This window comes from Ranitomeya imitator, chromosome 4 (genome assembly GCF_032444005.1).
Source record: "Ranitomeya imitator isolate aRanImi1 chromosome 4, aRanImi1.pri, whole genome shotgun sequence".
NCBI classification, from domain to species: domain Eukaryota; kingdom Metazoa; phylum Chordata; class Amphibia; order Anura; family Dendrobatidae; genus Ranitomeya; species Ranitomeya imitator.
The window spans coordinates 413535514-413600830 of record NC_091285.1 but is presented as its reverse complement, the minus strand read 5'-3'; the positions used below and the strand labels follow the sequence as shown (position 1 = coordinate 413600830).

Below are 65317 nucleotides of genomic sequence, written 5' to 3'. Positions count from 1 at the left end.
GATGGAGATAATTTTTCATTCAAAAAGTCAAATGGCGCTCCTTCCCTTCCGAGCCTTACCATGTGCCCAAACAGTGGTTTACCCCCACATGTGAGGTATCGGTGTACTCAGGAGAAATTGCCCAACAAATTTTAGGATCCATTTTATCCTGTTGCCCATGTGAAAATGAAAAAATTGAGGCTAAAAGAATTTTTTTGTGAAAGAAAAAGTACTTTTTCATTTTTACGGATCAATTTGTGAAGCACCTGGGGGTTTAAAGTGCTCACTATGCATCTAGATAAGTTCCTTGGGGCGTCTAGTTTCCAAAATGGGGTCACTTGTGGGGGAGCTCCAATTTTTAGGCACACGGGGGCTCTCCAAATGTGACATGGTGTCCGCTAAAGAGTGCAGCCAATTTTTCATTCAAAAAGTCAAATGGCGCTCCTTCCCTTCCAAGCCCTGCCGTGCGCCCAAACAGTGGTTTACCCCAGAGGCGTAGCTAGAGCTTTTGCCGCCCGGGGCTGTTCCCGAGCTTGGCGCCCCCCCCCCAGCAGGAATAAGACCTCAGATGTAGAACTTTAATTGTTTCGCCGGTGAATGTTACCATCACATGATCGGGACTGCAAAAAAAAAACAAGTTCTGCTTACCTGACCGCGCTCCTGCTCTCTCCACGCAGCTGAAGCGTGCACTTGCTGGCGACTGACAATGATGTCAGACGCCGGCGACATGCACACTGGGACTGACGTCAGCTGCCAGCCTCAGATTGGCTGGTGGCTGTTAACTATTGACGTGTGGGCGCGGGCCCGCACGTCAATAGCGTTAAACAGCTGCAGTGCCGGCCGTGGCCCGGTGACCCACCCCCAGGGCCGGCTCCAGGTTTTTGAGGGCCCCGGGCAAAAGAGTCTCAGTGGGTTCCCCCTTTAACACATACCACGATTCATGATGCCCAGATACGGCAGAGAAATCTAGGTATAGTCCAATGCCAGATTTCACTTCTAACATGAGTGATAACTATTGTAAATTCTACAGTGTATATATACAAGATAGGAGGAGTGGTACTGTGCAGTGTATATATACAGGATAGGAGGAGAGGTACTGTGCAGTGTATATATACAGGGGAGTGATGGTACTGTGCAGTGTATATATACAGGATAGGAGGAGAGGTACTGTGCAGTGTATAGATACAGGGGAGTGATGGTACTGTGCAGTGTATATATACAGGGCAGTGGTACTGTGCAGTGTGTATATACAGGGGAGAGGTACTGTGCAGTGTATATATACAGGATAGGAGGAGAGGTACTGTGCAGTGTATATATACAGGGCAGTGGTACAGTGCAGTGTATACAGTGGGGCAAAAAAGTATTTAGTCAGTCAGCAATAGTGCAAGTTCCACCACTTAAAAAGATGAGAGGCGTCTGTAATTTACATCATAGGTAGACCTCAACTATGGGAGACAAACTGAGAAAAAAAAATCCAGAAAATCACATTGTCTGTTTTTTTATCATTTTTTTTGCATTTTATGGTGGAAAATAAGTATTTGGTCAGAAACAAGCAATCAAGATTTCTGGCTCTCACAGACCTGTAACTTCTTCTTTAAGAGTCTCCTCTTTCCTCCACTCATTACCTGTAGTAATGGCACCTGTGTAAACTTGTTATCAGTATAAAAAGACACCTGTGCACACCCTCAAACAGTCTGACTCCAAACTCCACTATGGTGAAGACCAAAGAGCTATCAAAGGACACCAGAAACAAAATTGTAGCCCTGCACCAGGCTGGGAAGACTGAATCTGCAATAGCCAACCAGCTTGGAGTGAAGAAATCAACAGTGGGAGCAATAATTAGAAAATGGAAGACATACAAGACCACTGATAATCTCCCTCGATCTGGGGCTCCACGCAATATCCCACCCCGTGGGGTCAGAATGATCACAAGAACGGTGAGCAAAAATCCCAGAACCACGTGGGGGGACCTAGTGAATGAACTGCAGAGAGCTGGGACCAATGTAACAAGGCCTACCATAAGTAACACACTACGCAACCATGGACTCAGATCCTGCAGTACCAGATGTGTTCCACTGCTTAAGCCAGTACATGTCCAGGCCTGTCTGAAGTCTGCTAGAGAGCATTTGGATGATCCAGAGGAGTTTTGGGAGAATGTCCTATGGTCTGATGAAACCAAACTGGAACTGTTTGGTAGAAACACAACTTGTCGTGTTTGGAGGAAAAAGAATACTGAGTTGCATCCATCAAACACCATACCTACTGTAAAGCATGGTGGTGGAAACATCATGCTTTGGGGCTGTTTCTCTGCAAAGGGGCCAGGACGACTGATCCGGGTACATGAAAGAATGAATGGGGCCATGTATCGTGAGATTTTGAGTGCAAACCTCCTTCCATCAGCAAGGGCATTGAAGATGAAACGTGGCTGGGTCTTTCAACATGACAATGATCCAAAGCACACCGCCAGGGCAACGAAGGAGTGGCTTCGTAAGAAGCATTTCAAGGTCCTGGAGTGGCCTAGCCAGTCTCCAGATCTCAACCCTATAGAAAACCTTTGGAGGGAGTTGAAAGTCCGTGTTGCCAAGCCAAAAACATCACAGCTCTAGAGGAGATCTGCATGGAGGAATGGGCCAACATACCAACAACAGTGTGTGGCAACCTTGTGAAGACTTACAGAAAACTTTTGACCTCTGTCATTGCCAACAAAGGATATATTACAAAGTATTGAGATGAAATTTTGTTTCTGACCAAATACTTATTTCCCACCATAATATGCAAATAAAATGTTAAAAAAACAGACAATATGATTTTCTGGATTTTTTTTTCTCAGTTTGTCTTCCATAGTTGAGGTCTACCTATGATGTAAATTACAGACGCCTCTCATCTTTTTAAGTGGTGGAACTTGCACTATTGCTGACTGACTAAATACTTTTTTGCCCCACTGTATATACAGGGCAGTGGTACTGTGCAGTGTGTATATACAGGGCAGTGGTACTGTGCAGTGTATATATACAGGGCAGTGGTCCTGTGCAGTGTATATATACAGGGCAGTGGTCCTGTGTAGTGTATATATACAGGGCAGTGGTACTGTGCAGTGTATATATACAGGGGAGTGATACTGTGCAGTGTATATATACAGGGGAGTGGTCCTGTGCAGTGTATATATACAGGGGGAGAGGTGCTGTGCAGTGTATATATACAGGGGAGTGATACAGTGCAGTGTATATATACAGGAGGAGTGGTCCTGTGCAGTGTATATATACAGGGAAGTGGTCCTGTGCAGTGTATATATACAGGGCAGTGGTACTGTGCAGTGTATATATACAGGGCAGTGGTCCTGTGCAGTGTATATATACAGGGCAGTGGTCCTGTGCAGTGTATATATATATATATATATATATACAGGGCAGTGGTACTGTGCAGTGTATATATACAGGGCAGTGGTCCTGTGCAGTGTATATATACAGGGCAGTGGTACTGTGCAGTGTATATATACAGGGGAGTGATGGTACTGTGCAGTGTATATATTTCAGCAGCCGCCCAGGCCCCCAGCACCTGTCCTGTATATATATTATATATACTGTCATGCAGGCTGTACAGATACAGTATATACATATACAGGACAGGTGCTGGGGGCCTGGGCGGCTGCTGAAGTATATAATATACAGTATATCAGCTGTGGCCGCCCCAGGTCACCCAGACTGTCAGAATACAGCGATACATCGCACTCACTAAGGGCGGCAAGGCTTGCCAAGGAGCTCCTCCGGAATCTGCCTGTCCTGATAAGTTCAGCAGCCAGCGAGGGGCGGGAGAGCAGAGCAGGAGAACTCTCCGCCCACAAACAATGTCACGCTGGCTGCGTTCTTAACCCCGATGTGCCTGCACTGCCTGGCCCTGCACTGACTGAAAAGATGCTTGTGCCAGCACGGCTAGATGCCCGCCCCCCGCATTGTGCCGCCCGGGGCGGCCCGCCCCCCCCCCCCCCCGCACCACCCTTCCTACGCCACTGGTTTACCCCCACATATGAGGTATCAGCGTACTCAGGACAAATTGGACAACAACTTTCGTGGTTCACTTTCTCCTTTTACCATTGGGAAAATAAAAAAATTGTTGCTGAAAGATCATTTTTGTGACTAAAAAGTTAAATGTTCATTTTTTCCTTCCATGTTGCTTCTGCTGCTGTGAAGCACCTGAAGGGTTAATAAACTTCTTGAATGTGGTTTTGTGCACCTTGAGGGGTGCATTTTTTAGAATGGTGTCACTTTTGGGTATTTTCAGCCATATTGACCCCTCAAACTGACTTCAAATGTGAGGTGGTCCCTAAAAAAAATGGTTTTGTAAATTTCGTTGTAAAAATTAGAAATTGCTGGTCAAATTTTAACCCTTATAACTTCCTAGCAAAAAAAAATGTTGTTTCCAAAATTGTGCTGATGTAAAGTAGACGTGTGGGAAATGTTATTTATTAACTATTTTGTGTCACATAACTCTCTGGTTTAACAGAATAAAAATTCAAAATGTGAAAATTGCGAAATTTTCAAAATTTTCGCCAAATTTCCATTTTTATCACAAATAAACACAGAATTTATTGACCTAAATTTACCACTAATATGAAGCCCAATATGTCACGAAAAAACAATCTCAGAACCGCTAGGATCCATTGAAGCGTTCCTGAGTTATTACCTCATAAAGGGACACTGGTCAGAATTGCAAAAAACGGCAAGGTCTTTAAGGTCAAAATAGGCTGGGTCATGAAGGGGTTAAAGGAATGAAGAAATGTGCCTCCTGAGTGTCAGCCGTCGCACCTGAGCAAGTACAACCCCTACATACTGTACTTTTATAAAAATGTGGATTTCTCTGGAATAAAACACCAAATCGCACATATCAAGGTATAATTTTAATTCAACTTTCTATGACCTAAGTGTCCATATAGATGACTTTGGAGGGTTGATGCTACTGACAGATTCTCTCTAATCTCTATATCATGCTGCCCATAGATAGGACTGCATGTCCACCATAGCAAGTTATTTCTAAGTAAATTAGCTCTCTATCTCTATATATATATATACTGTATATGTTTGAGAAATTTTCAGATTCACTATGGGTTGGTACAGTAAAGATCTGAAAGGAGGTGAGATAAATGTCATACCCGCCTGCCCATGAACCAAGACTTGTATAATAACTGAAGAACTAGTTGTTTCCCCCCGACTCTTCATCTCTATTATATACGGTATATAAAATGTGCTAAGGATCAAATTAATATGCACTAATATATACAGTTGCAACCAGAAGTTTACATACACTATGTAAAAATACACATATGCATGTTTTTCTCAATATCTGACATGAAATCAGAATAAACTTTTCCCTTTTTAGATCAATTAGGATTACAATAATTATTAATATTTGCCAAATTGCAGAATAATGAGAGAGATAATGCTTTAAGCCATTTTATTACTTACTGCAAAGTCAAAAGTTTACTTACACTAATATTACTATGCCTTTAAACAATTCTGGACTGCACATATGATGATGTCCTATGTTTGGAAGCTTCTGATTTTTGGCAACATCTGAGCTAATTAGAGACACATCTGTGTATGTATATACCTGCACACTAGAAACACACTGCTTCTTTGTGTCGCATCATGGGAAAGTCTCAATAAATCAGCCAAGATATAAGGAAGAGAATTGTGGTCTTGCTCATCCTTGGGTGCAATTTCAAGATAACTGAAGTTGCCTCGTTCATCTGTACAAACAATTATACGCAAGTACAAGATGGGAATGTCCAGCCATCATACCGCTCAGGAAGGAGATGGGTTCTGTGTCTCAGAAATGAATGTACATTGATCCAAGATGCATATCAACCCAAGGATAAAAGCAAAAGACCTTGTGACGATGATGGCAGAAGCTAGTAAGATTGTGCCAATATCCACAGTGAAACGAATACTGTGTCAACATGGGCTGAAAGGCCACTCGGCCAGAAAGAAGCCATTACTCCAAAAGAAACATTAAAAAGTCAGATTAATGTTTGCAAATGCACACAGTAATAAATACCTTAATTCTTGGAGACATGTCATGTGGTCTGATAAAATTTTTGGGGGCATAATGACCATCTTTAAATTTGGATGAAAGAGGGAGAAGCTTGGAAGCCTAAGGCTACGCTCACATTTGCGTTGTGCGGTGCTGCGTCGGCGACGCAACGCACAATGCAAACAAGAACGCATGCAAAATGCATCATTTTGTGATGCATGCGTCCTTTTTGGCATAATTTTGGACGCAAAAAAATGCAACTTGCTGCGTCCTCTGCGCCCTGATGCTTGCGCCAAAAAAAGACGCATGCGTCACAAAACGCAAGACAACGCATGTCCATGCGCCCCCATGTTAAATATAGGGGCGCATGATGCTTGCGTCGCCGCAGCTGCGCCCCCAGCCTAAGAACACCATCCCAACTGTGAAACACGGGGGTGGCAGCATCATGTTGTTGGGCTGTTTTGCTGCAGGAGGGACTGGTGCACTTCACAAAATAGATGTCATCATGTGAAAAGAAGATTATGTGGCAATACTGAAGAAACATCTCAAGACATCAGACAGGAAGTTAAAGTTTGGGCGGAAATGGGTCTTCCACATGGACAATGACCCGACGCATAGTGCCAAAATGGTAACAAACTAGCTTAAGGATAACAAAGTCAATGTTTTGGAGTGGCCATCACAAGCCCCTGATCTCAATCCTATTGAAAATGTATGAGCAAAGCTGAAAAGGCAGATACAAGCAAGGCGACCTATATACCTGGATCAGTTATACCAGTTTTGTTAGGAGGAATGGGCTCAAATTCTGACTAACTATTGCAAGAAGCTTGTGGAAGGAGATCCCAAACGTTTGACCCAAGTCATTCAGTTTAAGGGCAATGGTACCAAACACTAAAGAAATGTATGTAAACTTTTGACTTTGCAGTAAATAATAAAAATGTATTAAAACATTCTCTCTCATTATTCTGGTATTTGTCAAATATTAATAATTATGGTAATCCTAATTGACCCAAAACGGGAAAGGTTTATTCTGACTTCATGTCAGATATTGAGAAAAATATGCATATGTGTGTCGTTTTATACAGTGTATGTAAACTTCTGGTTTTAACTGTACAAGTGTACATTAATTTGAACCTTAGCACAGTGTCTTTTAGACAATAAGAACAAAACTTAAGGTGCAGAAAATTTAGCTTTTATACAGTGCCTTGCAAAAGTGTTCGGGTCCCCTGGAACTTTTCAACCTTTTCCCACATATCATGCTTCAAACATAAAGATATCAAATGTAAATTTTTGGTGAAGAATCAACAACAAGTGGAACACAATTGTGAAGTTGAACGAAATGTATTGGTTATTTGTAGATTTTCAAAATCTGAAAAGTGGGGCGTGCAATATTATTCAGCCCCTTTACTTTCAGTGCAGCAAACTCACTCCAGAAGTTCATTGTGGATCTTTGAATGATCCAATGTTGTCCTAAATGCCTAATGATGATAAATATAATCCACCTGTGTGTAATCAAGTCTCCGTATAAATGCACCTTCATCTGTGATAGTCTCAGGGTTCTGTTTGAAGCACAGAGAGCATCATGAAGACCAAGGAACACAACAGGCAGGTCCGTGATACTGTTGTGGAGAAGTTTAAAGCTGGATTTGGATACAAAATGATTTCTAAAACTTTAAACATCCCAAGGAGCACTGTGCAAGCGATCATTTTGAAATGGAAGGAGTATTATACCACTGCATATCTACCAAGACCCGGCCGTCCCTCTAAACTTTCATCTCAAACAAGGAGAAGACTGATCAGAGATGCAGCCAAGAGGCCCATGATCACTCTGGATGAACTGCAGAGATCTACAGCTGAGGTGGGACAGTCTGTCCATAGGACAACAATCAGTCGTACACTGCACAAATCTGGCCCTTATGGAAGAGTGGCAATGGGAAAGCCATTTCTCAAAGATATCCATAAAAAGTGTTGTTTAAAGTTTGCAACAAGCCACCTGGGAGACACACATGTGGAAGAAGGTGCTCTGGTCAGATGAAGCCAAAATCGAACTTTTTGGCAATAATGCCAAACGATATGTTTGGCGTAAAGGCAACACAGCTCATCACCCTGAACACACCATCCCCACTGTAAAATATGGTGGTGGCGGCATCATGGTTTGGGCCTGCTTTTCTTCAGCAGGGACAGGGAAGATGGTTAAAATTGATGGGAAGATGGATGGAGCCAAATACAGGACCATTCTTGAAGAAAACCAGTTGGAGTCTGCAAAAGACCTGAGACTGGGATGGAGATTTGTCCTCCAACAAGACAACGATCCCAAACATAAAGCAAAATATACAATGGAATGGTTCACAAATAAACGTATCCAGGCGTTAGAATGGCCAAGTCAAAGTCCAGACCTCAATCCAATCAAAAATCTGTGGAAAGAGCTGAAAACTTCTATTCACAAACGATCTCATCAAACCTCACTGAGCTCGAGCTGTTTGCCAAGGAAGAATGGGCAAGAATTTCAGTCTCTCGATGTACAAAACTGATAGACACATACCCCAAGCGACTTGCAGCTGTAATCGCAGCAAAAGATGGCGCAACAAAGTATTAAGTTAAAGGGGCCGAATAATATTGCACGCCCCACTTTTCTGTTTTGAATTTCCACAAAAATGTAAAATAACCAATAAATTTCGTTCAACTTCACAATTGTGTTCCACTTGTTGTTGATTCTTCACCAAAAATTTACATTTGGTATCTTTATGTTTGAAGCATGATATGTGGGAAAAGGTTGAAAAGTTCCAGGGGGCCGAATACTTTCGCAAGGCACTGTATATGAGGTTTTAGTAAGTAGCAGACCACTTCCCATAGTAAGTGTTCGGTCTGTGGTCAACGCCTCTATCCATGCGGGGACGCCGACTCACTAACCGCCCCAGCAGCTTCTTGATGATCATCTTCCTTCCTCAGTGCATGCCACACCGTCTTATGGTGGCGTGTGCTTCCCTGCTCTTAAAGGGGCAGTGCGCGCATATGGTAAATGCACCCAGCTAGCAGCTGGGAAGCATTTAGTTAAAATAATCACCTGCAAGATTTCCCTCAGCCAATTGCTGGGAGGCATCTTGAATATAAAGCACCCTCCTCAATAAGAAGATGCCTGAGCAACCCCTATAATAATTCTTAGTGGTGTTGGTGTGTGCAACTGTATGTTGCCAGGTCGCCCGTCCCTTGTCTGTTAGACTTTTTCCTGTCTCCTGTGTTCCATTTAGTATAGAATAGTTTGTCTGTGTTCATGTGATCACTTTGATGGCATCCTGAACCTATCTTCAATATCCAAGGTGTCCATACAGTCTGTCAGTCTCCGTTTCCTGCTAGGTCACTGTTTCCCATGTCGGCGAACCTGACCCCTGAGATCGGCAGTTACAGTACCGGCTCCTGCCGAGGAACGATACTTGTCTCCATCAGTAGGAGCTCCAGAGCACAACAGGTAGCCAATTAGCTACACCCTTTCTTGGGCAGGGCTGGCCCTGTGGCTCAGTGGATCCATGAACCATGTGCTCCACCCTTACTATGTGACAGTAAGCAATACGTTTGAGAAAAACTTCAGATTCACTATGGGTTGACACAGTAAAGATCTAAAAGGAGGTGAGATAAATGTCATACCCGCCTGCCCATGAGCCAAGACTTGTATAATAACTGAAGAACTAGTTGTTTCCCCCGACTCTTCATCTCTTGCAATGACCTATAATTAATATACAGGAAAACAATTTCTAGTTAGGACTTTAAATAGCAATTTGTTTTAAATTTTGTGTTAATGTTGTTATTGCTAAATATTGATGAACTTGAATATAAAGAAGCCAGTAATGTGTCACATATACCACAAAGAATGCATAATTAGTAGTGCAGGTGAGATGCAATATAGTAGCTGTCAGTAGGTGACACAAAAGCTCAGGATGTCTATGAATATTATCTGGCCATGTAGTAGGCCGCAATGTTACCTAATGTCTGTCCACTCAGCAGCTCTTTGGGTATGAGAATCAAAATGGCTATTTCAGCTTAACCCCTTAACACCCAATGACGTGCAGTATCTATCATTGGGTACCTCCCCCTGTTTGGTGCTGTCTCCGGCGATGAGCCTGCACCTTTTCCAAAAAAGCAATTCCACCCTAACAGCCACGGGTGGAATTGCGATCCACCCATGGCTGTTAACATGGTAAATGCCACTGTCAAACTCTGACAGCGGCATTTAACATGCACGCGCAGGAAGCATGTCATTAACCCTGCCCATAGACGCCTGTGTCACATGACCGCTGGTCGACAATGGGTTGGCATGAGAACCCCGGGTTTGCAGGAGACCCCTGTGGTTGTCATTGCTGGATCACTATGAGCGACTCCCAGTGGTCGGCGCTCATAGCAAATGAGCATTTCCATTACATAGAGCAGGGCTGCAGCCCCGCTCTATGTAGCACAGGCGATCGGATGATTGCAGCTTCTAGTCTCCCATGGAGACTATTGAAGCAAGTAAAAGTAAAAAAAATGTTTTTAAAAATATACAGTATATTTAAAAAATATAAAAGTTCATATCGCCTACTATTCAAAATAAAACAATTAAAAAAATAAATTAAAAAATACACATATTTGGTATTGCCGAGTTCAGAATCGCCCGATCTCTCAGTATACAGTGGGTACGAAACATATTCAGACCCCTTTAAATTTTTCACTCTTTGTTTCATTGCAGCCATTTGGTAAATTCAAAAAAGTTCATTTTTTTCTCATTAATGTATACTCTGCACCCCATCTTTACTGGAAAAAAAACAGAAATGTAGAAATTATTGCATATTAAAAAAGAAAAACTGAAATATCACATGGTCATAAGTACTCAGACCCTTTGCTCACACACTCATATTTAAGTCACATGCTGTCCATTTCCTTGTGATCCTCCTTGAGATGGTTCTACTCCTTCATTGGAGTCCAGTTGTGTTTAATTAAACTGATAATACTTGATTTGGAAAGGCACACACCTGTCTATATAAGACCTCACAGTTCACAGTGCATGTCAGACCAAATGAGATTCATGATGTCAAAGGAACTGGCCAAGGAGCTCAGATACAGAACTGTGGCAAGGCACAGATCTGGCCAAGGTTACAAAAGAAATTCTGCATTGCTCAAGGTTCCTAAGAGCACAGTGGCCTCCATAATCCTTAAATGGAAGAAGTTTGGGACCGCCAGAAGTCTTTCTAGACCTTGCCATCCAGCCAAACTGAGAAATCATGGGAGAAGAGCCTTGGTGAGAAAGATAAAGAAGAACCCCAAGATCACTGTGGCTGAGCTCCAGAGATGCAGTAAGGAGAAGGGAGAAAGTTCCACAAAGTCAACTATCACTGCAGCCCTCCACCAGTCGGGCCTTCATGGCAGAGTGGCCCGATGGAAGCCTCTCCTCAGTGCAAGACATATGAAAGCCTGAATAGTTTGCTAAATAACACATGAATATGAGAAATAAGATTCTTTGGTCTGATGAGATGAAGATAGACCTTTTAGGTGATAATTCTAAGCAGTGTGTGTGGCAATCACCTGCCCATTGCAATCCCAACAGTGAAACATGGTGGTGGCAGCATTATACTATGGTGGTGTGTTTCAGCTGCAGAGACAGGACAACTGGTTGCCATTAAAGGAAACATGAGTGCGGCCAAGTACAGATATATCCTGGATGAAAACCTCTTCAGACTTGGCCGAAGGTTCACCTTCCAACAAGACAATGACCCTAAGCACACAGCTAAAATAACAAAGGAGTGGCTTCAGAACAACTCTGTGACTATTCTTGACTGGCCCAGCCAGAGTCCTGACCTAAACCCAATTGAGCATCTCTGGAGAGACCTGAAAATGGCTGTCCACCAACATTCACCATCCAACCTGACGTTACTGGAGAGGATCTGCAAGGAAGAATGGCAGAGGATCATCCAATCCAGGTGTGAAAAACTTGTTGCATCATTCCCAAGAAGACTCATGGCTGTACTAGCTCAAAAAGGTGCTTCTACTCAATACTGAGCAAAGGGTCTGAATACTTATGACCATGTGATATTTCAGTTTTTCTTTTTTAATAAATATGCAAAAAAATTTACATTTCTGTTTTTTTTCAGTCAAGATGGGATGCAGAGTGTACATTAGTGAGAACAAAAATTAACTTTTTTGAATTTACCAAATGGCGGCAATGAAACAAAGAGTGAAAAATGTAAAGGGGTCTGAATACTTTCCATACCCAATGTATTAAAAGAATTCATCCGATTGGTAAACGGTGTAACGAGAAAAAAAATCAAGACGCCAGAATTACGTTTTTTTGGTTGCTACAATGCCATTAAATGCAATAACAGGCAATCAAAAGATCGTATCGACACCAAAATGGTATAAAAAAAACCCTGACAGATCAGCGCGCAAAAAATAAGCCGTCATCCGGCCCGAGATCCCGAAAAATGGAGATGCTACAGGTCTCGGAAAATGGTGACATTTGTTTTTTTACATACTTTGGATTTTTTTTCACCACTTAAATAAAAATGAACCTAGACATGATTGGTATCTACAAACTCACAATGACCTGGAGAATCATAGTAGCAGGTCATATTTAGCATTTGGTGAACATGGTAAAAAAAAAAAAACAATTGTGTAAGTGCACCTTTTTTGCAATTTCTCCGCACTTTGAATTTTTTCCAGTTTTCCAGTACTCGATATGGTAAAATCAATGGTGCCATTCCAAGTACAAGCAAAAACAAGCCCTCACATGGCCATATTGACGAAGTTATGGCTCTGGGAAGAAGGGAAGCAAAAAAGGGAAATGCAAAAATGGAACTACTCCTGGTTCTTAAGGAGTTAAAAGGAACCTGTCATCGGAAATCACCCCCAGAAGGTATTCGGAGCTCTAGATCAGCTTCTTAATACCCTCCTTAATGATGCTCGTATTAGCCCTTGATGCTAAATGTGTTTTCAAACTAAATTTTATTGTCCGTGCTCTCCCTGCCTTCGGGCACCAGACTTGTCTAGGACCACAGTCAATCAATGCCACTGTGTGTTGGGAACATGCCCACAGGAGCGTAACTGACATCCCAAAATGTGCAGGGAGATCAAGGAGGCAGAGAAGAAGCCGTCCCTCTTCTTGCTCTACCTGATATCCATGCACACTCCGAGATATTAGTTACACTAGGCGTGCTCCCGCCACACAGTGGCATTGATTAACAGGGGTCTCAAACTAGTCCAGTGACCATAATTTTAGTGTCTAGATAAGCATCACCTAAGAGGATATTAAGAGGTTAATAAAGCACTCCTAATAACTTTTAGGAGTAAATCCTGATGTCAGGTTCCCTTGAACACAAAGAAAAAAAAAGATTTATCAACAAAATATTGTGGCAAAACCCAGTGCCCTTTTGCAGCTTGCCCCCATTGCATTCCCTACTTGAGATGGCATTTACTAATAGGTTGAAATATTCTGCATCTTTTACATTACCAAAGATCTACAGAGTGCTGTATGAATTCATATAGATGTGTATTAATAGTGCTGATGGATAATGTAATACTCCCAGAGTCATAAAATGATGAAAGCAGCAATAGTAACAGCAGTAGGTTACATTAAGAATATGCTTTGATAGCGATACACTTACCTTTACAGTGTAGGTCTCTGGTGCTTGAAACAGGTTTGCTCTTGCTATAAGAAAGCCACTCTGTGTTATCTGAAATAGCTGACTATGATTAGACTGCGTTGTCAGCCTAAGGTGGATCTGGGGATTGGTTCCCTGAAATCACAACGATAAGTTATTATTATTATTATACATTTATATAGCGCCATTTATTCCATGGCGCTTTACATGTGAAAGGGGCAAATATAGACAAGCACAACAAACATGAGCAATACAAGGCAGACACAGGAACAGAAGGAGAGAGGACCCTGCCCGCGAGGGCTCCCAATGTACAGGGGATGGGTGAGGATACACTAGGAGAGGGTAGAGCTGGTCGTGCGGCGGTTCAGCAAACTAAGGATCACTGCAGGTTGTAGGCTTGTCGGGAGAGGTGGGTCTTCAGGTTCTTTTTGAAGGTTTCCGTGGTAGGCGAGAGTCTGATGTGTTGGGGTAGAGAGTTCCAGAGTATGGGGGAAGCTTCGGAGAAGTCTTGTATGCGGTTGTGAGAAGAAGAGATAAGAGGCGAGTAGAGAAGGAGATCTTGAGAGGAACGAAGGTTGCGTGTGGGTAAGTACCGGGAGACCATGTCACAGATGTATGGAAGAGACAGGTTGTGGATGGCTTTGTATGTCATAGTAAGGATTTTAAACTGGAGCCTCTGGACAATAGGAAGCTAGTGAAGTGCTTGGCAGAGAGGAGAGGCTGGGGAATAATGGGGAGACAGGTGGATTAGTCGGGCAGCAGGGTGTAGAATTGATTGGAGTGGTGCCAGAGTGCTAGAGGGGAGGCCAGAGATTAGGAGGTTGCAGTAATCGAGGCGGGAGATGATAAGGGCGTGCACTAGCGTTTTTGTGGTTTCATGGTCAAGGAATGCACGGCTATGGGAAATATTTTTGAGTTTCAGTTGGCAGGAGGACGCAAGGGCTTGGATATGGGGCTTGAAAGAGAGGACAGAGTCGAGGATCTCCCCGAGGCACCGAGAATGCGGGACTTGGGAAACTGAGCAGCCATTGACATTGATGGATAGGTCTCATGGAGGGGTGGAATGAGATGGGGGAAAGATGATGAATGTTATGTTATGAAGCAAAGAGCCATTAACAAAGCAATAATAGAGAGTAGAACCTGGATTTCAACACACATCAGATATACAGTATGCACAAGGATTTTCTGTATAATATACTCCAACATTCCCTTAAAGGGAACCTGTCACCCCCAAAATCGCAGGTGAGGTAAGCCCACCGACATCAGGAGCTTATCTACAGCATTCTGGAATGCTGTAGATAAGCCCCCGAAGTATCCTAAAAGATGAGAAAAAGACCTTAGATTATACTCACCCAGGGGCGGTCCCGCTGTTGGTCCGGGTCCGGGGCCTCCCATCTTCATCAGATGACGTTCTCTTCTGGTCTTCACGCTGCGGCTCCAGCGCAGGCGTACTTTGTCTGCCCTGTTGAGGCAGAGCAAAGTACTGCAGTGCGCAGGCGCCGGGCCTCTCTGACCTTTCCCGGCATATACATTCTTTTTGCTCTTTCATCACAGGAACAGAAAATCCCTTTTGACTATAATGGGGGTCTGTCACTTTAACCTGTATTACCTAACGTAGGCATACCCTTCAAGCTTCTTTTACACTTGTTTGTTATAGCTTTTATTGCTTGTAAAATTACAAGCCTTCTTTGCGTCATATTTTTGTTCACATATTTTTGTCATGTTTCTTTAGACTTTTTTTTTATAAAGAAGGGTTGAAAAAAAAACCCATTAGACCTAGAGAATGTTGTGGTTGGAAGAAAACAGCAAAAATGCACAAGCAAAACTAAAACAGTCCGTTTCATAATTTTTCATTGATATCCAGCTAATATCAGATCATGAAGGCGCCCTCAATGATATCTAATAGTTTATATATAATGTATCGGTTAGAAGTAATTTTACAATTGCGGTAAGAAACAAGATGTCAGATTGTATGACTTACATTGGGGAAATCTCCATCAGAAGGCATGAGAGAAAGCACGCGGCCATTGTATGTGCTGACCAGGGCCACGGGATTGTTATCCTCTTGCACAAATGCCTGATACTGAGTAGCACCAAAGCGAGGAGCATGCCTGTTTGGTGCCAGCACTCGGATTTTTGCCTCTGCCAAGGAAAATTTTCTGGAGTCACAAACTTGCAAGGCCTGCAGGGAATAATAACATGACATAAAACCTTATTAATGTTATACTTTGAAATCTCTACATTCTGTGCATAGGACCTCTCCGACCTAAGTCCTACATCTCTTCAGGACATTGTTTCTGAGGTTAGCAACATTTCTTTTAGCCAGGAAAGTGTTTGCCAAGCATTGAAATGTAATGTGCTTTGTGTTAATAGAAAATGCAGCCCAGTTTGCACATCCACTGCCCACATAACTTCACACAGTGCTGCCCAATGTATTATACAGTGATCATACACCTCCATATAGTGTCGTAAAGAAGCAGTCCCATCAAAGTTTTTTTATCTTAATATATTGCAATTATGCGATTATGTCACTGAACTGGGACTCTTTGACTTTCTGCATGTGCGTCGGCGCTTCTCTCCCGGCATCACCTGCTGTGCTATTGACCACAAGTTTAAAGCAACCTGTGGTCTACAGAACAGAGAGCTGTAGTGCAGGGAGACCATGACCATGCCTGAAGCAACCGCACCCTCTGCCTCCCAGTATCAATGCTACTGGTGCATAGCTTTGGTCCATACAAGTGTATTGAGCAAGGCCGGGCATGTACTGTTTATTCAGAATGAGGCCGGAAGTATGTAAATCACATACTTGCGGTCACATGATCGCTGGTCCCGGCACCAGCATCGGAGAATCCTCACAGAGCACATCACAAAGAGTTACTGCAGACTTGTCCCCTAAGTCCCCTTTAAAGGGAACCTGTCACCTGAATTTGGCGGGACCGGTTTTCGGTCATATGGGCGGAGTTTTCGGGTGTTTGATTCACCCTTTCCTTACCTGCTGGCTGCATGCTGGCCACAATATTGGATTGAAGTTCATTCTCTGTCCTCCGTAGTACACGCCTGCACAAGGCAAGATTGCCTTGAGCAGGCGTGTACTACGGAGGACAAAGAATGAACTTCAATCCATTTGAACATTGAACATTTCTGAATGAGTTAAATGACGATAAATTAAAACTTACCATAACTTTCAAATTATAGATAGTAGAAGCAGGGATACTTTCCAATGTGTTTATCAGGGAAACAGATCCAGTAATATTATCAATCTGGAACAGATCACTGCCTGGACCTGCATGATAATAAGGTAAATAATATATGTATAATAATAAACAGTCTCATGCTGGCTCATTCCATCACATCTCTCCAGACTTGGACTGATAAGTCTTTCTGCTTGTTTGCTTGGTCAGACCTTGTTCCTTCCACTTTTTTTTACTGTAATTCCTCCCTCCTTTGTTAGCAGATGTTGAATCCATGGAGTAGGAAAATCTGCAAGTTCTTATGGCTGTTTTGAAAAAAGAGATGGAGCTAACCAAGGCTGGATCTTCTTTCTCTCAATCCCTATAGCAGATGCCGTTTATGTAATATAACCAGTATCTGGCATGTGTGATGCGGTCTCAGCTCCTGAGCTTGCTCCAAACACCCTATCACACTCCATGACATAATAATACATCATGGAAAATTTAAGACTTAAGAGGTACATACTTTTTTTATGAATTTGGTGCATCTTACTCCAGCTTCATCAGAACTGACGCTTCTGGGCTCCTGCATTAGTTCCTATCCAACCCCTAGTTAAAACCCCCATAATAATCTACTAATGAATTTCGTAAGATACTTAGACATCGTTTGTTTGCTATACCCATAAAAAAGATTATAAGGTATTCAGCTTGCAAAATTCAATACATTGACAAACAGAGAATAGCTTGGAGATCTTAAAGGGAAAGGAAACACCCAGGTGGTTACATATTGGTATTTCTAATGTTTAAGGAGTTATAACTTTGAGTTAATGTTGTATATACTTTACCTGACAGTAAAGAATAGGAGATTGGAGTCATTATTCCTTTGTCACCATCTTCTGCAAATATAGGCCCGGGAGTGAACACAAGTGGCCCAACCTGGCAATACAAGCAGGAAACATCTTTTCATTATGCACCATCTGTCTAGTCAATAGACGTTATGGCCCTGATTCATCAAGTTATTGAAGTTACTTTCTTTATTTTTTTTGTCTTGTATTTGCTGTCGTTTGTACTCCAAAATATTCAAAATGGGCCCCCAGATCAAAAATTTGGCACAACACAGAAAATGCCCTTTTTTGTATTTAACAGTTTCTCCTAGTGTTTCATCACCCATCCCCTGCAGACTGTGAGCCCTCGCGGGCAGGGTCCTCCCTCCTTATGTACCCGTGTGCCTGTTATCTGCTCATGTTTAATGTATTTGTCTATATTTGCCTCGTATTCACATGTAAAGCGCCATGGAATAAATGGCGCTATAAAAATGTATAATAATAATAAAATAAATAATAGTTCTAGCGATTTTCTAGTGCAAAAATTTCAAAATCACTTAAGTCGCATCACTTAAAATGCGTCAAATAAAATATTACAGTGATAAATGCCCTCCAAAATACGACATTTGGTAAGTTACATTTTATGAATATTTCTAAAATACCTGCATGAGCAAAGTTGTCGAGAAAAATAAAAAAAAACTTATAAAAGAAAGACATCTTAAAAATGGCGCAAATCTTATAGAGAATAAGACGCATATACTGAACCCATAAGAAAGTGCAGATTACTACTGAATACTGGAGAAACAGCAATGATAAATAAATCCAACATTTTCAAAAAACTTACTGGCTCTAATCTTGATGTTATGTTTACCAAGTACGTTGGACTGGTACAGACTTTGACACCATCATGGAACATATAAAGACAGGGAAGGAACTGTGGGTACTGATCATCCCCATCAAGCACGATGACCCGCACTCTCGCTGTAGAGCGCTGCCTCTCTCTTGTTGTCATTTCCTGTTGTAGAAGAATATATTTCTAGAAATGTTCATTCATAGTCTTTATAACTTACATCTTCACAGATGAACAGACTAAACCAGCACAGCATGAAAACTTTGGAGGACAGGTAATAACGTACAGTTGACTATATAGTAGTATTGCCTGGCTGCCTGTTGTGAAAGAAATCCAGTTCATCCCTTTAGGTGTAACTTACTATCAACCTGTACCATTGGGCATTACTAAGGATCATTTGCAATATGGAAAGGGTAAGATAATGTACCCCTTTTTCTCTGTTTGAATAACTATTATGAATATACAATAATGGCTACTTTGCTCTTCTGTGTAAATCAATACTTGTCATACCATAGATGTCGTGAATTTCTTGATAAATAGATTACAGTTTATGACTCTGAGTAGTAGACTCTGCAATGGGACGTTGATCCAAGGAAATAGACTGATTTCCATATGTGGAATCGGGAAGGAAATTTTACCTTACTATGGTGCAGGCAAATTTTAGCTGGGGGGCAAGCATAAATCAGTGGCCCTGGCGTAGAATTTCCTCGATAGCCTGGGGGCAAGCATAAATTGATAGCCCAGGCATAGCAGGCCATTATTAGCATGGGGGCAAGCATAAAGCACTGGCCCAGGCGTAGCAGCCCATAGTTAGCCTTGGGGCAAGCATAAAGCACTGGCCCAGGCATAGCTGCCCATCGTTAGCCTGAGGGCAAGCATAAAGCACTGGCCCAGGCGTAGCTGCCCATCGTTAGCCTGGGGGCAAGCATAAAGCAATGGCCCAGGTGTATTAATCCTTCGGTAGCCAGGGGCAAGCATAAAGCACTGGCCCAGGCATAGCTGCCCATCCTTAGCCTGGGGGCAAGCATAAAGCACTGGTCCAGGCAAAGCAGCCCATCGTTAGCCTAGGGCAAGCATAAAACACTTGCCCAGGCGTAGCTGCCCATCATTAGCCTGGGCGCAAACATAAAGCACTTGCCCAGGCGTAGCTGCCCATCGTTAGCTTGGGGGCAAGAATAAAGCAATGGCCCAGGTGTAGCAGCCCATCGTTAACCTGGGGGCAAGCATAAAGCACTGGCCCAGGTGTAGCAGCCAATCGTTAGCCGGGGGCAAGCATAAAGCAATGGGCCTGGCGTAGCAGCCTTTCGTTAGCCTGGGGGCAAGCATAAATCACTTGCCCAGGCGTAGCAGCCAATTATTAGCCTGAGGGCAAGCATAAAGAACTGGCCCAGGCGTAGTCCCCATCATTAGTCTGTTTACCTCTGGTTGCTTCATAAAGGTTAAAGGGGTAACAAGACTTTAAAAAGAAGTAAGATGATGTGATAATGGGAACGCCCATGCCTTAGTAATTCTAAATGTGTTGGCCTCATTCCTCTCTACTTGGAGGCAGATTCCCTTTAAAGATTATTTCCATCAAAATCTTACTGTATATTTGCCAAATAATAAATATGAAGCCAAAAATTGGAAAATCTATAAATATATTTTGTACCTTTAGTCATAGCTATGTTTCATCAGTTATACCAGCATTGACCTTTGTTACATAATAACTATCCATTTTACAGGTGACTGTAATAACAGCCGCACTCTGCACTCGGCAAGGATTTTCCTACAGTGCCATAGTCACCCTGAGTTTAGCTGTTCTATTTTTACTTTCAATTAGAAATGACATAATATTAAGTGTCTGTCTGTCACTGTGCATTAGCTCCACATCACTAAACGAGAGAGCACCCATATGTAGGAAGATCAGAAAGTTAAGCCGAAAGCTCAAAGGCGATGGAAGGAGAGTACCACCCAGACCCAGCCGGAATCAGTGACTACCGACTAGCCCATGATTGCTAGCGGTGTCAAGTAGTATAATCTCCAAGAGATTATAGTTAAATGTGATTACTACTGGTGCGAGGGGACACCCCTGGAAGGATTAACCTATTTAAGACATGTCTGGATACAAATAGGTTGGATTGTCATGTGTTTATAGCAGTCTGTCTCTTCTTCTTGTAGAAGATGGAAAAGCTTTTATAGTAAAATGTGTCCTAATTCTTGCAGCTTCTCATCTCTACATTGCCACAATGAGCTTTTATCGCATTTGTAACGCTGCATGTATTCCCCGCATAAAAACCGCAGCATCTTACATTTCCAGCAAAGTGGATGGGATTTCTAGAAATCTTCTGCCCACTCTGCTTCTTCAGATCCGCAACCTGTCAATTTGTCTTGCAAGTGTTATGTGCAGATTTTCCCTATAGACTTACAATAGATTCTGAAAATCAGCAGGTAAAAAACGCTGCATTTCCATGGCATGAACACATCAAAAATGTATGTAATCAGCGTATGTAATAAGTGTGTCAATAAAGTTCAGTGAAATCAAAATACCAGGAAGTTTCAAAACCAAAGCAACTTTATTTAAAGAATGATACACCAAAAAGAGTCAAAAACCGCAGGGTCAAAAACGTTATAAAAACCCATATTAAAAAAACGCACGCAAACGCAATGTAAAAATGCAAGTAACCAAATTTAAATATAGTAATAGGTGCAGAAATTCTGCAACATCAAAAACTCACCAAAAGCGCATTGTGGAAACGTAGACTTACAGAAGATCTGTGGAATGTATCTGAATCTAATGTACAGGAAAATAAATAATTGATAACTAAAACCTGGGACTTTCCTTGGAAGGTAAATTAATTTATGCTGAAATATGAATATCTCTATTTCGAAATACTAAACAAAGGTGTTGTAACCAGATATCTTACCACAGCATGAATGATAACCTCCAGTTCCTGTATATTTTCATAGTCTAAAGGCCTAGACAGCAATACTTTCCCGTTGTAAGGGAGATCCATGTGAAAGTATTTAAAATCACCCTGTGAACAATGGAAAGAAGACCTTCTTTGTAAACACATGGCATGCATTATAATCAGGATCAAGCTCTTAAAGGGAACCTGTCACCCCGTTTTTTAAAGATTAGATAAAAATAATGTGAAATAGGGGCAGAGCTGGGCTTTACTTTAGTGCCTTTTTGGTGCCTTTATTCCCCCGGGATGCTGCCGAAATACCTTTGTGAAGTGGCCGTTTTCTCCTGTCACTCAAGTGAGTCAGGTCAGATGGGCGTTGTCAAATAGCGGTTCCTCCCCCCTGCTTCTCGGCGTGTCTTTCGTAAACGCGATCTGTGAATGGCACAGATCGTGCTTTTTCTTAGCAGCTGCGCAGTGCATTTGCCTCCGGCGCCTGCGCATTATGCTTTGCCCAACTGTGGGCATAGCATAATTTACATCACTGCGCATGCGCGGGTCGTAACTTTACCCTGGGTGCCCCGGAAGTGATCATATGGGCAGACTGTTTATCTGGATGCCGGTACATTTTTCTCAGCCCGACATGCGAGCGTAAGTTTGGTGCCAAAATCGCTTGCCTGCCTATCATTCTATCTATCGTTCTTTCTGTCTGCCCATATGATCACTTCCGGGGCACCCAGGGTAAAGTTATGACCCGCGCATGCGCAGTGATGTAAATTATGCTATGCCCACAGTTGGGCAAAGCATAATGCGCAGGCGCCGGAGGCAAATACACTGCGCATAACCGTGTCCGTGTGCACCTGCGTTTCTGTTGCACATCAGTGTGGCACACGTGTGCCGCCCGTTTGCCCACTGGTTACCACACGGAGCGTGCAGGAGACAGCGCTAAAGTCTAGCGCTGTCCCCTGCATCGTGCTGAAACCGCGATTCATAGCTTCTGTGCAGCAGCGTTTGCTGCAGAGAAGATATGAATAATCCTTTTTTTTTTAAGTTTATCGTGTATAAAATAAAGGTCCATGTCCCCACCCCCTGTGCGCCCCCCCCTCCCCGCTGTTCTGAAAATACTCACCCAGCTCCCTCGTTGGCTGTCGCTGCTTCCTCTCCTGGCCGCACCTTCTACTGTATGCGGTAACGTGGGGCCGCTCATTTACAGTAATGAATATGCGGCTCCACCCCTATGGGAGGTGGAGCCGCATATTCATGACTGTAATCGGCGGCCCCACGTGGCCGCATACAGTAGAAGGTGTGGCAAGGACAGGAAGCAGCGACAGCCAACGAGGGAGCTGGGTGAGTATTTTGAGAACAGCGGGGGGGAAGAGGGGCGCACAGGGGGTGGGGACATGGACCTTTATTTTATACACGAAAAACCACCAAAAAATGGATTATTCATATCTTCTTTACAGCAAACGCTGCTACAGAGAAGATATGAATCGCGGCTTCAGCACCATGTGGGGGGGACAGCGCTTACTGGAGCGCTGTCTCCTGCACGGCACACGGACTGCACACGGACAACGTTCGTGTGCAGTACATGTTTTACATGGACCCATTGACTTTAATGGGTCCGTGTAATACGTGCGCTCCCACGAACACTGACATGTCTCCGTGTTTGGCACACGGAGACACGGTCCGCAAAAAATCAGTGACTACGTGTGTCAGTGGCTCCGGTACGTGAGGAAACAGTCACCTCACGTACCAGAGCCACTGACGTGTGAAACCAGCCTAACAGAAAAGGCCAAGTAACATTTGACCTGGGCATTGTTCTTTAGTAGAGAAAATTATTTTGACATCCCCTTGTTACTCTTCTGCCTATCCCTTCACTGAGAGAATTCAGTTCAGATTTTTTTTTATTTTTTGCAGTTTGTATAGCCTAAAGCATTGATCACCAATCCACCGGATATATTTGAGGTGACACTGTAGTGACAATTTTAATAGTTTCCCTTTTCTTTAGAAGCAAATCCACTCCTGTTTTTTTTTACCTTTCTAAGAAAATGGAAGCCCTATAGTTATATAGTAACATTAGTTATCCAACACTCTTTTTCACTTCCTCTTTTTTTTTTACAACATGTGAAAGTAAATGAAGCAGTGAAATTTAACCCCTTAGTGACACTGGATGTACTGATACATCCCATGTCGATTGTCTGTGTATAGATAGCTGAGCCTGCCCCATACCCGGGAGATGTCTGCTGTGTTACACAGCCAGTACCTGCCTGTAACAGCAGCAATGACAGTGCCAATTGCTGCTGTTAGCACCTTAAATGGAATCTCTCACCCCATTTTTCGCCTATAAGCTGCGGCCACCGACATCAGGGGCTTAGCTCCAGTATTCTGTAATGCTGTAGATAAGCCCCCGATGTAACCTGAAAGATAAGAAAAACAAGTTAGATTATACTCACTTGGGGGGGCGGGTGGTCCGGTCCAATGGGCGTCGTGGTCCGGGTCCAGCGCCTCCCATCTTCATACAATGTCGTCCTCTTCTTTGCTTCCTGTTGCGGCTCCGGCGCAGGTGTACTGATTTCCTCTGTTGAGGGCAGAGCAAAGTACTGCAGTGCACAGGCGCTGGGCCTCTCTGAACTTTCTTGGCGCCTGCGCACTGCAGTAGTTTGCTCTGCCCTCAACAGAGGAAATCAGTCCACCTGCGCCGGAGCTGTGACAGGAAGCAGAGAAGAGGACATCATCCTATGAAGATGGGAGGCGCTGGACCGGACCGTGACACCCATCGGACCTGAACCAGGACCGCCCCTGGGTGAGTATAATCTAACTTGTTTTTCTTATCTTTCAGGTTACATCGGGGGCTTATCTACAGCATTACAGGATGCTGGAGATAAGCCCCTAATGGCGGTGGCCGCAGTTTATAGGGCCAAAATTAGATGACAGATTCCCTTTAAGTGCAGCTGTCATCCATTGTCAACAGCATTTAATGTGCGCATTGTATCTTGAGCCCATCGTCCCACCCTGCAGGGTGCTGATATGTGGCCATAGCAGCAAGGGGCTTGTTGAAGGCCTCAATGGTTGCCTTGTCAGTACTCCTGTGAAGTTCATCCACAGGCTGGGCTTCATTGGAAATGTTTTTTTGCTTTAAACAGCAATACTGTTGTACTGTGGTATATACAGGTCCTTCTCAAAAAATTAGCATATAGTGTTAAATTTCATTATTTACCATAATGTAATGATTACAATTAAACTTTCATATATTATAGATTCATTATCCACCAACTGAAATTTGTCAGGTCTTTTATTGTTTTAATACTGATGATTTTGGCATACAACTCCTGATATCCCAAAAAACCTGTCTCAATAAATTAGCATATCAAGAAAAGGTTCTCTAAACGACCTATTACCCTAATCTTCTGAATCAACTAATTAACTCTAAACACATGCAAAAGATACCTGAGGCTTTTATAAACTCCCTGCCTGGTTCATTACTCAAAACCCCCATCATGGGTAAGACTAGCGACCTGACAGATGTCAAGAAGGCCATCATTGACACCTTCAAGCAAGAGGGTAAGACCCAGAAAGAAATTTCTCAACAAATAGGCTGTTCCCAGAGTGCTGTATCAAGGCACCTCAATGGTAAGTCTGTTGGAAGGAAACAATGTGGCAGAAAACGCTGTACAACGAGAAGAGGAGACCGGACCCTGAGGAAGATTGTGGAGAAGGACCGATTCCAGACCTTGGGGAACCTGAGGAAGCAGTGGACTGAGTCTGGTGTGGAAATATCCAGAGCCACCGTGCACAGGCGTGTGCAGGAAATGGGCTACAGGTGCCGCATTCCCCAGGTAAAGCCACTTTTGAGCTACAGAGAAGCAGCACTGGACTGTTGCTAAGTGGTCCCAAGTACTTTTTTCTGATGAAAGCAAATTTTGCATGTCATTCGGAAATCAAGGTGCCAGAGTCTGGAGGAAGACTGGGGAGAAGGAAATGCCAAAATGCCTGAAGTCCAGTGTCAAGTACCCACAGTCAGTGATGGTGTGGGGTGCCATGTCAGCTGCTGGTGTTGGTCCACTGTGTTTCATCAAGGGCAGGGTCAATGCAGCTAGCTATCAGGGTATTTGGAGCACTTCATGCTTCCATCGGCTGAAATGCTTTATGGAGATGAAGATTTCATTTTTCAGCACGACCTGGCACCTGCTCACAGTGCCAAAACCACTGGTAAATGGTTTACTGACCATGGTATTACTGTGCTCAATTGGCCTGCCAACTCTCCTGACCTGAACCCCATAGAGAATCTGTGGGATATTGTGAAGAGAAAGTTGAGAGACGCAAGACCCAACACTCTGGATGAGCTTAAGGCCGCTATTGAAGCATCCTGGGCCTCCATAACATCTCAGCAGTGTCACAGGCTGATTGCCTCCATGCCACGCCGCATTGAAGCAGTCATTTCTTCAAAGGATTCCCGACCAAGTATTGAGTGCATAACTGAACATTATTATTTGATGGTTTTTTTGTTTGTTATTAAAAAACACTTTTATTTGATTGGATGGGTGAAATATGCTAATTTATTGAGACAGGTTTTTTGGGTTATCAGGAGTTGTATGCCAAAATCATCAGTATTAAAACAATAAAAGACCTGACAAATTTCAGTTGGTGGATAATGAATCTATAATATATGAAAGTTTAATTGTAATCATTACATTATGGTAAATAATGAAATTTAACACTATATGCTAATTTTTTGAGAAGGACCTGTAGAACACATGATCAGACAATTGCAGGTTTGCAGGTTTAAGTTCTCCAAGGGGACTGAAAAGCAAAGTAATAAAGAGTTTTTAAAATAATAAATATAAGAAATTCAAATCACCTTATTTTTCCCCTTTTAAAAGTAAAGAAATAAAAACATATACAGTGACATGTAAAAGTTTGGGCACCCCTGGACAAAATTACTGTTATTGTGAACAGTTAAGCAAGTAGAAGATTAAATGATCCCTAAATGGGTTAATGTTAAAGATGACACATTTCCTTTGTATTTTAGGCCCCCCAAAAATATATCATATATATACACACACACAGCAGGGAGTATAAACGAAGTAGTAACGTTTCGACCCTGCCTCAGGTCTTTTTCAAACTGCGTTTTCTAGATAGTGTGAAAAATAAGAAGTGTGGTCCCTTTAAGGGCTCCTATTGTTGTGGTGTCAGGTCTTCCTGATTCTGTGGGCCTTCTGTGGGTGTCACAGGCCCACAGAAGCAGGAAGGCCCCTCATTCTGTTGCAGTAGACAAGATACGCTCGTGTGACTCCAGCCTTATAGCTTGGCTCAGGGTAACTTCACATACCAGTAATTTATTTATAATACAACTAAAGATGCACTTATAGCTTATCTGATCACGTGTGTACTAGTCACTGACATTACAAGACAACATTTCTTGTACTCACCCTTGTTCGGTCTATTACATACATCAATGTATCGCCATCTAAATCCATTGCCTTCGCAGTAAATACTACAGAGTCCACCTCAGCCAGCTTAAAAACATGCAATGTGAACACGGGTGTAAATTGTTACATTGTTATACTGTCAGTAACTTTATGTAAATTCTGCCTTACAAGGATCATCTAAAACAAACTGTAGTGTTGTTATATTTTACTGTTTTGTGTCTGCAGCTCCGCTCACAGCTATGTGTCTCTAAGCTACAGACTACAGATAAACACCGTGTAGTCTGATGGGGGAGTCAGACTTTCTTATTTTCAGCATGCATCATTAAATATAGCTGCAGAATACATATAGCATACTTGTAGTATGAATACATGACAACACATAGATTTCCTCGGGAGCTGCAAACACTCAACAGTAGCGGATTTTTTTTTAAGCTAGACTATTTGCAGAGTTGCTCCATTTTTTAGTGTTTTAACTCATATCATTACAGCTATAAAATTAGTTTGATTCATTTTTTTGTTCAGTTTGGTAAACATTTTCTATACTTTATGAATTTTAACAATTATTTACTTTGTCTTACTTTTTATGATAGTATTATCACACTGTATATGTTTTTTCTGTAAAATAAAAAATTACACCAGGTATACAGTTGTACAAGATTCACAATGATGCTGAGCCTTGTTATCTCGCCAGATTTACCCCTTTAGGGTACATTCACACGACATCTTTTTCATGCGGATTCAGCCCGAAAACCACCTGAAAAAAGTGTTTAATAAATGGTAAAAAGATTGAGCATATGTACTGCAATGTCAAAATGACTATCTATGCATGTATTCCATCTTTTTTACCTTCTTTGAATAGCTTCAGGCTTTAAAAGCTGTGAAGTCGCGTCATTCTTCTGAATGGGAAGCTACTCACTGGTTTATACAGTTGTGTGAAAAAGCGTTTGTTCCCTTTTTAATTTTCAATTCTTTTGCATGCTTGTCACACTTAAATGTTTCAGATTATCAAATAAATTGAAATATTAGACAAAAATAAAACAAGTAAACACAAAATATAGTTTTTAAATGATGGTCTTTATTATTAAGGGAAAAATAAATCCTAATCTACAGGGCCCTGTGTGAAAAAGTGATTGCCCCCACCTGAAAACATAAATTAACTGTGGTTTATCACATCTTTGGGAAGTTGAGTTAAAATTCCCTAGCCACACCCACGCTGGATTACGGCCACACCTGTTCTCAATCAAGAAATCACTTAATTAGCACCTGCCTGACAAAGTGAAGTATACCAAAATATCCCCAGAAGTTAGGCATCATGATGCAATCCAAAGAAATTCTGGAACAAATGAGAAACAAAGTAATTGAGATCTATCAGTCTGGAAAAGGTTATAAAGCTTTTTATAAAGCCTGGGAACTTCAGCAAACCACAGTGAGAGCCATTATTCATAAATGGCAAAAACATGGAACAGTGGTGAACCTTCCCTGGAGTGGCCGGCCTACCAAAGTTACCCCAAGTGTGCAGTGATGACTCACAAAAGACCCCACAACAACATCCAAAGAACTGCAGGCCTCACTTGCCTCAGTTAAGGTCATTGTTCATGACACCACTGTAACACCCCAGGTAACCGGTTGTTACAGTGATGTTGCCATCCTTTTGGGGAGGGTGATATCATGCTTGGAGGCAAGGATGATTCCTTTACCAAGTAAGAACCTACATTCAACACATTCTGAATCCAGGCTAGAAGGGGGAGCTCTGAATCGGATTCAGGGGAGCTTCCCCAGCTTAAAGTATTCCTGCCATGAGGTGGAGTTAGATCAGTCTTGAGAGACAGTGTAGGAGAGAGGAAGAAGAGCAGAGAGTGGGGCCGTGCAGCCACGAATGTGCTGCAGCTCCAGGAATGGAAGATAACCTGAAGGGTTGTAATGTAGTGAGCATCTGAGGAAAGGAGCAAAGGAGAAGGAAAGGGCTTAGAGAGGAACTGTGACCGGGCACCCTCTGAGCCAAAGCGCAGGAACCGGGCACCAGGAGCCTGAGGTTGTGATGAAATCTAGGTCGCACAGCAGAACCGGAGGGCAAAGGACTTTATGTACTTTGCCCGCACCCACACCTGAAGGTGCAGCAGTACACGGAGAGCCCGGGTCGTGATAGAGACCCAATAAAAAGGCTCGCATTGCCCACGATACGGGTAACTATCCCAGGACAGTAGAGAGAGGACTTTGTCAGGAAGCCACAGGCAGCAAGGACCTCGCATATGAGAGCGAGTGGGAAGGCTTACGGACCTCACCTGGGAGAGGGATCCACCATTGCTTCTAGGCCGGCCAGACCACATCAGCACCTGTTGCTGGTACCTTGGACTGTGGCATGATTTAACCAGTAAACCAGGTAAAGACGTTACAACCCTGGTTCCTTCATTTATATGCCGGCATACACCATCCCTCCTCAGCACACCGGGAGCCCTGGGGACCAAGCTTCACCTGTGGGAAACGATACCATCTTGCTGCCGTACCATAACCCCAGAGGCTCATCAGTTTTGCCAGAAAACATCTTGATTCGGGTCGGTTTTTACTGACCTCGATTTTGCGATCGCCGCTACCTATTGTGTAAAAAAAAAATCCAATGTGCCATTTAATTTCTCTCTCCTCTGATATGATCGCACATCAGAGGAGAGAGAAATAGGATCCCCGATCCCCCCCGTACCTCCCGATGCTCCTCCTGCTTCCTCGGGCGGGCGCCGCCATCTTCATCCGGGAAAAAAATGGTGGGCACATTCGTAGTGCTCCCGCCGGGATCTGCCGGCCGGAACCCGGCAACAATAGAAAGATTTTTCCTATTGGTTCATTTTAGTCACTGTGATAATCCCTATCACAGTGATCAAAAAAATAGTAAATACCCACCCCTTTATCACCCCCTTAGTTAGGTAAAAATAATAAAATAAAGAAAATGTATTTATTTTTATTTTCCCATTAGGGTTAGAGTTGGGCTAAAGTTCGGGTTAGGGTTGGGGCTAAAATTAGGGTTAGGATTAGGGTAAGGCTTCTTTTACACTTACTGTGGTTTTGCTTCCCGGTTTTGCGGTCTCCATAGATTTCTATGGGGCCACAAAAACGGGCCGCAATAATTCCACGGAGCGCCATAGGCTGTATGGCCTTGAGGGCCGTATTTGTGGCTCTGTAAAAATATTGAGCCTGATCAATATTTTTCATGGGTTACGGACACGGCCCCCATTGTAATTCAATGGGGCCACAAAAACAACGGAAGGTTGTTTTTGCGGTGCACCGTGACTTCCGGTTTTGCGAACTGCAATTTTTTTCTCCAATACTTTTGCCATAGTATTGCAAACCCCAAAAACGGTGATCCGCAAGTTTTTTGCGGTCCGTTATTGCGGCAGACCGTGAAAATTGTGGCAATACAGCCTGCAAAAAAGGCCCGCAATAACGGGCTGCAAAAAGCCCGGTAAGTGTAAAAGAAGCCTTAGGTTTGGGATTAGGGTTAGGTTTGGGATTAGGGTTATGGTTAGGGTTAGAATTAGGGTTGGGATTAGGGTTATGGGTGCGTAGGGATTAGGGTTAGGTTTGTGGTTAGGGCTATGGTTAGGATTGGGATTAGAGTTAGGCGTGTGTTGGGGTTAGGGCTGTGATTAGGGTTGAGATTAGGATTAGGACTAGGGGTGTGTTGGGGTTAGGGTTGTGATTAGAGTTATGGTTAGGATTGATATTAGGGTTAGGGGTGTGTTGAGGTTAGGGTTGTGATTAGGATTATAGTTTGGGTTGGGATTAGGGTTGGGGGTGTGTTGGGGTTATGGTTGGAGTTAGAATTGGAGGTTTCCACAGTTTAGGTACATCAGGGGGTCTCCAAACACAACATGGTTCCACCATTGATTCCAGCCAATTTTGCGTTCAAAAAGTCAAATGGTGTTCCCTCCCTTCTGAGCTCAGCCATGCAGCCATTCTGTGGTTTACCCCCATATATGGGGCTTCAGCGTACTCAGGACAAATTGGACAATAACTTTTGGGGTCCAGTTTCTCCTGCTACCCTAGGGAAAATTTAAAAAAAATGGGGGGCTAAAAAATCATTTTTGTGGAATTTTTTATTTTTTTCATTTTCATGGCTCTGCATTATAAACTTCTGTGAAGCACTTGGGGATTCAAAGTGCTCACCTTACATCTAGATAAGATTCTTGGGGGGGTCTAGTTTCCAAAATGGGGTCACTTGTGTGGGGTTTCAACTGTTTAGGCACATCAAGGGCGCTGTAAACGCAACATGACGCCCGCAGAGCATTCCATCAAAGTCTGCATTTTAAAACGTCACTACTTTCCTTATGAGCCCCGCTGTGTGCCCAAACAGTGGTCCCCTCCACATATGGGGTATCATCGTACTCAGGACAAACTGGACAACAACTTTCAGGGTCCAATTTCTCCTGTTACCCTTGTGAAAGCAAAAAATTGCGGGCTAAAAAAATTGTTTTTGAGGAAAAAAATGTTTTTTCATTTTCACGGCTCTATGTTATAAACTTCTGTGAAGCACTTGGGGGTTCAAAGTGCACACCACACAACTAGATAAGTTCTTTAATGGGTCTGTTTAAAAAAAGGTGTCATTTTGGGGGGGGGGGGGGTTTCCACTGTTTAGGAACATCAGGGGCTCTCCAAACACAACATGGCGTCCGATCTCAATTCCAGCCAATTCTGCACTGAAAAAGTAAAACGGCGCTCCTTCCCTTCCAAGCTCTGCCATGCCCCCAAACATTGGTTTACCCCCACATATGGGGTATTGGCGCACTCAGTAAAAATTGCACAACAACTTTTGGGGTCTAATTTCTCCTGTTACCCTTGTGAAAATAAAAATTTGGGGGTGAAAATATCATTTTTGTGGAAAAAATTTGATTTTTTTTAGGGTTATGGTTAGGATTGGGATTAGGGTTAAGGGCGTGTTGGGGTTAGGGTTGGAGTTAGAATTGGGGAGTTTCCACTGTTTAGGCACATCAGGGGCTCTCTAAACACCACATGGCATCTGATCTCAATTCCAGCCAATTCTGCATTGAAAAAGTCAAACAGCACCGTTTGACTTTTCAATGCAAAATTGACTGGAATTGAGATAGGATGCCATGTCGCATTTGGAGAGCCTCTGATGTCCTTAAACAGTAGAAACCCCCCACAAGTGACACCATTTTGGAAAGTAGACCCCTAACCACACCCCTAACCCTCACACACCTCTAACCCCAACCTTAACCACACCCCTAACTCCAACACACCGCTAACCTTAATCCCAACCATAACCCTAACCACACCCCTAACCCTGACACACCCATAACCCTAATCCCAACCTTAAATGTAATCCAAACCCTAACCTTAGCTTTAGCCCAACCCTAACTTTAGCCCCAACCCTAACCCTAACTTGAGCCCGAACCCTAACCCTAACTTGAGCCCTAACCCTAATGGGAAAATGGAAATAAATAATTTTTATTTCATTTTATTATTTTTCCCTAACTAAGGCGGTAATAAAGGGGCATTTGATTTACTATTTATAGTGGGTTTTTATAGCGGGTTTTTATGTTTGGCAGCTGTCACACACTAAAAGACGCTTTTTATTGCAAAAAATAGTTTTTGCGTCTCGACATTTTGAGAGCTATCATTTTTCCATATTTTGGTCCACAGACTCATGTGAGGTCTTGTTTTTTGTGGGATGAGTTGATGTTTTTATTGGTACCATTTTTGGGCACATGACTTTTTTGATCGCTTTTTATTCTGATTTATATTAGGCAGAATTAACAAAAACCAGCAATTCATAAATTTCTTTTGGGGGGGAGCGTTTATACCATTCCACGTTTGGTAAAATTGATAAAGCAGTTTTATTCCCTGGGTCAGTACGATTACAGTGATACCTCATTTATATCATTTTTTTATGTTTTGGCGCTTTTATACAATAAAACTATTTTATAGAAAAAATAATTATTTTTGCATCGTTTTATTCTGAAGGCTATAACTTTATTTATATTTTAGTTGATGACACTGTGTGGCAGCTTGTTTTTTTGCGGGACAAGATGACGTTTTCAGCATTACCATGTTTATTTATATCCGCCTTTTTGATCGCGTGTTATTCCACTTTTTGTTCGGCAGTATGATGATAAAGCATTGTTTCTTGCCTTGTTTTTTTTTTTTTTTTTTACATTGTTCACTGAAGGGGTTAACTAGTGGGACAGTTTTATAGGTTGGGTCGTTATGGATGCGGCGATACTACATATGTGTACTTTTATTGTTTTTTTATTTACATAAAGAAATGTACTATTGGAACAATATATATATATATTTTTTTTTTTTTCTTTATTTAGGAATTTATTTTTTTTAACTTTGTCCCAGGGTGGGACATCATTGTATAGTGTCAGATCACTGATCTGACACTTTTCAAAGCACTGTGTCAGATCAGCGATCTGACAGGCAGTGCAAGAGGCTTGCCGGCACCTGCGCTTGCAAGCCACCTCCCTGCAGGACCTGGAAGGCCCCCGTGACCATCTTGGATCCGGGCCTGCAGGGAGGACAGAGGAGACGCTCGGAACAACGTGATCACATCGCATTGTTCCGAGGATTTCAGGCAAGCACCTAGGGAGCCCCTCCCTGCGCGATGCTTCCCTATGCCGCCAGAACACTGTGATCATGTTTGATCGCAGTGTTCCAGGGGTTAATGTGCCGGGAGCGGTCCGTGACTGCTCCTGGCACATAGTGCCGGATGTCAGCTGTGATAATCAGCTGACACCCGGCCGCGATTGGCCGCGTTTCCCCCGTGAGCGCGGCTGATCTCCTATGACATACTATCCCGTCCCTGGGAATTAAGTCCCTGGTCATCTCGATGAGATAGTACGTCAGATGGCAGAAAGGGGTTAAGTACCAAATTGGCTCTGTCATTAAGGGGTTAAATTTGTTTGGTGATCTGAAACATTTAAGTGTGACGAACATGCAAAAGAATAGGAAATCAGGAAGGGGCAAACATTTTTTCACACAACTGTATATACAGTTAAAAAAAGACACAGGCAACAAAGGCACAGCAAAACACCCAGGAGGATACCAAACAAGGTGCTTTAGGATAAGCCCCACGGGCAATTTCAGGAAGCATTTTCTGCATCAAAAACTCAGGTGGTTTGCGGGAGTGAAAGAGATGCTATGTGCACATAGACTTGCAAATGTGATCGAGCTGCAATCACACTTACAATCTTTCAGTATTTTTTTAATGTATTTTGTCATAAACAAGAACTGATGCAAAAGACAGAAGTATCAGTTTTTCCTTTCCCCTCTTCCTTCTTTTGGATGGGATTATTCTAGAATTAGGTGGCTTATTAGCAACACCTGCCAGGAACAGATCTGCATGTACATTTAGTTAACAATCTGAATAATAAAAAAAACAACTCTGCATATTAATCACCTCGCTGATGTTCTGGGCCGCAATGGATTCCTCCAAAAACTTTGGTTTATTGTCATTTTCATTAAGAATTTGAACTATTATTCTGTATTGGACCTAGAGGTAGGAGGTAAAGAATAAAGAGGGAATATGCAGATTGGATAACTTAGTGGCAATTGATAAAAAATATATACAAGGCAGGGACAAACATATCGCCGGTGCGGCTGCACAGGGGCCCGATCAGCTGCCAAACCTTCACGATCCATCCTAGAGCCAGCAGTGTAGAGGAAGGTGACGTACCCGAGTCATTTGCAGACAGTAGGTGAATGGACGCTCAGCCGCACTATGTAAAAGACGCTGGATGGGGCCCCTTTCCTCTATATGTATCACATAGTGTTTAGGCGCTCAGTCAGTGGCCCCGCCAGGGCTTACGTCCAAACTACCGGCAAAATGGGATTTAGATGTATGCGGCGACGGGGCCATAGACTATAATGGTGCTGACAGAGTGAACGTGCGCTTCTGCGTGCATCATTTTCAGGCAGTTTCATGTGTTCACTGCAGTGATGGTGTCCATATGACAGAACGGATCAGAATAGTGAATGCTGCAATTTTTTTTTATACATTATCGGTCTGCAAATAAACATGATCATGTCAACTACATCATCACTGACTTGAATTGATCAGTGTGCGGTCTGTATGACATGCTTTTTACATATATCCATATGTGTCATGTATATGTATGATGTGCTCATCTTTGGTTTTTTTTTTTTGTTTTAAATCCATCATAATCTGAAACTGGTGTTTTTCTATGGTGGTGTGTACCATGTACAATAGCAATGTGTAAATGGGTATGCCTCTATTGTATTATGTTGTGCTTAATGTGAATACACGTGATGGGCTTGCTCACACTGTCATATATTCTCTCATGCCAGAGAATCGGTCCGATTATGCTAATTACACATTTTACTGTAATCCGATTATTTCACATGAGAGAATCGTATCACAGATGTGGAGAAGACGGAGAACATAATTTCTCCATTGTCTTTGTGCACGCACATTGGACTGCACTCAGATGACATCTGAGTGCAGTCCAATGTTTCACACACACCCATCGACTTGTATGGGTGCGCGTGATCTGATTATCAGATGCATTCGCAGAATGGCGAGATTGTTTTCTCATGCCGAATCGCAGATCTGCACTGCCCCATAGAATAACACTGGGCCCAGTGCTATCCGATAAAACATCAGAATGCACTTGGTTATCTTATACGCTAATGTGAGCGAGTCCTAAATGTCTGCGTTTATTTATTGCTTGATACGGGGGGCCCCAAACCCAAGTCCTGCACGGTGGGCCCTGCACTGTCGATGTCCGCCTCAATACAAGGGCATAGTTTATAACACTTCCACAAGATCAAACATACTTAGAGAAGGTATAAAATGGTCTATTAATTGGAAATGATCAACTTAAAAAAAATTCTATTCTTTTCTTGCTTGCCAAAGGTTAGCTGTGGAACTAGGGACTTGATTTTTCCATTTTCAGTGTCAATTAGCCAAAGGTGTTCTGCCAATGAAGAAATATTACAACTAATGTGCCAATGAATACTGTAGTTACAATTGTAAAATTTTAGCCAAGTGTCAAATAATTGATTGTTAGTTACCATTGGATATCCTTCCTCAGAACAGGAGAGGGTGACTAGTAGAACAGATGAGTCCAGAACCTAAAAAAAACATGACATTTACTGATGTACAGTCTTGAATTAGATATACTGCATATATATATTAACTTCTAATGTATAGTTTACCCCAAAATGTAGCCACCATTACCTCCTTATCCAATGTTTTCCCAAAAGACACATTGAGCCAGACATTCTTTCCATCCAGGTAAAACCAATCAGAGTCTGTGCCACTTAGACAGAGTTTTACTGTGCTGGTCACTGGGTCTCCAAACATACTAAGATTAGCCACAAACGTCCCATTAGGGCTGTTCTCAGGTATCTCTGTGAAGATGTTGCTTCCTCCAGAGCATTGATCACCTGAAATTTTATAAAATGAAATTCATCTTAAGGAAGTCAGTGAAAAAATTAATTTTCTCTACATACAGTATTCATAGATGACTCCACGTCCTTACACACATACTATATATATATATATATATATATATATATATATATATATATATATATATATATATAATTTGATTTTTAAATAATTAAATTGCACTTTATTGCTTGAAATAAGTATTGATCACCTACCAAGCAGCAAGAATTCTGGCTCTCACAGACCAGTTGGTTTTTCTTTAAGAAGCCCTCCTACTCTGCAGTCATTATCTGTATTAAATGCACCTGGTTGAACTTGTTACCTGTATAAAAGACACCTGTCCACACAATCAGTAACATTCCAACCTCTCCACCACGGCCAAAACCAAAGAGCTATCTAAGGACGCCAGGGACAAAATTGTAGAATTGCACAAGGCTGGGGTGGGCTACAGGACAATAGGCAATTATAACCAATCAGTGATCCAAAAAATATCATGTGCTTAACATGCTTGTATGTATCCTGTTTGGTACCCTATAATCCCACAACCAGGAGGGAGTGAACAGAAACAGCCCAAATAAAAAAAAATATATTTATAAATTGATAACATTTTACTAAATATTTTTAGATACAGAAAACCAGATTAAAAGCAAAAATTAGTGACCTCAATATGTGAGAGACACTATAGGCTACAGACTATATTGCTGTAGTTAGATAAATATAAAAAGAATACGTAGAGAGGAGCAGTCTGGTAATAAAAAATAAATGCTAGAGGCAAAAATCGCATCAAATGAATAGAATGCCTTATACTGAAAACAGGATGCGCTGTATACCTTAGTGTCATGTGGAACAAAGTTTGGCAATGGAAATTGCCTATAGAATGCCCTGAGTGTAGGTGCTGCAAATCCCTAGCGTAAAGGCAGTGAAGACTCAACTAGCAAGAGTATTAATACTGACATGAAAACTCTCATTGGCACTTACTCCACACTCCTAGTAAGTACACGTGTCCTCCCACCCCGACGCGCATTTCGTCCACACTTCTTCAGGGCTCATGCCAGCACATGTCCAGGCCCGTTTGAAGTTCACCAATGACCATCTGAATGATCCAGAGGAGGCATGGGATAAGGTCATGTGGACAAATGAGACCAAAATAGAACTTTTTGGTATCAACTCCCCTCAAAGTCTTTGGAGGAAGCGTATCTGTCATCTGTCAAGAGTACAACCCCAAGAACACCGTCCCAACCATGAAGCATGTTAGGGGAAACCTCATACTTTGGGGATGCTTTTCTGCAAAGGGGACAGGACAACTGCATCATATTGAAGGGAGGAGGGATGGGGTCATGTATGGCAAAATTGTGGCCAACAACCTCCTTCCCTCAGTAAGCGCATTGAAGATGGGTCGTGGATGGGTCTTCCAGCATGACAATGACCCAAAACACACAGCCAGGGCAACTAAGGAGTGTCTCTGTAAGAAGCATTTCAAGGTCCTGGAGTGACCTAGCCAGTCTCCAGACCTAAACTCAATAGAAAGTCTTTGGAGGGAGCTGAAACTCAATGCTGCCAGTGACAGCACCGAAGCCTGAATGATCTAGAGAAAATCTGTATGGAGGAGTGGGCCAAAATCCCTGCTGCAGTGTGTGCAAACTTTGTCAAAACTACAGGAAACAGCTGACCTCTGTAGTTGCAAACATAGCTTTCTGTGCCAAATATTAAGTTCTGTTTTTCCTATTGTACCAAATACTTATTTCATGCAACAAAATACAAATTAATGATGTAAAAATCATACAATGTGATTTTCTGGATTGTTTATTTAGATTCTGTCTCACAATTGAAGTGTGCCTAATATAAAAATTACAGACCTCTCCATTCTTTGTATACCATTTATATTGGTATATGGTCTCCATCATGTTCTGCTGCCATCCTGCGCCCGTTCTGTCATGTGCTGCTGCCATCCTGCGCCCGTTCTGTCATGTGCTGCTGCCATCCTGCGCCCGTTCTGTCATGCGCTGCTGCCATCCTGCGCCCGTTCTGTCATGCGCTGCTGCCATCCTGCGCCCGTTCTGTCATGCGCTGCTACCATCCTGCGCCCGTTCTGTCATGCGCTGCTGCCATCCTGCGCCCGTTCTGTCATGTGCTGCTCCCATCCTGCGCCCGTTCTGTCATGTGCTGCTCCCATCCTGCGCCCCCGTTCTGTCATGCGCTGCTGCCATCCTGCGCCCGTCCTGTCATGTGCTGCTGCCATCCTGCGCCCGTTCTGTCATGCGCTGCTACCATCCTGCGCCCGTTCTGTCATGCGCTGCTGCCATCCTGCGCCCGTCCTGTCATGTGCTGCTTCCATCCTGCTGCCATCCTGCGCCCGTTATGTCATGCGCTGCTGCCATCCTGCGCCCGTTCTGTCATGTGCTGCTGCCATCCTGCGCCCGTTCTGTCATGTGCTGCTGCCATCCTGCGCCCATTCTGTCATGTGCTGCTCCCATCCTGCGCCCCCGTTCTGTCATGCGCTGCTGCCATCCTGCGCCCGTCCTGTCATGTGCTGCTGCCATCCTGCGCCCGTTATGTCATGCGCTGCTGCCATCCTGCGCCCGTTCTGTCATGTGCTGCTCCCATCCTGCGCCCGTTCTGTCATGTGCTGCTGCCATCCTGCGCCCGTTCTGTCATGCGCTGCTGCCATCCTGCGCCCGTTCTGTCATGTGCTGCTCCCATCCTGCCATCCTGCGCCCGTTCTGTCATGTGCTGCTGCCATCCTGCGCCCGTTCTGTCATGTGCTGCTGCCATCCTGTGCCCGTTCTGTCATGCGCTGCTGCCATCCTGCGCCCGTTTTGTCATGTGCTGCTGCCATCCTGCGCCCGTTCTGTCATGTGCTGCTCCCATCCTGCGCCCCCGTTCTGTCATGCGCAGCTGCCATCCTGCGCCCGTTCTGTCATGTGCTGCTCCCATCCTGCGCCCGTTATGTCATGCGCTGCTGCCATCCTGCGCCCGTTCTGTCATGTGCTGCTGCCATCCTGCGCCCGTTCTGTCATGTGCTGCTGCCATCCTGCGCCACTATTGTATTATATGCCCCCGTATGCTGCTGCCATATATAAAAAAAAAAAATACCATACTCACCTATCATCCGGCTCCACTGCAGGTGTGTCTTCAATAAAATGGCGCCGGAAAGCGCGGACTGCGCAGGCGCCGATTCCGGCAGCAGGAATCGGCGCCTGCGCAGTACGCGCTTTCCGGCGCCATTTTATTGAAGACACTGCCGGAAAGCGCGTACTGCGCAGGCGCCGATTCCGGCACCAGGAGGAGAAAGAGAATGGCGGCGGAAATGCCGTAAGTAACAAATGGCTGTGGCATGAAGTGCCACAGCCTCATGGCACAGCAATTTGTTACTTACGCCAGTTCCGGCGCCATTCTCTTGCTTCTCCTGGTGCCGGAATCGGCGCCTGCGCAGTACGCGCTTTCCGGCGCCATTTTATTGAAGACACTGCAGTGTGTCTTCAATAAAATGGCGCCGGAAAGCGCGTACTGCGCGGCGCCGATTCCGGCACCAGGAGGAGAAAGACAATGGCGCCGGAACTGGCGTAAGTAAAAACTTTCTGTGCCGGGCGCACATACGGCGCCCCCGTGCTCCCGACCCCCTGCTCTCGGCGGCATCTCCCCGTACTCCCGACCCCCTGGTCTCGGCGGCATCTACCCGTACTCCCGACCCCCTGCTCTCGGCGGCATCTATAATGTAACGCTGGGAGCGTCGCGCCTGCGCAGTCTATTAAGGCTTCGGACAGAGTGACGCTCCCAGCGTTATATTATAGATATATATATATATATACTGTATATATATATATATATATATATATATATATATATATACCTGTGTATATATATATATATACAGTGGGGCAAAAAAGTATTTAGTCAGTCAGCAATAGTGCAAGTTCCACCACTTAAAAAGATGAGAGGCGTCTGTAATTTACATCATAGGTAGACCTCAACTATGGGAGACAAACTGAGAAAAAAAAAAAAAGAAAATCACATTGTCTGTTTTTTTAACATTTTATTTGCATATTATGGTGGAAAATAAGTATTTGGTCAGAAACAAACAATCAAGATTTCTGGCTCTCACAGACCTGTAACTTCTTCTTTAAGAGTCTCCTCTTTCCTGCACTCATTACCTGTAGTAATGGCACCTGTTTAAACTTGTTATCAGTATAAAAAGACACCTGTGCACACCCTCAAACAGTCTGACTCCAAACTCCACTATGGTGAAGACCAAAGAGCTGTCAAAGGACACCAGAAACAAAATTGTAGCCCTGCAACAGGCTGGGAAGACTGAATCTGCAATAGCCAACCAGCTTGGAGTGAAGAAATCAACAGTGGGAGCAATAATTAGAAAATGGAAGACATACAAGACCACTGATAATCTCCCTCGATCTGGGGCACCACGCAAAATCCCACCCCGTGGGGTCAGAATGATCACAAGAACGGTGAGCAAAAATCCCAGAACCACGCGGGGGGACCTAGTGAATGAACTGCAGAGAGCTGGGACCAATGTAACAAGGCCTACCATAAGTAACACACTACGCCACCATGGACTCAGATCCTGCAGTGCCAGACGTGTCCCACTGCTTAAGCCAGTACATGTCCGGGCCCGTCTGAAGTTTGCTAGAGAGCATTTGGATGATCCAGAGGAGTTTTGGGAGAATGTCCTATGGTCTGATGAAACCAAACTGCAACTGTTTGGTAGAAACACAACTTGTCGTGTTTGGAGGAAAAAGAATACTGAGTTGCATCCATCAAACACCATACCTACTGTAAAGCATGGTGGTGGAAACATCATGCTTTGGGGCTGTTTCTCTGCAAAGGGGCCAGGACGACTGATCCAGGTACATGAAAAAATGAATGGGGCCATGTATCGTGAGATTTTGAGTGCAAACCTCCTTCCATCAGCAAGGGCATTGAAGATGAAACGTGGCTGGGTCTTTCAACATGACAATGATCCAAAGCACACCGCCAGGGCAACGAAGGAGTGGCTTCGTAAGAAGCATTTCAAGGTCCTGGAGTGGCCTAGCCAGTCTCCAGATCTCAACCCTATAGAAAACCTTTGGAGGGAGTTGACAGTCCGTGTTGCCAAGCGAAAAGCCAAAAACATCACTGCTCTAGAGGAGATCTGCATGGAGGAATGGGCCAACATACCAACAACAGTGTGTGGCAACCTTGTGAAGACTTACAGAAAACGTTTGACCTCTGTCATTGCCAACAAAGGATATATTACAAAGTATTGAGATGAAATTTTGTTTCTGACCAAATACTTATTTTCCACCATAATATGCAAATAAAATGTTAAAAAAACAGACAATGTGATTTTCTGGATTTTTTTTTCTCAGTTTGTCTCCCATAGTTGAGGTCTACCTATGATGTAAATTACAGACGCCTCTCATCTTTTTAAGTGGTGGAACTTGCACTATTGCTGACTGACTAAATACTTTTTTGCCCCACTGTATATATATATACAAAAAAATACATATATACACAAAAGAATATAGCACCACACTGTATATACTAAGATGCTAGACATTTTATCTATATAACTTCTTTATTGGTTGCGCCTTGTCGTGGTGGAATGGATTTTACTCTTATTTGATCAAAATGGTGTTTACTAAGTGCCCCAAGTTATTTTCACATACTATTACTATTTACTTACTATAGGGTATATGCTCATTTTGTTTTAAGGAGGTTTTATCTTTGAAATGGCCACATTGTGAATGTGCTATTACATTGCACATATACCAACTTCTCTACAAACAGGGGCTTGGCCCCCCTTCCTTAGCTAGACGGTTCATCTATATAGCTTTCCATCGACAGGTGGCTGAACAGTCGAGCCTCTGTTCTGCTCTGTCCTTATTCACATTGAGGTCGGATGACCATGTAAGGTTTTAATACTAGAGGCAGGATAGGACCATCCCTATTGGGTATGCCTTGTGTCATGATCCCAATGGCAGGGGATCACAAAAGAACAAGCACAAAAACCAAACAAGCTCTAGGGTGATGGAACCTGAGCTGACCGCGATCCTGAACCTAAACACACAACTAGCAGTAGCCGGGGAACGTGCCTACGATGATTCCTAGACGTCTCGCGCCAGCCGAAGGATTAACTTCCCCTATTAGAAGAAACACAGACCTCACTTGCCTCCAGAGAAACACCCCACAGAAATAGCAGCCCCCCACATGTAATAACGGTGAAATGAGAGGAAAGCACATACGTAGTTATGAAAATAGAATCAGCAAAAATGAGGCCCGCTAAAGCTAGATAGCAAAGTATACAAAAGTGAACTGCGCGGTCAGCGAAAAACCCTTCAAAAAACCATCCTGAAATTACTTGAACTCATGTGCCAACTCATGGAACATGAGGAGTAATTTCAGCCCACTAGAGCAACCAGCAGCAAGGAATCACATATATGCAAGCTGGACTAAAACAAAAATAAAGCAAAACGTGGAACAGGAAAATCAAAACTTAGCTTGTCCTGAAGATAACAGACGCAGGGAGCAGAGGTAAAAAGACATGCTGATTACATTGATAGCCGGCGAGGAAATGACAAAAAAGCCAGGTTAAATAGGAAACTCCCATAACCTGATGGAACAGGTGGACACCAAAGACCGCAGAGAACACAAGTCACCCAGTACCATCAGTAACCACCAGAGGGAGCCCAAAAACAGAACTCACAACAGTACCCCCCCCTTGAGGAGGGGTCACCGAACCCTCACGAGAACCACCAGGGCGACCAGGATGAGCCCTATGAAAAGCACGGACCAAATCGGCAGCATGAACATCAGAGGCAATCACCCAAGAATTATCCTCCTGACCATAACCCTTCCACTTGACCAAATACTGGAGTTTCCGTCTGGAAACACGAGAATCCAAGATCTTCTCCACAACATACTCCAATTCACCCTCCACCAGCACCGGAGCAGGAGGCTCAAGCGAAGGAACAACAGGTACCTCATACTTCCGCAACAACGACCGATGGAACACATTATGAATAGCAAACGATGCCGGGAGATCCAAACGAAAGGACACAGGGTTAAGAATTTCCAAGATCCTATAGGGACCGATGAACCGAGGCTTGAACTTAGGAGAAGAGACCTTCATAGGAACAAAACGAGAAGACAACCACACCAAGTCCCCAACAAGAAGTCGAGGACCCACGCGGCGACGGCGATTAGCAAACTGCTGAGCCCTCTCCTGGGACAACTTCAAATTGTCCACCACATGACTCCAAATCTGATGCAACCTATCCACCACCATGTCCACTCCAGGACAATCAGAAGGCTCCACCTGACCAGAGGAAAAACGAGGATGAAACCCCGAATTACAAAAGAAAGGAGAACCAAGGTAGCAGAACTAGCCCGATTATTAAGGGCAAACTCGGCAAGCGGCAAAAAGGAAACCCAGTCATCTTGATCAGCAGAAACAAAACACCTTAAATAAGTTTCTAAAGTCTGATTAGTTCGTTCCGTCTGGCCATTCGTCTGGGGATGGAATGCAGACGAAAAGGACAAATCAATGCCCATCTTAGCACAGAACGTCCGCCAAAATCTAGACACAAACTGGGATCCCCTGTCAGAAACGATGTTCTCCGGAATGCCATGCAAACGGACCACGTTTTGAAAAAACAGAGGGACCAACTCAGAGGAGGAAGGTAACTTAGGCAAGGGTACCAGATGAACCATTTTAGAAAAGCGGTCACACACAACCCATATGACGGACATTTTTTGAGAGACAGGGAGATCCGAAATAAAGTCCATGGAAATGTGCGTCCAAGGCCTCTTCGGGATAGGCAAAGGTGACAACAATCCACTGGCCCGAGAACAGCAAGGCTTAGCCCGAGCGCAAACTCCACAAGACTGCACGAAAGAACGCACATCCCTCGACAAGGAAGGCCACCAAAAAGACCTGGCCACCAAGTCTCTAGTACCAAATATTCCAGGATGACCTGCCAACACAGAAGAATGGACCTCGGAGATGACTCTACTGGTCCAATTATCTGGAACAAACAGTCTTTCCGGCGGACAACGATCAGGTTTCTCCGCCTGAAACTCCTGCAAAGCACGTCGCAAGTCTGGGGAGACAGCCGACAAAATCACCCCATCCCTAAGGATACCAGTGGGCTCAGAATTTCCAGGGGAGTCAGGCACAAAACTCCTAGAAAGAGCATCCGCCTTCACATTCTTTGAACCTGGCAGGTATGAAACCACAAAATTGAAACGGGAGAAAAACAGTGACCAACGAGCCTGTCTAGGATTCAGACGCTTGGCAGACTCAAGGTACATCAGATTTTTGTGATCAGTCAAGACCACCACACGATGTCTAGCACCCTCAAGCCAATGACGCCACTCCTCAAATGCCCACTTCATGGCCAAAAGCTCCCGATTACCAACATCATAATTCCGTTCAGCGGGCGAAAATTTTCTAGAAAAGAACGCACATGGCTTCATCACTGAGCCATCGGAGCTTCTCTGTGACAAAACCGCCCCCGCTCCGATCTCGGAAGCATCAACCTCAACCTGAAAAGGAAGCGACGTATCTGGCTGACGCAACACAGGAGCAGAAGAAAACCGGCGCTTAAGTTCCTGAAAGGCCTCCACAGCCGCAGGAGACCAATCAGTAACATCAGCACCCTTCTTAGTCAAATCCGTCAAAGGCTTAACAACACTAGAAAAATTAGTTATGAAGCGACGATAAAAATTAGCAAAGCCCAAGAACTTCTGTAGACTCTTAAGAGATGTAGGCTGCGTCCAGTCACAAATAGCCTGAACCTTGACGGGATCCATCTCAATAGTAGAAGGGGAAAAAATATACCCCAAAAAAGAAATCTTCTGGACTCCAAAGAGACATTTAGAACCCTTTACAAACAAAGAATTGGCCCGCAGGACCTGAAACACCTTCCTGACCTGCTGAACATGAGACTCCCAGTCATCAGAAAAAACCAAAACATCATCCAAATACACGATAATAAATTTATCCAGATATTCACGGAAAATATCGTGCATAAAAGACTGGAAGACAGAAGGAGCATTAGAAAGTCCAAAAGGCATCACCAAATACTCAAAATGGCCCTCAGGCGTATTAAATGCGGTTTTCCACTCATCACCCTGCCTTATCCGCACAAGATTATACGCACCCCGAAGATCAATCTTAGTGAACCATTTAGCCCCCTTAATGCGAGCGAACAAATCAGTCAACAATGGCAAAGGATACTGATATTTGACTGTAATCTTATTCAAAAGACGATAATCTATGCAAGGCCTCAAGGAACCATCTTTTTTGGCCACGAAAAAAAAACCTGCTCCCAAAGGGGACGAAGATGGACGGATATGTCCCTTTTCCAAGGACTCCTTAACATAATTCCGCATAGCAGTATGCTCTGGCACTGACAGATTGAACAAACGACCTTTAGGGAATTTACTGCCAGGAATCAAATCTATAGCACAATCGCAATCCCTGTGAGGAGGAAGCGAACTGAGCTTAGGCTCCTCAAAAACCTCCCGATAATCAGACAAAAATACCGGAACCTCAGAAGGAGTAGATGAAGCGATAGAATTCGGAGATGCATCATCATGAACCCCCTGACATCCCCAGCTTAACACAGACATTGTTTTCCAGTCCAGGACTGGGTTATGAGTTTGTAACCATGGCAGACCAAGCACTAAGACATCATGTAAATTATACAGTACCAGGAAGCGAATCACCTCCTGATGAACGGGAGTCATACGCATGGTCACTTGTGTCCAGTACTGAGGTTTATTCATAGCCAAAGGTGTAGAGTCAATTCCTTTCAAAGGAATAGGAACTTCCAGAGGTTCCAGACTAAACCCACAACGATTGGCAAATGACCAATCCATAAGACTCAGGGCAGCGCCTGAATCCACATAGGCATCGACGGAAATGGATGATAAGGAACAAATCAGAGTCACAGACAGAATGAACTTAGACTGTAAAGTACCAATGGCAACAGACTTATCAAGCTTTTTTGTGCGTTTAGAGCATGCTGATATAACATGAGCTGAATCACCACAATAAAAACACAATCCATTTTTCCACCTATAATTTTGCCGTTCACTTCTGGACTGAATTCTATCACATTGCATTATCTCAGGTGCCTGTTCAGAAGGCACCGCCAAATGGTGCACAGGTTTGCGCTCCCGTAAACGCCGATCAATCTGAATAGCCATAGTCATGGACTCATTCAGACCTGTAGGCGCCGGGAACCCCACCATAACATCTTTAATGGCCTCAGAAAGGCCATCTCTGAATTTTGCAGCCAGAGCGCACTCATTCCACTGAGTAAGCACCGACCATTTCCGAAATTTCTGACAATATATTTCTGCTTCATCTTGCCCCTGAGAGAGAGCCAATAAAGCTTTTTCAGCCTGAATCTCTAGGTTAGGTTCCTCATAGAGCAAACCCAATGCCAGAAAAAACGCATCCACATTGAGCAACGCAGGATCCCCTGGTGCCAATGCAAATGCCCAATTCTGAGGGTCACCCCGCAGGAAAGATATAACAATCTTGACCTGCTGAGCAGGGTCTCCAGAGGAGCGAGATTTCAAGGAAAGAAACAACTTGCAATTGTTCCTAAAATTCAGAAAACTAGATCTATCCCCAGAAAAAAACTCTGGGATAGGAATTCTAGGTTCAGACATAGGCGTATGTACAACAAAATCTTGTATATTTTGAACCTTAGCAGCAAGATTATTCAGGCTGGAAGCCAAACTCTGGACGTCCATGATAAACAGCTGAGGTCAGAGCCATTCAAGGATTAAGAGGAGGAAAGAAGCAGCCAAGCTGCAATTAAGGCTAGGCAGCAAACACTGAGGAGGGAAAAAAAAAAAAAAACCTCCTCAGACTACTTTTCCTCCTACTTCAGCCAAAACGATGACCAATTTTTTCTGGCCGGCTATACTGTCATGATCCCAATGGCAGGGGATCACAAAAGAACAAGCACAAAAACCAAACAAGCTCTAGGGTGATGGAACCTGAGCTGACCGCGATCCTGAACCTAAACACACAACTAGCAGTAGCCGGGGAACGTGCCTACGATGATTCCTAGACGTCTCGCGCCAGCCGAAGGATTAACTTCCCCTATTAGAAGAAACACAGACCTCACTTGCCTCCAGAGAAACACCCCACAGAAATAGCAGCCCCCCACATGTAATAACGGTGAAATGAGAGGAAAGCACATACGTAGTTATGAAAATAGAATCAGCAAAAATGAGGCCCGCTAAAGCTAGATAGCAGAGGATACAAAAGTGAACTGTGCGGTCAGCGAAAAACCCTTCAAAAAACCATCCTGAAATTACTTGAACTCATGTGCCAACTCATGGAACATGAGGAGTAATTTCAGCCCACTAGAGCAACCAGCAGCAAGGAATCACATATCTGCAAGCTGGACTACGACAAAAATAAAGCAAAACGTGGAACAGGAAAATCAAAACTTAGCTTGTCCTGAAGATAACAGACACAGGGAGCAGAGGTAAAAAGACACGCTGATTACATTGATAGCCGGCGAGGAAATGACAAAAAAGCCAGGTTAAATAGGAAACTCCCATAACCTGATGGAACAGGTGGACACCAAAGACCGCAGAGAACACAAGTCACCCAGTACCATCAGTAACCACCAGAGGGAGCCCAAAAACAGAACTCACAACAGCCTTGTCACAGTGGAATGGCTTTTACGCTTTTTTTTTTTAAATCAAAATAGTGTTTACTAAGTACCTTCTGTTATTTACATAATAAGACATCACCATTTATTAACTCAGGATTTCACAATATGATATTTTAATTTTTATTTCTCCCTTTAATGCACTACAGATTGATAAAGCGTATCTGTCATTTCAGGAAACTTTTTGGAATAAGCTGTCCTGTGTGTGTACATGAGGAGTAACACTATTTCTGGCCAATGACTTGCATTGTACATTTTCACCAGTTTTCTCCTCTCCAGGCTTTATCGAATCCAATTTTCAGTACTCCCTGAACTATTTGGTGGAGACTAGTTGCTAGGATGTCTCACATATACAGTTCATACAAAGAGGAATTACCACTCTTTTTCTGTCTGTCACATAGACAAAAGCAGTATAGATGATCTAAGACAGCAGTACTGAGCCCTGTAGCTGTGAATCCAGAGAAACTTCATCAGGAAATTGCCTGTGTCAGCACATCTCCCTTCTCCTCACTTCTCTTCCCACCTTCCCCTATACATAGCCTTTGAATATGCTCTGCAACCTTACACCTCACTGCGTAGACAGTCCATCAGATATGAGAGTGGATGATGAGTTTAGGAGGCAGAGAGAGGGTAAGAAGTAGCTGATAAGTAGAGTAAAAAGCTTTTTTTTTCTAATAAAATATATATAGCAAACTTCATTATACTCACCTATACTATTGATGTATGAAGTTTTTAGAAATAACAGAGACCATTTAACCCCTTAATCCCATTGGATGTACTATCCCGTCGAGGTGACCTGGGACTTAATTCCCAGGGACGGGATAGTACATCACGGGGGAGCTGTTATGATTAGGTAATTCAGAACCACAATGGACCTTGAAGTTCAGAGCACACAAAGTGACCTGACAATAACCAAAAGACATAGGACGACCTCTGAGACGTGGGAACTCTGCTGACCACAATCCCTAATCCTATCCAACCACACTAGAGGCAGCCGTGGATTGCGCCTAACGCTCCCTATGCAACTCGGCACAGCCTGAGAAACTAGCTAGGCCTAAGATAGAAAAACAAGCCTACCTTGCCTCAGAGAAATACCCCAAAGGAAAAGGCAGCCCCCCACATATAATGACTGTGAGTAGAGATGAAAATACAAACGCAGAGATGAAAAAGATTTAGCAAAGTGAGGCCCAACTTACTGAACAGACCGAAGATAGGAAAGATAACTTTGCGGTCAACACAAAACCCTACAAACAACCACGCAGAGGGGCAAAAAGACCCTCCGCACTTACTAACGGTACGGAGGTGCTCCCTCTGCGTCCCAGAGCTTCCAGCAAGCAAGAAACACCAATTAAGCAAGCTGGACAGAAAAAATAGCAAAACAAAAATAACACAAGCAAAACTTAGCTTATGCAGAGCAGATGGCCACAGGAACGATCCAGGAGGAAGCAAGACCAATACTAGAACATTGACTGGAGGCCAGGAGCAAAGCACTAGGTGGAGTTAAATAGAGCAGCACCTAACGACTTCACCACATCACCTGAGGAAGGAAACTCAGAAGCCGCAGTACCACTCGTGACCACAGGAGGGAGCTCTGCCACAGAATTCACAACAGTACCCCCCTTGAGGAGGGGTCACCGAACCCTCACCAGAGCCCCCAGGCCGACCAGGATGAGCCATATGAAAGGCACGAACAAGATCGGCAGCATGGACATCAGAGGCAAAGACCCAGGAATTATCTTCCTGACCATAACCCTTCCACTTAACCAGATACTGGAGTTTCCGTCTCGAAACACGAGAATCCAAAATCTTCTCCACAATATACTCCAACTCCCCCTCCACCAAAACCGGGGCAGGAGGATCAACAGATGGAACCATAGGTGCCACGTATCTCCGCAACAATGACCTATGGAATACGTTATGGATGGAAAAAGAATCTGGAAGGGTCAAACGAAAAGACACAGGATTAAGAACCTCAGAAATCCTATACGGACCAATGAAACGAGGCTTAAACTTAGGAGAGGAAACCTTCATAGGAATATAACGAGATGACAACCAAACCAAATCCACAACACGAAGTCGGGGACCCACACAGCGTCTGCGATTAGCGAAACGTTGAGCCTTCTCCTGGGACAAGGTCAAATTGTCCACTACATGAGTCCAAATCTGCTGTAACCTGTCCACCACCGTATCCACACCAGGACAGTCCGAAGACTCAACCTGCCCTGAAGAGAAACGAGGATGGAACCCAGAGTTGCAGAAAAATGGCGAAACCAAGGTAGCCGAGCTGGCCCGATTATTAAGGGCAAACTCAGCCAAAGGCAAGAAGGACACCCAATCATCCTGATCAGCAGAAACAAAGCATCTCAGATATGTTTCCAAGGTCTGATTGGTTCGTTCGGTCTGGCCATTAGTCTGAGGATGGAAAGCCGAGGAAAAAGACAAATCAATGCCCATCCTAGCACAAAAAGCTCGCCAAAACCTCGAAAAAAACTGGGAACCTCTGTCAGAAACGATGTTCTCTGGAATGCCATGTAAACGAACCACATGCTGGAAGAACAATGGCACCAAATCAGAGGAGGAAGGTAATTTAGACAAGGGTACCAAATGGATCCTCTTAGAGAAGCGATCACAAACCACCCAAATGACCAACATTTTTTGAGAGACGGGGAGATCCGAAATAAAATCCATAGAGATTTGTGTCCAAGGCCTCTTCGGGACCGGCAAGGGCAAAAGCAACCCACTGGCACGAGAACAGCAGAGCTTAGCCCGAGCACAAATCCCACAGGACTGCACAAAAGAACGCACATCCCGCGACAGAGACGGCCACCAAAAGGATCTAGCCACTAAATCTCTGGTACCAAAGATTCCAGGATGACCAGCCAACACCGAACAATGAACCTCAGAGATTACTTTATTCGTCCACCTATCAGGGACAAACAGTTTCTCCGCTGGGCAACGATCAGGTTTATTAGCCTGAAATTTTTGCAGCACCCACCGCAAATCAGGGGAGATGGCAGACAAAATTACTCCCTCTTTGAGAATACCCGCCGGCTCAGACAAACCCGGAGAGTCGGGCACAAAACTCCTAGACAGGGCATCCGCCTTCACATTTTTAGAGCCCGGAAGGAACGAAACCACAAAGTCAAAACGGGAGAAAAACAGCGACCAACGAGCCTGTCTAGGATTCAACCGTTTGGCAGACTCGAGATAAGTCAAGTTCTTGTGATCAGTCAAGACCACCACGCGATGCTTAGCTCCTTCAAGCCAATGACGCCACTCCTCGAATGCCCACTTCATGGCCAGCAACTCTCGATTGCCAACATCATAATTTTGCTCAGCAGGCGAAAACTTCCTGGAAAAGAAGGCGCATGGTTTCATCACCGAGCAATCAGAACTTCTCTGCGACAAATTAAAGAAGCATCAACCTCGACCTGGAACGGAAGCGAAACATCTGGTTGACACAACACAGGGGCAGAAGAAAAACGACGCTTTAACTCTTGAAAAGCTTCCACAGCAGCAGAAGACCAATTGACCACATCAGCACCCTTCTTGGTCAAATCGGTCAATGGTTTAGCAATACTAGAAAAATTACAGATGAAGCGACGATAAAAATTAGCAAAGCCCAGGAACTTTTGCAGACTCTTCAGAGATGTCGGCTGAGTCCAATCATAGATGGCCTGGACCTTAACAGGGTCCATCTCGATTGTAGAAGGGGAAAAAATGAACCCCAAAAATGAAACCTTCTGAACACCAAAGAGACACTTTGATCCCTTCACAAACAAAGAATTAGCACGCAGGACCTGGAACACCATTCTGACCTGCTTCACATGAGACTCCCAATCATCCGAGAAGACCAAAATATCATCCAAGTATACAATCAGGAATTTATCCAGGTACTCTTGGAAGATGTCATGCATAAAGGACTGAAACACCGATGGAGCATTGGCAAGTCCGAAAGGCATAACTAGGTACTCAAAATGGCCCTCGGGCGTATTAAATGCAGTTTTCCATTCATCGCCCCGCTTAATACGCACAAGATTATACGCACCACGAAGATCTATCTTGGTGAACCAACTAGCCCCCTTGATCCGAGCAAACAAATCAGATAGCAGCGGCAAGGGGTACTGAAATTTGACCGTGATTTTATTTAGAAGGCGGTAATCTATACAAGGTCTCAGCGAACCATCCTTCTTGGCCACAAAAAAGAACCCCGCTCCCAATGGCGACGATGACGGGCGAATATGACCCTTCTCCAAGGACTCCTTCACGTAACTCCGCATAGCGGCGTGCTCAGGTACAGATAAATTAAACAGTCGACCTTTAGGAAACTTACTACCAGGAATCAAATCAATAGCACAATCACAATCCCTATGCGGAGGTAGGGCATTGGATTTGGGCTCATCAAATACATCCCGGTAATCAGACAGGAACTCTGGGACCTCAGAAGGGGTGGATGACGAAATAGACAGAAATGGGACATCACCATGTACCCCCTGACAACCCCAGCTGGACACAGACATTGATTTCCAATCTAATACTGGGTTATGGACTTGTAGCCATGGCAACCCTAACACGACCACATCATGCAGATTATGCAACACCAGAAAGCGAATATCCTCCTGATGTGCAGGAGCCATGCACATGGTCAGCTGGGTCCAGTACTGAGGCTTATTCTTGGCCAAAGGCGTAGCATCAATTCCTCTCAATGGAATAGGACACTGCAAGGGCTCCAAGAAAAACCCACAACGCCTAGCATACTCCAAGTCCATCAAATTCAGGGCAGCGCCTGAATCCACAAATGCCATGACAGAATAAGATGACAAAGAGCAGATCAAAGTAACGGACAAAAGAAATTTTGACTGTACCGTACCAATGGTGGCAGACCTAGCGAACCGCTTAGGGCGCTTAGGACAATCAGAGATAGCATGAGTGGAATCACCAGAGTAGAAACACAGCCCCTTCTGACGTCTGTGTTCTTGCCGTTCAACTCTGGTCAAAGTCCTATCGCACTGCATAGGCTCAGGTTTATGCTCGGATAATACCGCCAAATGGTGCACAGATTTACGCTCACGCAAGCGTCGACCGATCTGAATGGCCAAAGACATAGACTCATTCAGACCAGCAGGCATGGGAAATCCCACCATGACATCCTTAAGGGCTTCAGAGAGACCCTTTCTGAAAATAGCTGCCAGCGCACCTTCATTCCATTGAGTGAGCACGGACCACTTTCTAAACTTCTGACAATAAATCTCTATCTCATGATGACCCTGACACAGAGCCAGCAAATTTTTCTCTGCCTGATCCACCGAATTAGGTTCATCGTACAGCAATCCGAGCGCCAGGAAAAACGCATCAATATTACATAATGCAGGATCTCCTGGCGCAAGGGAAAATGCCCAGTCTTGAGGGTCGCCAAGTAATAAAGAAATAATGATCCTAACTTGTTGAACTGGGTCACCAGAGGAGCGAGGTTTCAAAGCCAGAAACAGTTTACAATTATTTTTGAAACTCAGAAATTTTGCTCTATCTCCAGAAAACAAATCAGGAATAGGAATTCTTGGTTCTAACATAGAATTCTGAACCACAAAGTCTTGAATATTTTGTACTCTTGCAGTGAGATGATCCACACATGAAGACAGACCTTTAATGTCCATCACTACACCTGTGTCCTGAACCACCCAAATGTCTAGGGGAAAAAAAAGGCAAAACACAGTGCAAAGAAAAAAAAATGGTCTCAGACCTTCTTTTTTCCCTCTATTGAGAAGCATTAGTACTTTGGGCCTCCAGTACTGTTATGATTAGGTAATTCAGAACCACAATGGACCTTGAAGTTCAGAGCACACAAAGTGACCTGACAATAACCAAAAGACATAGGACGAGCTCTGAGACGTGGGAACTCTGCTGACCGCAATCCCTAATCCTATCCAACCACACTAGAGGCAGCCGTGGATTGCGCCTAACGCTCTCTATGCAACTCGGCACAGCCTAAGAAACTAGCTAGGCCTAAGATAGAAAAACAAGCCTACCTTGCCTCAGAGAAATACCCCAAAGGAAAAGGCAGCCCCCCACATATAATGACTGTGAGTAGAGATGAAAATACAAACGCAGAGATGAAATACATTTAGCAAAGTGAGGCCCAACTTACTGAACAGACCGAAGATAGGAAAGAAAACTTTGCGGTCAACACAAAACCCTACAAACAACCACGCAGAGGGGCAAAAAGACCCTCCGCACCGACTAACGGTACGGAGGTGCTCCCTCTGCGTCCCAGAGCTTCCAGCAAGCAAGAAAAAACAATTAAGCAAGCTGGACAGAAAAAATAGCAAAACAAAAATAAAACAAGCAAAACTTAGCTTATGCAGAGCAGACGGCCACAGGAACAATCCTGTTATGTTTGCTAATGACAGGTGTTTGAAGGCAATCCAGAAACACAGTGTGCTTAGCGATCAGAGCGCACACAGTGATCAGACAAATACCCAAAAATACAAGAACGAGCTCTGAGACGTGGAAACTCTGTAGACTGCACACCTGATCCTATCCTAAACACAACTAAAAGCGGCTGTGGATTGCGCCTAACAACTACCTAGGCAACTCGGCACAGCCTAAGAAACTAGCTAGCCTGAAGATAGAAAAATAGGCCTGACTTGCCCCAGAGAAATTCCCCAAAGGAAAAGGCAGCCCCCCACATATAATGACTGTGAGTAAGATGAAAAGACAAAACGTAGGGATGAAATAGATTCAGCAAAGTGGGGCCCGATATTCTAGGACAGAGCGAGGATAGTAAAGCGAACCTTGCAGACTACAAAAAACCCCAAAGCAAAACCACGCAAAGGGGGCAAAAAAAAACCACCGCGCCGAACTAACGGCACGGCGGTACACCCTCTGCGTCTCAGAGCTTCCAGCAAAACAAAAGACAAGCTGGAAAGAAAAAAAGCAACAAAAAAGCAAAAAGCACTTAGCTATACAGAGCAGCAGGTCACAGGAACAATCAGGAGAAGCTCAGATCCAACACTGAAACATTGACAAGGAGCAAGGATAGCAGCATCAGGCGGAGTTAAGTAATGAAGCAGTTAACGAGCTCACCAGAACACCTGAGGGAGGAAGCTCAGTAGCTGCAGTACCACTTGTGACCACAGGAGTGAATTCAGCCACAGAATTCACAACAGTACCCCCCCCTTGAGGAGGGGTCACCGAACCCTCACCAGAGCCCCCAGGCCGACCAGGATGAGCCGCATGAAAGGCACGAACAAGATCGGAAGCATGAACATCAGAGGCAAAAACCCAGGAATTATCTTCCTGAGCATAACCCTTCCATTTAACCAGATACTGGAGTTTCCGTCTAGAAACACGAGAATCCAAAATCTTCTCCACAATATACTCCAATTCCCCCTCCACCAAAACCGGGGCAGGAGGCTCAACAGATGGAACCATAGGTGCCACGTATCTCCGCAACAACGACCTATGGAATACATTATGTATGGAAAAGGAGTCTGGGAGGGTCAAACGAAAAGACACAGGATTGAGAACCTCAGAAATCCTATACGGACCAATAAAACAAGGTTTAAATTTAGGAGAGGAAACCTTCATAGGAATATGACGAGAAGATAACCAAACCAGATCCCCAACACGAAGTCGGGGACCCACACGGCGTCTGCGATTAGCGAAAAGTTGAGCTTTCTCCTGGGACAAGATCAAATTGTCCACTACCTGAGTCCAGATCTGCTGCAACCTATCCACCACAGAATCCACACCAGGACAGTCCGAAGACTCAACCTGTCCTGAAGAGAAACGAGGATGGAACCCAGAATTGCAAAAAAATGGAGAAACCAAGGTAGCCGAGCTGGCTAAGGGCGAACTCAGCCAACGGCAAAAAGGACACCCAATCATCCTGGTCTGCAGAAACAAAACATCTCAGATATGTTTCCAAGGTCTGATTGGTTCGTTCGGTCTGGCCATTAGTCTGAGGATGGAAAGCCGAGGAAAAGGATAGGTCAATGCCCATCCTACCACAAAAGGCTCGCCAGAACCTTGAAACAAACTGGGAACTTCTGTCAGAAACAATATTCTCAGGAATGCCATGCAACCGAACCACATGCTGAAAGAACAAAGGTACCAAATCAGAGGAGGAAGGCAATTTAGCCAAGGGCACCAGATGGACCATTTTAGAAAAGCGATCACAGACCACCCAAATGACTGACATCTTTTGAGAAACGGGAAGGTCAGAAATGAAATCCATCGAAATATGTGTCCAAGGCCTCTTTGGGACCGGCAAGGGCAAAAGCAACCCACTGGCACGAGAACAGCAGGGCTTAGCCCGAGCACAAATCCCACAGGACTGCACAAAAGTACGTACATCCCGTGACAGAGATGGCCACCAGAAGGATCTAGCCACTAACTCTCTGGTACCAAAGATTCCAGGATGACCAGCCAACACCGAACAATGAAGTTCAGAGATAAGTTTATTAGTCCACCTATCAGGGACGAACAGTTTCTCTGCTGGACAACGATCAGGTTTATTCGCCTGAAATTTTTGCAGCACCCGCCGCAAATCAGGGGAGATGGCAGACACAATGACTCCTTCCTTGAGGATACCCGCTGGCTCAGATAAACCCGGAGAGTCGGGCACAAAACTCCTAGACAGAGCATCCGCCTTCACATTTTTAGAGCCCGGAAGGTACTAAATCACAAAGTCGAAGCGGGCAAAAAATAACGACCAACGGGCCTGTCTAGGATTCAAGCGCTTGGCAGACTCGAGATAAGTCAAGTTCTTATGATCAGTCAATACCACCACGCGATGCTTAGCTCCTTCAAGCCAATGACGCCACTCCTCGAATGCCCACTTCATGGCCAGCAACTCTCGATTGCCCACATCATAATTACGCTCAGCGGGCGAAAACTTCCTGGAAAAGAAAGCACATGGTTTCATCACTGAGCAATCAGAACCTCTCTGTGACAAAACCGCCCCTGCTCCAATCTCAGAAGCATCAACCTCGACCTGGAACGGAAGAGAAACATCTGGCTGACACAACACAGGGGCAGAACAAAAACGACGCTTCAACTCCTGAAAAGCTTCCACAGCAGCAGAAGACCAATTAACCAAATCAGCACCCTTCTTGGTCAAATCGGTCAATGGTTTGGCAATGCTAGAAAAATTACAGATGAAGCGACGATAAAAATTAGCAAAGCCCAGGAACTTTTGCAGACTTTTCAGAGATGTCGGCTGAATCCAATCCTGGATGGCTTGGACCTTAACTGGATCCATCTCGATAGTAGAAGGGGTAAAGATGAACCCCAAAAATGAAACTTTCTGCACACCGAAGAGACACTTTGATCCCTTCACAAACAAAGAGTTAGCACGCAGGACCTGAAAAACCATTCTGACCTGCTTCACATGAGACTCCCAATCATCTGAGAAGATCAAAATGTCATCCAAGTAAACAATCAGGAATTTATCCAGATACTCACAGAAGATGTCATGCATAAAAGACTGAAACACAGATGGAGCATTGGCAAGTCCGAACGGCATCACTAGATACTCAAAATGACCCTCGGGCGTATTGAATGCAGTTTTCCATTCATCTCCTTGCCTGATTCTCACCAGATTATACGCACCACGAAGATCTATCTTAGTGAACCAACTAGCCCCCTTAATCCGAGCAAACAAGTCAGATAACAATGGCAAGGGATACTGAAATTTAACAGTGATCTTATTAAGAAGGCGGTAATCAATACACGGTCTCAGCGAACCATCCTTCTTGGCTACAAAGAAGAACCCTGCTCCCAGTGGTGATGACGATGGGCGAATATGTCCCTTCTCCAGGGATTCCTTCACATAACTGCGCATAGCGGCATGTTCGGGCACGGATAAATTAAATAATCGACCTTTAGGGAATTTACTACCAGGAATCAAATTGATAGCACAATCACAATCCCTATGCGGAGGTAGAGCATCGGACTTGGGCTCTTCAAATACATCCTGATAATCAGACAAGAACTCTGGGACCTCAGAAGGGGTGGATGACGAAATCGACAAAAATGGAACATCACCATGTACCCCCTGACAACCCCAGCTGGATACCGACATGGAATTCCAATCCAATACTGGATTATGGGTTTGTAGCCATGGCAACCCCAACACGACCACATCATGCAGATTATGCAACACCAGAAAGCGAATAACTTCCTGATGTGCAGGAGCCATGCACATGGTCAGCTGGGCCCAGTATTGAGGTTTATTCTTGGCCAAAGGTGTAGCATCAATTCCTCTCAATGGAATAGGACACCGCAAAGGCTCCAAGAAAAACCCACAACGTTTAGCATAATCCAAATCCATCAGATTCAGGGCAGCGCCCGAATCCACAAACGCCATGACAGAAAACGACGACAAAGAGCATATCAAGGTAATGGACAGAAGGAATTTGGACTGTACAGTACCAATGACGGCAGACCTAGCGGACCGCTTAGTGCGCTTAGGACAATCAGAAATAGCATGAGTGGAATCACCACAGTAGAAACACAGACCATTCAGACGTCTGTATTCCTGCCGTTCAACTCTAGTCATAGTCCTATCGCACTGCATAGGCTCAGGTTTAACCTCAGGCAGTACCGCCAAATGGTGCACAGATTTACGCTCGCGCAAGCGTCGACCGATCTGAATGGCCAAAGACAAAGACTCATTCAAACCAGCAGGCATAGGAAATCCCACCATGACATCCTTAAGAGCCTCAGAGAGACCCTTTCTGAACAAAGCTGCCAGCGCAGATTCATTCCACTGAGTGAGTACTGACCATTTCCTAAATTTCTGACAATATACTTCTATATCATCCTGACCCTGGCACAAAGCCAGCAAATTTTTCTCAGCCTGATCCACTGAATTAGGCTCATCGTACAGCAATCCGAGCGCCAGGAAAAACGCATCGACACTACTCAATGCAGGGTCTCCTGGCGCAAGAGAAAATGCCCAGTCTTGAGGGTCGCCGTGCAAAAAAGAAATAATAATCAAAACCTGTTGAATAGGATTACCAGAAGAATGAGGTTTCAAGGCCAGAAATAGCTTACAATTATTTTTGAAACTTAGAAACTTAGTTCTATCTCCAAAAAACAAATCAGGAATAGGAATTCTTGGTTCTAACATAGATTTCTGATCAATAGTATCTTGAATTTTTTGTACATTTATAACGAGATTATCCATTGAAGAGCACAGACCCTGAATATCCATGTCCACACCTGTGTCCAGAATCACCCAAATGTCTAGGGGAAAAAAAAGTGAACACAGAGCAGAAAAAAAAAAAAATGATGTCAGAACTTTTTCTTTCCCTCTATTGAGAATCATTAGTTTGGGCTCCTTGTACTGTTATGTTTGCTAATGACAGGTGTTATGAAGGCAATCCAGAAACACAGTGTGCTTAGCGATCAGAGCGCACACAGTGATCAGACAAATACCCAAAAATACAAGAACGAGCTCTGAGACGTGGAAACTCTGTAGACTGCACACCTGATCCTATCCTAAACACAACTAAAAGCGGCTGTGGATTGCGCCTAACAACTACCTAGGCAACTCGGCACAGCCTAAGAAACTAGCTAGCCTGAAGATAGAAAAATAGGCCTGACTTGCCCCAGAGAAATTCCCCAAAGGAAAAGGCAGCCCCCCACATATAATGACTGTGAGTAAGATGAAAAGACAAAACGTAGGGATGAAATAGATTCAGCAAAGTGGGGCCCGATATTCTAGGACAGAGCGAGGATAGTAAAGCGAACCTTGCAGTCTACAAAAAAACCCCAAAGCAAAACCACGCAAAGGGGGCAAAAAAACCCCACCGCGCCGAACTAACGGCACGGCGGTACACCCTCTGCGTCTCAGAGCTTCGAGCAAAACAAAAGACAAGCTGGAAAGAAAAAAAGCAACAAAAAAGCTAAAAGCACTTAGCTATACAGAGCAGCAGGTCACAGGAACAATCAGGAGAAGCTCAGATCCAACACTGAAACATTGACAAGGAGCAAGGATAGCAGCATCAGGCGGAGTTAAGTAATGAAGCAGTTAACGAGCTCACCAGAACACCTGAGGGAGGAAGCTCAGAAGCTGCAGTACCACTTGTGACCACAGGAGTGAATTCAGCCACAGAATTCACAACAGATCCAGGAGGAAGCAAGACCAATACTAGAACATTGACTGGAGGCCAGGAGCAAAGCACTAGGTGGAGTTAAATAGAGCAGCACCTAACGACTTCACCACATCACCTGAGGAAGGAAACTCAGAAGCCGCAGTACCACTCGTGACCACAGGAGGGAGCTCTGCCACAGAATTCACAACAGGGAGCGCGGCCGATCGCTGCTGGGTGTCAGCTGATTATTACAGCTGACATCTGGCACTTTGTGCCAGGAGCGATCATGGACCGCTCCCGGCACATTAACCCCCGGAACACTGCGATCAAATATGATCGCAGCATTCAGGCAGCATAAGGAAGCATCGCGCAAGGAGGGAGCTCCCTGCATGCTTTCCTGAGACCCTTGGAGCAACGCGATGTGATTGCGTTGTTCCGACGGTCTCCTACCTCTTCCCAGCAGGCGCCGGATCCAAAATGGTCGCGGGGCTGCTTCCAGGTCCTGCATGGAGATTGCTTGCAAGCGCCTGCTCAGATCAGGCGCCAGCAAGCATCCCTGCTGTGCCTGTCAGATCGCTGATCTGACACAGTGCACTGCAAAGTGTCAGATCAGCGATTTGACACTATATGGTCATGTCCCCCCCTGAGACAATGTAAAAAAGTTTAAAAAAATAATATTTACATGTGTAAAAAAAAAAAAACTAAATAAAAAAATATATATATTGTTCCAATAAATACATTTCTTTATCTAAATAAAAAAAACAATAAAAGTACACATATTTAGTATCACCGCGTCCATAATGACCCAACCTATAAAACTGTCCCACTAGTTAACCCCTTCAGTGAACAACCTAAATAAAAAACAAGGCAAAAAAAACGCTTTATTATCATACTGCCGAACTAAAAGTGGAATAACACGCAATCAAAAAGACGGATATAAATAACCATGGTACCACTGAAAACGTCATCTTGTCCGCAAAAAATAAGCTGCCATACAGCATCATCAGTGAAAAAATAAAAAAAGTTATAGTCCTCAGAAGAAAGCGATGCAAAAATAATTATTTTTTCTATAAAATAGTTTTTATCGTATAAAAGTGCCAAAACATAAAAAAATGATAGAAATGAGGTATCGCTGTAATCGTACTGACCTGAAGAATAAAACTGCTTTTTCAATTTTACCAAACGTGGAACGGTATAAACGCCCCATAAAAGAAATTCATGACTAGCTGGTCATTCTGCCTCACAAAAATCGGAATAAAAAGCGATCAAAAAATGTCACATGCCCGAAAATGGTAGCAATTAAAACGTCAACTCGTCCCGCAAAAAACAAGACCTCACATAACTCTGTGGAACAAAATATGGAAAAATTATAGCTCTCAAAATGTGGTAATGCAAAAACTATTCTTTGCAATAAAAAGCGTCTTTCAGTGTGTGACGGCTGCCAATCATAAAATTGCGCTAAAAAACCTGCTATAAAAAGTAAATCAAACCCCCCTTCATCACCTCCTTAGTTAGGGAAAAATAATAAAATTAAAAAAAGTATTTATTTCCATTTTCTCATTAGGGTTAGGGTTGGGGCTAAAATTAGGGTTAGGGCTGGGGCTAAAGTTACGGTTAGGGTTGGGGCTAAAGTTAGGGTTGGGGCTACAGTAAGGGTTGAGGCTACAGTAAGGGTTGGGGCTACAGTAAGGGTTGGGGCTACAGTAAGGGTTAGGGCTACAGTTAGGGTTAGGGTTGGTGCTAAATTTAGGGTTGGGGCTAAAGATAGGGTTGGGGCTAAACTAAGAGTTGGGGCTACAGTAATGGTTGGGGCTACAGTTAGGGTTAGGGTTGGGGCTAAAGTTAGGGTTGGGGCTACAGTTAGGGTTGGGGCTACAGCTAGGGTTGGGGCTACAGTTAGGGTTGGGGCTAAAGATCGGGTTGGGGTTAGGAATATGTTTACATTTGGGTTAGGGGTGTCAGGGTTAGGGGTGTGGTTAGGGTTAGAATTAGGGTTAGGGGTGTGTTGGGGTTAGGATCGTGGTTAGGGTTGGGATTAGGCTGGGTGTGTGTGTTTGGGGTTAGGGTTGGAGTTAGAATTGAGGTTTCCACTGTTTAGGCACATCAGGGGCTCTCCAAAAGCGACATGACGTCTGATCTCAATCCATACAATTCTGCATTGAAAAGTAAAACGGTGCTCCTTCCCTTCCGAGCTCTCCCATGTGCCCAAACAGGGGTTTACCCCAACATATGGGGTATCAACGTACTCAGGACAAATTGGACAACAACTTTTGGGGTCCAATTTCTCCTGTTACCCTTGGGAAAATACAAAACTGGGGGCTAAAAAATAATTTTTGTGGAAAAAAAAGGATTTTTTATTTTCACGTCTCTGTGTTATAAACTGTAGTGAAACAGCTGGGGGTTCAAAGTTCTCACAACACATCTAGATAAGTTCATTGGGGAGTCTAGTTTCCAATATGGGGTCACTTGTGGGGGTTTTCTACTGTTTGGGTACATCAGGGGCTCTGCAAATGCAATGTGACGCCTGCAGACCAATCCATCTAAGTCTGCATTCCAAACGGCGCTCCTTCCCTTCCGAGCTCTGCCATGTGCTCAAACGGTGGTTCCCCCCCCACATATGAGGTATCAGCGTACTCAGGACAAATTGGACAACAACTTTTGAGGTCTAATTTTCTCCTGTTACCCTTGGGAAAATACAAAACTGGGGGCTAAAAAATAATTATTGTGGAAAAAAAAGATTTTTTATTTTCACGGCTCTGCGTTATAAACTGTAGTGAAACACTTGAAGGTTATCAGTTCTCACAACACATCTAGATAAATTCTTTAGGGGGTCTACTTTCCAAACTGGTGTCACTTGTGGGGTTTTCCACTCTTTAGGCACATCAGGGGCTCTCCAAACGCGACATGGCGTCCTATCTCAATTCCAGTCAATTTTGCATTGAAAAGTCAAACTGTGCTCCTTCCCTTCCGAGCTCTGCCATGTGCCCAAACAGTGGTTTACCCCCACATATGGGGTATCAGCGTACTTAGGACAAATTGCATAACAGCTTTTGGGGTCCAATTTCTTCTGTTACCCTTGGGAAAATAAAAAATTGGGGCGAAAAGATAATTTTTTGAAAAAATATGATTTTTTATTTTTATGACTCTACATTATAAACTTCTGTGAAGCACTTAGTGGGTCAAAGTGCTCACAACACCTCTAGATAAGTTCCTTAGGGGGTCTACTTTCCAAAATTGGGTCACTTGTGGGGGTTTTCAATGTTTAGGCCCATCAGGGGCTGTCCAGATGCGACATGGCGTCTCATCTCAATTCCAGTCAATTTTGCATTGAAAAGTCAAAAGGCGCTCCTTCCCTTCCGAGCTCTGCCATGTGCCCAAACAGTGGTTTACCCCCACATATGGGGTATCAGCATACTCAAGACAAATTGTACAACTTTTGGGGTCCATTTTCTCCTGTTACCCTTGGTAAAATGAAACAAATTTGGAGCTGAAGTAAATTTTTTGTGAAAAAAAGTTAAATGTTCATTTTTATTTAAACATTCCAAAAATTCCTGTAAAACACCTGAAGGGTTAATAAACCTATTGAATGTGGTTTTGGGCACCTTGAGATGTGCAGTATTTAGAATGGTGTCACACTTGGGTATTTTATATCATATAGACCCTCAAAGTGACTTCAAATGTGATGTGGTCCCTAAAAAAATGGTGTTGTAAAAATGAGAAATTGCTGGTCAACTTTTAACCCTTATAACTCCTTAACAAAAAAAAATTGGTTACAAAATTGTGCTTATGTAAAGTAGACATGTGGGAAATGTTACTTATTAAGTATTTTGTGTGACATGTCTCTGTGAATTAAGGGCATAAAAATTCAAAGTTGGAAAATTGCAAAATTTTCAAAATGTTCGCCAAATTTCCTTTTTTTCCACAAATAAACGCAGGTAATATCAAAGAAATTTTACCACTATCATGAAGTACAATATGTCACGAAAAAACATTGTCAGAATCATCAGGATCAGTTGAAGTGTTCCAGAGTTATAACCTCCATATAGGGACAGTGGTCAGAATTGTAAAAATTGGCCCAGTCATTAATGTTCAAACCACCCTTGGGGGTTAAGGGGTTAAAATCCAATACATCGTTCACATGTCATGCAAGACTAATACATATGATTTAGCAAAGTTATAAGCTTGACCTGTAGTCTTTAGTGCAATGTACCTTAACCCCTTTCTGCCATTAGACGTACTATTCCGTCCATGTGGGGTGGGCTTTACTTCCCAAGGACGGAATAATACGTCATAGCCGATCGGCCGCGCTCACGGGGGGAGCGCGGCCGATCGCGGCCGGGTGTCAGCTGCTTATCGCAGCTGACATCCGGCACTATGTGCCAGCAGCGGTCACGGACCGCCCCCGACACATTAACCCCCGGCACACCGCGATCAAACATGATCGCGATGTGCCGGCGGTGAAGGGAAGCATCGCGCAGGGAGGGGGCTCCCTGCGGGCTTCCCTGAGCCCCCCGCAGCAACGCGATGTGATCGCGTTGCTCCGGGGGTCTCCCACCTCCCTCCCTGCATCAAGTCCCGGATCCAATATGGCCGCGGATCCGGGTCCTGCAGGGAGGGAGGTCGGTGATCTGTCAGAGTGCTGTGCAAACTGGCAGATCACCGATCTGTATTGTCCCCCCCTGGGACAAAGTAAAAAAGTTAAAAAAAAATTTTTTACAAGTGTGTAAAAAAAAAAAAATCCTAAATAATGAAAAAAAAAAATATTATTCCCATAAATACATTTCTTTATCTAAATAAAAAAAAAACCAATAAAAGTACACATATTTAGTATCGCCGCGTCCGTAACGACCCGACCTATAAAACTGGCCCACTAGTTAACCCCTTCAGTAAACACCGTAAGAAAAAAAAAGAAAAAAACGAGGCAAAAAACAACGCTTTATTATCATACCGCCGAACAAAAAGTGGAATAACACGCGATCAAAAAGACAGATATAAATAACCAGGGTACCGCTGAAAGCATCATCTTGTCCCGCAAAAAATGAGCCGCCATACAGCATCATCAGCGAAAAAATAAAAAAGTTATAGTCCTCAGAATAAAGCGATGCAAAAATAATTATTTTTTCTATAAAATAGTTTTTATCGTATAAAAGCGCCAAAACATAAAAAAATGATATAAATGAGGTGTCGCTGTAATCGTACTGACCCGAAGAATAAAACGGCTTTATCAATTTTACCAAACGCGGAACGGTATAAACGCCTCCCCCAAAAGAAATTCATGAATAGCTGGTTTTTGGTAATTCTGCCTCACAAAAATCG

General features: G+C 43.9%; 1 protein-coding gene across 1 annotated transcript; it reads right to left on the bottom strand.

Moving 5' to 3' along the window:
* Window positions 1-8883: 8883 nt before the first annotated feature.
* LOC138674536 (protocadherin-15-like) lies at window positions 8884-37225 on the bottom strand. Its single transcript, XM_069762359.1, has 13 exons — window positions 37180-37225; window positions 35989-36197; window positions 35823-35882; window positions 34189-34281; window positions 26781-26867; window positions 21373-21483; window positions 18464-18634; window positions 17641-17731; window positions 16802-16908; window positions 15607-15807; window positions 13629-13760; window positions 9646-9724; window positions 8884-8993 (listed from the first exon to the last, which is right to left on the bottom strand). The coding sequence occupies exons 1-13, from the start codon at window positions 37223-37225 to the stop codon at window positions 8884-8886; spliced, it is 1497 nt and encodes a 498-aa protein (XP_069618460.1).
* Between the last annotated feature and the right edge of the window lie 28092 nt (window positions 37226-65317).

Coding starts and splice junctions, on each gene's coding strand:
- LOC138674536 (XM_069762359.1), bottom strand. CDS start 37,225: ATGCGCGTCGGGGTGGGAGGACACGTGTACTTACTAGGAGTGTGGA. Junction 26,868..34,188: donor CGGCCCAGAACATCAGCGAG/GTGATTAATATG, acceptor CATGTTTTTAAG/CTGGCTGAGGTGGACTCTGT. Junction 9,725..13,628: donor CAGAGACCTACACTGTAAAG/GTAAGTGTATCG, acceptor TATTAATTATAG/GTCATTGCAAGAGATGAAGA.